The sequence below is a fragment of the Manihot esculenta genome, chromosome 1 (assembly GCF_001659605.2).
Source record: "Manihot esculenta cultivar AM560-2 chromosome 1, M.esculenta_v8, whole genome shotgun sequence".
In the NCBI taxonomy this organism is placed as follows: Eukaryota; Viridiplantae; Streptophyta; class Magnoliopsida; order Malpighiales; family Euphorbiaceae; genus Manihot; species Manihot esculenta.
This window is the reverse complement of record NC_035161.2, coordinates 759923-832011: the sequence shown is the minus strand read 5'-3', so window position 1 is coordinate 832011 and position 72089 is coordinate 759923. Positions and strand designations below refer to the sequence as shown.

At 42.2% G+C, this 72089-nt stretch overlaps 1 protein-coding gene across 4 annotated transcripts; it reads left to right on the top strand.

The window, feature by feature from the left end:
* Nucleotides 1–39147: 39147 nt before the first annotated feature.
* LOC110630334 lies at nt 39148–47214 on the top strand. Of its 4 annotated transcripts, none has more exons than XM_043950019.1 (5): nt 39148–39467; nt 39790–40049; nt 40121–40276; nt 40541–40741; nt 47161–47214. In XM_043950019.1, the coding sequence occupies exons 2-5, from the start codon at nt 39843–39845 to the stop codon at nt 47164–47166; spliced, it is 570 nt and encodes a 189-aa protein (XP_043805954.1). In that variant the 5' UTR covers nt 39148–39467; nt 39790–39842; the 3' UTR covers nt 47167–47214. The 4 variants fall into 4 exon arrangements, with proteins under 4 accessions (XP_043805954.1, XP_043805925.1, XP_043805902.1 ...); XM_043949990.1 differs by lacking the exon at nt 47161–47214 and adding an exon at nt 45081–45716; XM_043949967.1 differs by lacking the exon at nt 47161–47214 and adding an exon at nt 41769–42457.
* Nucleotides 47215–72089: the final 24875 nt, after the last annotated feature.

The window sequence follows — 72089 nt, the reverse complement described above, 5'->3', positions numbered from 1 at the left end:
TGTCTGGGATCACTGTTGGCTGCATATGCTCTGTTTCTGACTTTCTTTGCTGTTTGCCCAGTGCTGTTTGGGCAAACAGTCTGGACAGCATACTTTATCACTTTTTCCTCTTTATCTCAGCTTCTCCTTGGCTTGGGCAATCAAGTTGGGCAAACCATGCTTATTCTCTTTTGCTGTCTTTTGGGCAGAATTAAGGCCATTTTAGCCAAATTACCATTTTGCTCCATTTCCTACAAAATAAGACAAAAACCACAAAGTTAGGTAGAAAATGTGTAAATTGACATAAATATAAACATAGAAAATGGGTCTAATTTTGGCTCTATCAGGGAACTGTCAGAGGTGGATAGGTGATGCAAAGTGGTGCTTGATCGCCTACAGGTGTTGCCAATTCTCTCATAGTTCTTTCTCTTGGCATTGGAGCTCTAATGGCTGGATTTTCTTGAATTATTTGATCTTGGACAACATGTCCATTATGGGCAGCATGTTGTGCATGAGGTTCAGCCATTGGTGTGAAGTTCAGTGGCTGGAGAAGTGAAGGTTCGGCGGCCGAATGTTGATGAGGTTCGGCGGCCGAATGTGCGGTAGAAGGTTTCGCGCAAGGTGGCTCTTCAGCTGCTTGCTTTCCTAGTCTTCTAAAAGTGCGTTCAATTTTCGGATCATAAGGCAGAGTGTCCCTACGTTCAGATCTGGTCATGAAAGAAAAATAAACAAGTTAGAACAATTCCCCGGCAACGACGCCAATTTTTGACTCGTGGTTGTCGAAGCCGGTCAAAAATAACCTTTCTAGTTATCAATAATTTTACAACTGCAGATAGTGATAAAAGATCAAATCCATAGAGAATTATAAACTTATCTATTTTCCTTAACAAAACCAAGAGAATTAACTGAAAGCACAACTGAAAGCAAGTAATGGAAAGCAGAACAAAGATAGAGCGCGATAAAAGTAAAAAGGGGGGTTTGAGATTGATTTGATTAGCAAACTACTGAAAGCAATTAAACAAGCAAGTAATTAAAATAGAAAGGTCTAGTTGAAGAGATGGATCCACTTTGGTTGTTTGGATTGATCATTGAAACTTATGTTCTCTTGATTGATTCAATAGATTAGTTATGGAGATAGAAAACGCTTCTCACCACCATGTCTCTCCTTATGATTAAATCAATTAGGAAACGTCCTCTAATCAATTACTAATTAACAAATTGCCAAGGAACGTCCTTGGGCCTTAGGCATCAAACAATTGTCAATTGCATGAAGAAAGAGAGAGATCCAATCCTAACTACTCAAACGCATGAGATGTTGCTAGATCATATAATTCATTGGTTGTTACACCAAGTGTTCTTATGATTGAATAAGTCCAGCAATTACGGACTAAAAATTATCCAAACTAACAATCAATTACCTTGCAATCAAGAATCAAATGGCCAATTTGATCAAAACAACAAAGTAATCTTAGATTCAAGTACACAATTGTATGAATATTGAACTAATCAAAGACAAATAGTTTATGTTCAGATCTCACAATCTATAAAACAAACTTAGTTTCAACCAATCTTCAACTAGAATTAAAGTTTCAGTCACTCATGGCTGAAACAAAACAGAAAATAAAAAGAAAGAACAAGGGAAGAAGAACCGAATGGTGGAGAAGAGCCTTGGAGAGCTTACCTTGCCTTGGCCGAATGGTGTAGATTGAGTTTTTTCTTGGGCGGCTGGCTTATGATGTAACGACCCGGAAACCAGACTGCTACCGACTCTAGGATCCAGATCGGCTTAAGGCCGCCGGGACCCGTAGCAAGCCTAACATACATTCTGTAAATCTGTTGAATCCCATACATGATCAAAACATAAACATAACCTGTAAAATTTTTTATTTCCTTTATCCAAACATAACATGTGCATGCACAATACTATAGCATAAACCACACACTGGAGCCCTCATCAAATGCTCCAATGGGGTGTCATAACATACATTCAAGTTTGGATATCCATAAACATCGTTAACTCATTTATAAATCATGTATTGAAGGGATTCTCAACATAATGGGGTCAAGCACAACTTTAATCCTCATTACATCATTAAATCATTCTTTACATTACCTGACTATTAATAACATTTATTACATCATTCTCAACTATCTATTACCATACAATAAAACTTCACTCTAGCTGACCTCCTGGACTAGCCCGTACCTGCAAACCTGGGGGATTAAGGGAGCGGGGTGAGCTACTAGAGCCCAGTGAGCAGAATAATACAAACATTAATTAAAATCCATGCTTTCATGGAATGCATCACATCACAAACAAATCACACCAAGGATGAACTTGTCACCATTTAGCCCCCTATACAGTCTGATCATGCCAGGGGCGTAGTACAGGCACGCCTGGACTTCCATATCATAGTGCCAGGGGCGTAGTGCAGGCACACCTGGACTTCCATATCATATCATACAAGGGCTAATGGATCATTCAACATTCATCCGCATAGATAACATAATATGCAATGCAACATATTCGTAAATTCTAATGTAAGCACCCTAAAGTATCTCATGACATTCATGATGCGTGGGTCATGCTAAAACTTTCATTATTTGCTTTGAAACATAGAGAATTATTCCACTCACCTCTGGCTAACTCTGAAGAGACTCTGAAGCAGCTAGCTCACTGCTGGGGGCATCGGTTCCTTGGGTCCGAACCTACACAGGTGGACTCAAATGAGGGACCAAACAAACATGAACATGACTCTAAAATACTCCCCAAAAACCCCCTAAAAAACCTTAGAAAAAACATAGAAATCATGCAAAAAGAGGCTGGACAGGGCACCTTCGGTGGCAGGTTCGGCGGCCGAAAGTCCCTCCAGAGCCGAAACTCAGCCACTTTCAGCGGCACCTTCGGCGGCCGAAAGTCCTCTCCAGAGACGAAACTCATGCATGTTCGGCGGCACCTTCAGCGGCCGAAATTGCCCTCCAAAGGCGAAAGTCCTCTTTCGGGGGCAAGCTTCGGGAGCCGAAAGCTGCCTCCACAAGTGGGTTCGGCGGCCGAAAGTCCCTTCGGCGGCCGAACCTGAGTTCTGCCAAAGGGCAGAAACTCGGCTTCAACATGCACAAATGCCTCCAAATCCATTCAAACATGCATAAACCTATTCTACAACACTCCCAAACAAGCATACAAGCACATAGGGGTCTCCAACTAGCCTAAACCCCAACCACATTGCATTAAACTCACATAATCAACATACATTGCTCAACATTCAACATTAAACCCAAAAACTCATAACAACCTATACATGAATTTCTACCCCCAAAAACCTTGTTTAAAACACATAAGAAGAGTGGATCTAGGCTTACCTCTTGAAAATCGAGAGGGAAGACGATCCTAGCTTGGAGATGGGAGAGATCAAGCTCCTTGAGTCTCCAAGTTCCAAAACTTGCTCTTAACTCAAAATTCTTCAAAACAAAGGTGAAAACTCATAAAAATCATAAAAGATTTGAAGGAAGAACTCAAGATCCGCATGAGGGTGGCGGAGACTCACCTTGGCCGAGAATGGGGAGAAAAACTCGCCCGTTCAGAAATTGGGACCCCTTTATAGTGGCTGGCCAGGCCACTTTCGGGGGCCTAACATGCCTCCGCATGCATGCCATGTTCGGCGGCCGAACCTGGACTTCCCTCCCCTATGCTTTCGGGGGCCTAAAGCACTCCCGAAGTGCATGCATGTTCGGCGGCCGAACTTGAGGTTCGGCGGCCGAACCTGGGTCTTCCTCCAATGCTAATTTCATGCAAAACTCATTTAAATCTCTCATTCAAAAACATGAAATTCATGAAAACATTTCATAAAACATGATTTTACCCCTCTAGAGGTTTTCGACATTCGAAATTCCACCGGATGGTAGGAATTCCGATACCGGAGTCTAGCCGGGTATTACATATGAGATCTTAAATAGGTCTTCAAGATGCTATCTTAGGGTTTCAAGAGGCTGCCCACGTGAGACTTGAGTGGCTGCCCATGTTGCCTTTGGTCTTAGCTTGCACACACCTTGCCGCCCATGCACATGTGTGAAGGAGTTGGCGTGTGGCATGTGTGGCTTGTGGAAGAGTGGGTCTTTTGGTCTTTGCTTGCTGCCCTAGTGTCTTCAAAATGCTGCCCAAGGTGCCCAAGACTTGTCTTCACACTACCCTTGCCGTCCATGTACTAATAAGGAAGGTGGAGCCTCCTTTGCAATTTTGAATTTTGAATGTGCAAGGTATGAAAGGGGAAAACATGTGATCTTTGGATTTGGCTTCCTTAATAAGTTGGATCTTGAAATTCAAAATTTGAATATGAATCTTGGAGATGTGAATTTCGAAATGCTTTCCTTATTTGGCACTTTCCATATTTGGCACTTTTGGCAGTTTTAAGAGCATTTTCTCAAGAATGTTCCTTTGCACCTAATATCTGCAAAACATGATTAAAATCACAAAATTAGATAGAAAAGATGTAAATAAACATCAAGAACATAATAAGAAAGTGGACTAAAATATGCTCTATCATCGACCCTACTATGTGTTTATAAGGGCTGAGAATTTAATTAAGATTGATACTCGATTTTGAGAACTTATCAGTGAATGTCAACATGTTTGCATCTATTACATGCACTAAGCTATGGTGATTTGCTATAAATAGAAAATGTGCAATAAAGGCAAAAGAAGATGTTTTGATTGAATATGAATGAAATTTTTGTCGTGCACAAGGATACATATGACACTCATATTTTATACTAAGAAGTTGACAAGTATGCTTTATATCATGTTAACAACATTTGACTAGCTTGTAATTGTTTACTTGATTATCTATATACGTGAACATGTTTGCTCTATTTTGTTATTTGTTTGCTATCACCCATTGAGTATTAGCTCAGCGTGTTGGTTTTTACCTCATGCAGGTTATAAATAAAATAGGCACGCGGAGTTCATCAGAGGTCTACATCAGATATCAAGGCCATTATCATAACTGGTTGTTTTGAGTCTCTGAGTCATAGTACATTTATATTTTGGCATGTACATATTAAATATAGTGAGTTATGAAGGTTATGTAAATTAAAGAATAGTAATATGTCAAATAACAGTTGATAATTTTACATGTGTTTTTTATATGTGCTACAGGTTGAAATGTTGATGAAACAGAGGAGACTATTAAAATTTTGGTTTAAAATCTCACATTTATTTTAATCACCTTATAAAATTTACTTGGACTACCTAAAAACTTGGTATTTACAGATAAAGGAAATTGTTTAGTCTTAATATGTCTAAAAAGGTATAGTTTGTGACAGTCCTTACTCTGTCTACATTTTGATAGGGTAAGGGGTGTTACACTGTATGTCAATTAATACTTGTATTCAGACCTTTCAACTTTGGGAACTTTTGCTATATAATCACGTGCTGCATATATATATATATTGACTATTTAGCCATAAGAAAGTAGGGATATGAAACCTATAATAAATTAAATGTACCAATGGATAATCGGAGATGGCGTATCAACTAAGTTTATTCTCTACTACAATAAACTCGTATGATGTGTTCTTGGTATTACAATGCAAAATATTTAAAAGTTTGATAAAAAGATATTAGACTATGACTTGCTTCTAATTAAAATTTAGTTATAGCTAGTGCATAAGGTTTACATATGTTATGTGATTGGTAACATCATGATGAATGTTTAATTTGTTGTTTTAGTAAATAATGAATGAACTAATAAAATATGATATTAAATATTTTGTTAATAAGTAATTGAACTTATACACATTACTGAAAATAAAATATGATGTTAAATATTTTGTTAATAAGTGATCGAGCTTATACACATGATTGAAGAAGGACGTTGACAAAAACACTTGAAAAAGAATCAATAGCAATATGTTTGTTAAAGAAAACTTTGTAAACTGAGATTCTAAAGACAGCAAAAAAAATATATATATATATTTCTAATAAATGAAACTATTACTTTACACTAACATTTGGATAAAAATAAATAAAGAAGTGGTTGCAATAAAAATAGTATTAGAATTGAGCTTTTATTTATTGGAAAAGTACTTTAGATTTATAAGTATTTGGAGAATTCACTAATTTATCATGTATTTTATAAAATTATATTATTTAATCTATTTGTTAAATAAATTATCGGTAACTTAGTTTAGTCTTAGGCAATAGATTAAATAGTATAAATATTTAAATTTATATGAATCAAATAACATGTATAATTAAAATTATATGAATTAAATGATTTAAATATTTAAAATAATTTCATAAATTTTTTAATAAAAAGACTAAAGAATTAATTTTATAAAATGCAATTAGTCCTATGAAATTAAAGTTGAAAGAGTTTATTCTGAATGACATGACACTACATATGAATTTTTCAATTATTAAAATTAGGTTCCATTTCATATATAAATAAAGGATAATCGATTTGGAGATTTTATTTAAAATTTTTAATTTTAACAGTTTAATACAAAATTAAAAGGTTGGCACAATTTTTATCCAATTTTAAACTCATATTTTGAAAAATTGTGGTTTCACATAAGTAACATGATATGTTTCTTTTTTTTTTTTTTAAATATGGAGTTTATTTCCCATCTAAACAAATTTTACCAACTCATAAATATTACTTAAAATTATTTTAATCAATTGAAATATACTTTTAATCTCTCCCTCATTTCTCATTCCCTCCGAGTCTCTTAATTTCTTTTCATTTTCACATATTATAAATTTTTAAATATAAATACTATTATTTTAGTGAAGTGAGGATAATGATAATTTATTTTCGAATTTGTATTTTTAAATTTTTGTATTAATTGTGTTATCGTCGGTGATGATGGTATAAAAAGAAAGAAAAGACCAAAATATGATATAAATAAAAGAAAATCAAAAGAAAGAAATAAGAGATATTAAAAATATTTTTTAATTGATTAAAATAATATTAATTTATTATTTATGTATTATAAAGTTTGTATCAAATACCAAATAGATTTCACATTTAGTAATAAAAAAGTTTAATAATAAAAAAGATAAATGTAGTGTATATTATCAATAACACATCCCTCCTAATTGTGATTTTAAATTATAAGAAAATTTATGCAAAATTTTTAATTTTAAATTGAATTGTGAAAATTAAGAGTTTTAAATAAAATCAACAAAATAATATCAATTATTTTTACTTATATGTCAAATGGGACTCACATTAAATAATAAAGAAATCATATATAGCACCACATTATCAAGTGCTCACTCCCTTCTTATCCTAATTTTAAATTAGAATAAAATTTACGTAAAATTTTTTAATTTTGAACTAAATTATCAAAATTAAAATATTTAGATAAAATCACTAAAATAAATAAATGTTTGGATTTCTAGTACCAATTGCTTTTTAATAAAATATAAAAACGTTTGATTGTATAATTTTCAAATAAATATGAATATTAATGAATTTTCTAAAAATGAGAGACTTAACGGTATTTCTCCCCTTATTTGATTTGATATAATTTTCAAGAGATATAATTTTCAAGAGAGAAAGGAGGGAGGAGCCATCCCTGCCACAAAAGGAGCTGGAGAAGCCATGGAGATCCAGCACAAACGAGGCCTTTTGCCTCAAAAGAAAACATGACAGGAAAGCTCTCTCTAAGGATAGGAAGAGCTTAACATGCCATAGATTTTGATGTATATTACCTTACAAAAACCCGACAGGATTCATTACTTTAAAATATTTTATTTTACCTCAGAAAACATCTTTCAAAACATAATAGTATCAGCAAAACTTAATTACCATATAAAGCATAATCTTCTATTTATTTTGGAAATATCGTACCAATTCAAGTTTTATATAGTAAAAATAATTAATATTCCATCACAGATAAAACAACAAACAATCTTCTTGTCTGTCATTCCAAAAAAAAAAACAGAAAAATATGTCCCAAAATCAAGCTGCTTTTTGTTGTTCTGGAGTCACTTGTCGTTGCAGGTTGTTGTTGTTCATCAACGGTTTTTCAAAACTTGCGCAGCTTCTTTAATGTCCATACTAAAAACTGAACAATTTTGATCATGCCAGCCAACGAAAACACCCCAAGAAACGCATAAAACATTTTTGACTCCATTTTCCAAAGTTTCTCTCTCTATATATTGATGGGCTCACTATAAGCATCCCCTGTATATGACTTAATGCCAAGAACACAAGAGCCCAACCAATGGCCTAAGCTAAAACCCACACGCAAAACTTATTCTAGAGAGGAAATTCACCCACCACCAAAGTTATGACGCTCAGAGATAAAACAAACACAGTCCCATTGAATGTTGAGTAGTAAATGTATGCCTCTGGGTACGCATAGGCTAAAACAGCAGTTCCAGCTTTGCATACATTTGTGTCATTGCAACCAAAACTACTAGACTTGTTTGCAAAATTTTGCTGCCACACACCACTAAGTGGATTCATTGCTGCTTGGAAAGTCATGGTTGCAATCACTGTGGCTACTATCATTAATGCTCCTCTTATTTCTTCTACATCATATCGTAGGTATTTCATGCATTTCTTAAACCAGGATTTTGATTTTTTGGTATAATTTACACAAGTACAATGATTTATTATGTTATATATTTAGAGGAAGGAAGAGCTCTAATGAGAGCTAGACATATTGGATGATTGAGGGACTATCGATTACAAACCTACCGTACTATGAATTATCTGTGTTGTTTTGCACACATGAGGCATATGAGTTAAAATTTAGGTAAAAGACCTTTTTAAACCCATGACAAGTATTCAAATGTTCACTTAAGCCCCTAATAAATTTCTTGGTCCATCAAAGCCCCTGAGTAAATAATAAAAGTCGTTTAACTCAAACCGTCTACTTCCATCCACAAACTGATGGACAGTCGGAGAGGGCCATCCAAACTATAGAGGACATGCTAAGGATGTGTGTGCTAGATTTTGGTGGTTCTTGGAGGCAACATCTACCATTGGTAGATGTTGCTTACAATAACAGTTACCATGCTAGCATTATGATGACTCCTTATGAAGCTTTATATGGAAGGAAGTGCAGGTCAACTATCTGCTGGGAAGAAGTGAGAGAAAGGGCTCTAGCAGGGTTAGAATTAGTAGAGATCACCAGCAGGGTAATGCCTATCATCAGAGAGAGAATCAAAACAGCTGTGAGTAGGTAGAAGAGCTATGCAGACATCTGCAGAAAATAAGTTGTTTTTCAGGAGGGGGATATGGTATTGCTTAAGGTGTCTCCTACGAAGGGGGTGATTTATTTTGGCAAGAAAGGTAAACTAGCTCCAAGGTACATCGGCCCCTTCGAAATCCTGCAAAAGATTGGGAATGTATCTTACAAGTTAGATCTACCTGCTTCTATGGAGAGAATCCATCCGATTTTTCATGTTTCTGTGTTACGAAAATTTGTGTCAGATCCGAGTAAGGTTCTTAGTGAACCTAATATGGAGATCCTAAGAGATCTCATCTATGTTGAGCAACCAGTACGGATCATACACACGCAGATCAGAAAGCTGAGGAACAAGGAAATCGCGATGGTGACAGTTGTATGGAATCACCACAATATGGAAGAGTGCACCTGGGAGACCCCAGAGTGGATGCTTGAGCAATACCCCCACCTCTTTTAAAGTAAGTTGTTAAATGTTTTGCATGTTTGTTATGTTGAACATTCAAGGACAAATGTTTTTAAGGGGGGAAGAATGTAATACCTGGCTAAACTACAGCGTCGAAATTCCCACTTCCCAATGGAATCTCCATCAGAATCCAGAATCTCTAAGTCGGAATCTTTAAAAGGGTAAAATAGGATTTTCATAAAATGATTTTGAATATTTTGAAAAGGTTTTAAAGGTTTGGCTGCTGAAGGTGGTTTTTCCAGCCACCTATAAAGGGCCTTCGGCCCGAAAATCGAGAGAGCTTTTCTCTATCTTCGGGCAGAGGTAAGTCCACGTCCTGTTCTTGTTGTTTTTGCTGAGTTTTGCTTCAATTCCTTGGAGTATTCATAAAATTTTTATCTTGTTTTGAAGATTCAAGTTGGAACTTCAAATCTTAGCTTTGGAGACCTTCAGATAGTTTCTTTCCCCCTCTCCTTCAAGTGATTTTTGCTGTGTGTTCCGTTGTCCTCAAGAGGTAAGTCGATCCTTGCTTCTCCTATGTTTTCTGAAGTTTTTAAATCAATTTTTGCAAGTATTTAGGCCATGCATGATCGTTTTTCCAAAAAGTTTAAAGTTTATAGTAGTTTTGAGGTGGGTTGCTTTACTGTTGGGTATCTATTGATGCAGAGTAGGTTTTTGAGGTCTCTTATGTGTGTTAGGTGTTTATGGTAGTTGTTGGGGTCTTGCATATGCGTTTGGTTGTTATTTAGAGGCTTTAAGGAGGCTGATTGATAGGGTAGAATCGGGTTCTACCTTGCTGGAGAACCTAGGTTCGGCCGCCGAACCTGCTCGTGAGGCAGCCATTTAGCCGTCTAAACTGCCTTCGAAGGTTTCAATCTTCGGATTTGTGAAGCGCTTTAGGCCGCCGAACCTGCTCTTGAAAGTTCTGACTTTCGAATTTGTGAGGGACCTTCGGCCGCCAAACCTGCCGCCGAAAGTCCCCTACTCACCCTTTTTCTGCTTGTTTTCTATGCATGTTCTGGTATGTTTTTAGGGTTTCTTGGGGGGTTGCTTAGAGTATTGTAAAAGTTATGTTTAGTCCCTCATTTAAGTCCATCTGTGTAGGATCAAACTTGGGAGACCGTAGAGGCCTACAGTGAGATAACTGCGCCAGTTTTAGGCGAGCGTCAGCCAGAGGTGAGTAGAACTGAATTGATCTATTATTTTAAAGAAATCAAACCTTTTAAGCATGCTCATGCATCAAGAATGCCATGTATATGTATTAGGTTGTTTGCATTAGAATTCACGAATATGATGCATTGCATAATTTACTGTTGTTGTGGATGGATGTTGGATGACCCACTAGCCTTCGAGTATGATATGTTATGATGGATACGAAAGTCCAGGTCGAGGCTCATTCTACGCTCCTAGCACTATGGATATGTTATGTTATGATATGTTTAAGAGGAAGTCCTGAGGAGCACCTATCGTGGGCCGAACACTTTTGGAATCCATAGAGGGTTACTGGTGACAAGTCCATCTTGATCTGAATTGTTTGTATTGTGGCAGATTCATATGATCATATGTTTATTGAACTGTTTTTAAGTCTGCTCACTAGGCTCTTGTAGCTTATCCCTTTCTCCTAACCCCAGGTTTGCAGGATCAAAACTAGCTTGGGGAAGTCGGCTGTGTTGCTAGTATAGTCTATTGTAATAATATAGATGTGGACCTGTATTATTTTATGATTTTAGAATTGTGCTTTGCCCCAGTGTTTGTCCTTGTAATCCCTGTTTTCATGATCTTTATGTAAAAGTTTTAAGTATGAGTTTATATTTGAACTGAACTTGAGGCATGTTATGTTGATCATACTGGAACATTTGATGAGGGCTCTAGTATGAGTTTTATGATTTCAGTTTTGATACATGCACAGGTCGAGTCTTGGTTCATGAAAAGTTTAAGTTTTTGATATAGCGTGTGATCATGTATGGGATTTTATCAGGTGTATCAGGATGTATAGTAGGTTTGCTACGGGCTTCGGCGACCTTAAGTCAATTTGAACCCTAGCGCCGGTACCGGTCCGATTTCTGGGTCGTTACATACACCTTAGCAATCTTTCTTCTCAAGGTGACAGAGCATCACGCGCCTGTATTTTAGCACCCATTTGGGACCGTGCAGCACTTGATTTGAATGCCTTCAAATCTCAATCTTAAGAATTACCTAATAATCTGTGATTTCAGACAATCTCGATAACTGAGGTTACATCAGCCTCCAACAAAGCCCTCAGGTATATACATTCGCAAGCCTCAAAATAGCTATAAGAGAAAAGAACAAGCTACTTATTTTATTCTAAAGGCAATATTATAATTATACATCCACATCAATACAATCGTTATAATAGTCCTCATATTACTTGTAGACAGGGGGGATGATTTATAAGGAGTAGAGGCACAACTCGATAACACTTCAAGCCTACAATGGCCAGTTGGAAATAGTTCTCACTGGTGACCAACTAGTCACTCCCACCCTAAAGAGCCTTAGGAACAAATAGAACTGTGGTAGGAGAAGACATCAATATGTCTGAGGTAACATCCCCCTTAATAAATAAATAAAAAGGAATTATAAAGAACTAACGTAGCCCTTTTGATACTACTATTTTATACTTATTTTTCCTAATATTGCTTTTTAGAAATTCTATTGTTGGAAAAATTACATTTTAGTACCCCAAAGCTCTAGGCCCTTGACACTCCTCCACTTAAACGGTCGACGCCCTCGTCGACTGAGCTTGTCTAGGGTGTTCAACCACCTGCTTGAATGTTCGATTCTTTTCCTCGTGTTGATTGGCTCTATAAGGATCACTGCTATTTTTTTGCATAAAAGTTGTTTACTCGAATGCCAATATCAAAAGTCTTATCCTTGCTAGATCATTTATCTTATCGACTAAGGTACTAGAAATCTTCAATCTTCTACAAATGTGACTTGAGGTTGGCATTTTAGTCTTCTCCATGAACTTATTTGTTGGTTGGTGTATTCCTTTTCTCCTCTATGTTGACCGCTACTTCTAGGTGATGATAGCTCTGTAGAAATCTTCCTTGACAAATGGCATGTTGCTCCACCCCGTTCAAATAAGTAGTTGTGTAAATGGAAACCGATCAAGAAACTTTGATCTGCTTGCAAGGAAACTGATTGAATCCTTGTCGAAAAATGGTGGCATTGCCGCACAAATAACTTGCTCAACTATACGTGGCTTTGACTTGCACTCATTTCCTCCTTTATTATAACGACCCAGAAATCCGACCCGTTACCGGCGCTAGGATCCAGATCGGCATAAGGCCGCCGCGACCTGTAGCAAGCCTACATACATTCTGAATACCTGTGGAATCCCATACATGATCAACATATACATAGTCTGTAAATTTTTTTTTTTCTTTTCTTTTATCCAAGCATACCTGTGCATGCACAAAACCATAACATAGACCACACACTGGAGTCCTCATCAAATACTCCAATGGGGTATCACAACATTCATATAAGCTTGGATAATCATGAACATTATTAACTCATAAATAAATCATGCATAAAAGGGATTCTCAACATACTAGGGTCAAGCACATCTCTAAAACCTCAATACATCAAAGGCTCATACTTACATTACATGACTATTCATAAAATTCATTACATCATTCTCATGTCCACTACTATCTATTACAACATAATAGACTTCACTCTAGCCGACCTCCTGATCTAACCTGTACCTGCAAACCTGGGGATTAAGGGAGTGGGGTGAGCTACAAGAGCCCAGTGAGCAGAATAATACAAACATAGATTTAAAATTCATGCTTTCATGTAATGCGTCATAACACAAACATTCCACAACAAGGATGAACTTGTCACCAATTAGCCCCTATGCTACTTACTTATGCCAGGGGCGTAGAGCCGTAGCAGGCACACCTAGACTTCCATAGGCTGTCATAGTGCCAGGGGCGTAGAGTCGTAGCAGGCACACCTAGACTTCCATGGGATCTCATGACATATGGGCTAATGGATCATTCAACATTCACCCACAACAACAGCTTAATATGCAATGCAACATATTCGTGAATACTAATGCAAACACCCTACTATATCTCATGGCATTCATGATGCGTGATTCATGTTAAAACTCTTATCAATTTAATTTAAAACAGTGAAAGTTATTCCACTCACCTCTGGCTAGCTCTGAAAAGACTCTGAAGCAGCTGACTCACTACTAGGGGCCTCGGTTCCTCGGGTCCGAACCTACACAGGTGGACTCAAATGAGGGACCAAACAAACATGAACATAACTCTAAAATACTCCCCAAAAACCCCCCTAAAACTCCTTAAAAGGATCATAGAAAACATGCAAGAAATGGCTGAACAGGGCACTTTCGACGGCAGGTTCGGCGGCCGAAAGTCCCTCTAGAGCCGAAAGTCAGGCAGGTTCGGCGGCACCTTCGGCGGCCGAAACTCCCAGACAGAGACAAAACTCATGCATGTTCGGCGGCACTTTCGGCGGCCGAAACTGCCCTCCAGAGACGAAAGTCCTCTTTCGGGGGCAGGCTTCGGCAGCCGAAACTGCCTCCACAAGGGGTTCGGCGGCCGAAAGTCCCTTCGGCGGCCGAACCTGGTTTCTGCCAAAGGGCAGAAACTCGGCTCCAACATGCGTTTCCAAGCCTCAACTCAATCAAACATGCATAAACCTATTCTACAACACTCCCAAAAAGCATACAAGCAAAATAGGGGTCTCAAACTATCCTAAACCCCAACCACATTGCATTAAACACATACAAATCAACATACATTGCTCAAACATTCAAAAATGGCCAAAAACTCAACATGCCTCCTAACATGCATTTCTACCCATAAATCAACTTAAAAACTTCCTTTAAACATAAATGAGCTAAAGATCGGCTCTTACTTCTTGGAGATCGAGAGAGAGACGACTCAAACTTGGAGATGGGAGAGATCTAACTCTTGGGTCTCCAAAGCTTGCTCAAAGCTCAAAATACTTCAAAAACAAGTTGAAACTCGTTAAAACTTGCAAGATTTGAGGAAGAATCATCAAAAATGAACCAAGGGAGAGTAGGGACTCACCGTGGCCGAAAATGGGGAGAAAACTCGCCCATTTCGGCCATGGCGTCCATTTATAGGGCTGGCCAAAAACACCTTCGGAGGCCGAACGTGCCTCCAAAACTCATGCAAGTTCGGCGGCCGAACATGGAGATTCGGCGGCCGAACCTGGGCCAACTTTCGAAAGCCTAACTAGCCTCCCAACCTATCCAACGTTCGGCGGCCGAACATGGGGATTCGGCGGCCGAACCTGGAAATACTTCCTTAGTCCTTTTCATTCAAAACTCAATTCCAATCTTACTTAAAATCATGATATACATTAAAACATTTTAGAAAAATATTATTTTACCCTTCTAGAGGCCTCCGACATCCGAGATTCCACCGGACGGTAGGAATTCCGATACCGGAGTCTAGCCGGGTATTATATTCTCCCCCCCTTAAGAACATTTGTCCCCGAATGTTCCTCAACTAACACACATAGCATGGCATCAATCAACATACACATAAGCCTACAGCATAACATACATATCAAGCACATAAAACACGCTAACACTCACCTCAAAACAGATGGGGGTACTGCTGGAGTATGGACTCCCGTGTCTCCCAGGTGCATTCTTCAATATTGTGGTGGTTCCAAAGGACTTTTACCATCGGGATTTCCTTGTTCCTCAACTTTCTGATCTGGGTGTCTAGGATCCGTACTGGCTGCTCTACATATGTGAGATCCTCTAGGATCTCCACATCAGGCTCACTAAGAACCTTTCTTGAATCTGACACGAATCTCTGTAACATGGAAACATGGAAAACCGAATGGATTCTCTCCATTGAAGCAGGCAAGTCTAGCTTGTACGACACATTTTCGACCTTCTGAAGAATCTCAAAAGGGCCGATGTACCGTAGAGCTAACTTACCCTTCTTCCCGAACCGAACCACCCCTTTCATAGGAGACACCTTGAGCAAAACCAAATCCCCCTCCTGAAACTCTAGCTGCCTTCTGCGGACATCTGCATAACTCTTCTGCCGACTGGTGGCAGTTCTGATCCTTTCTCTGATTATGGGCACTACCCTGCTGGTAAGTTCTACTAACTCCGGACCTGCAAGAGTCCTCTCTCCTACTTCTTCCTAGCAGATAGGTGATCTGCATTTCCTCCCATACAAAGCTTCATATGGGGCCATCCCTATGCTAGCATGATAGCTGTTATTGTAGGCAAACTCCACCAAGGGTAGATACTGCCTCCAAGAACCACCAAAATCTAGCACACACATTCTGAGCATGTCCTCTATCGTCTGGATGGTCCTCTCTGACTGTCCATCAGTCTGTGGGTGGAAAGCAGTACTGAAATCCAATCTGGTACCCATAGCACTCTGCAGACTCCGCCAAAACCTGGAGGTGAACTGGAGCCCTCTATCCGACACTATAGAAACTGGAACCCCATGCAGCTTGACAATCTCATCCACATACACCTACGCCAGCTTATCCACAGAATAGCCACTCCTGACAGGGATGAAGTGAGCAGATTTGGTGAGTCTGTCCACAATCACCCATATGGAGTCCAATCTGTTGGACGTTGCCGGTAACCCCACTACGAAGTCCATAGCGATATTCTCCCATTTCCACTCTGGAATCGGCAGTGGGTTAAGCATTCCCGCCAGCTTCTGATGCTCTAGCTTCACCCTCTGACACACATCACAGGCTGACACGAACAGTGCCACATCCTTCTTCATAGCTGGCCACCAATACACTTTCTTCAGATCCTGATACATCTTGGTGGCTCCAGGGTGAACACTATACCTGGTATTATGGGCTTCCCCCATAATATCTCCCTTCAGACCGATGTCATCTGGCACACATAATCTGTTCCCGTAGCGGAGGATTCCCCTATCATCAAATCTGAACTCGTCACTCTTGCCTGACTGAAGAGTCCTGGCAATCTTGACCAACTCTGGGTCCTCATGCTGTTTCTGAGCCACCTGCTCCAGAAACACGGGTGACACTCTCATCTGAGCTACTAAGGCACCTGTGCCAGATAACTCCAACTGCAACCCCTCACTCATAAGTTTATGGAATTCCTTCACCACCGGCCTCCTCTCTGCTGAAATGTGGGATAAACTGCCAAGTGATTTCCGGCTTAAGGCGTCTACCACAACATTCGCCTTACCCGGATGGTACTGAATCTTGCAATCATAGTCACTCAACAGCTCCACCCATCTCCTCTGCCTCAAGTTCAGTTCTCTCTGACTCAGGATGTACTGCAGGCTCTTATGATCTGTGAAGATCTCACACTTTACCCCATAAAGGTAATGCCTCCACATCTTGAGTGCAAAGATAACCGCTGCCATCTCTAGGTCATGTGTGGGGTAATTCGACTCATGCTTCTTCAGCTGCCTAGAAGCATAAGCGATCACCCTCTCATTCTGCATCAGCACACAACCCAGTCCCACACGGGACGCATCACAAAACACTGAGAAGTCATCATTACTGTTTGGCAGAGCTAACACCGGTGTTGAAGTCAACCTCCTCTTAAGCTCCTCAAAGCTCTCTTCACACTGGTCAGTCCATACAAATTTCTGGTTCTTCTTAGTCAATTTGGTCATAGGAGCAGCAATCTTTGAGAAGTCCTGTACGAACCTCCTGTAGTAACCTGCCAAACCCAGAAAACTCTTGATCTCTGTCACAGTGGTGGGTCTAGGCCAGTTAGCTACAGCCTCTACTTTCTTGGGATCTACCTCAATACCTTGTTCTGACACAACATGCCCCAAGAATGAAATGCTCCTAAGCCAAAACTCACACTTGGAGAACTTGGCATACAAGCCATGCTCCCTCAAGGTCTGCAAAACTGTCCTCAGGTGATGGGCATGCTCCTCTGCATTCCTGGAATACACTAGGATATCATCTATGAAGACAATAACGAAGTGATCCAGATACTGGCTGAAAACTCTGTTCATGAGATCCATGAATGCTGCAGGGGCGTTGGTTAACCTGAACGGCATCACAAGGAACTCATAGTGCCCATACCTGGTCCTGAAAGCTGTCTTCGGTACATCCTCATCCCTTATCCTCAACTGATGGTACCCCGATCTCAGATCTATTTTGGAGAAACAACCGGCCCTAGCTAGCTGGTCGAATAGATCATCGATCCTAGGCAACGGGTACTTGTTCTTGGTAGTGACCTTGTTCAACTGCCTGTAGTCGATACAAAGTCTGAGGGATCCATCCTTCTTCCTCACAAAAAGCACTGGAGCACCCCAAGGTGAGGTACTCGGTCGGATGAAACCCTTGTCTACCAGCTCTTGCAACTGTTCTTTCAACTCTTTCAATTCAGCTGGTGCCATCCTGTAGGGAGGGATAGAGATCGGTCGGGTACCAGGCATCAATTCTATCTCGAACTCTATCTCCCTAGCAGGTGGTAAACCTGGCAGCTCATCTGGGAAAACATCTAAAAACTCTCTCACCACAGGCACTGAGGCGGGCTCTCTGACATGACTATCAAGTTCTCTCACATGAGCCAAGAATCCCTGGCATCCCCTCCTAAGCAACCTACGAGCCTGAAGAGCTGAGATCAGACCTCTAGGTGTACCCCTGTCTCCTCTGAAGACAACCTCTGACCCATCCTGATCTCTGAATCTGATTACCTTGTCTCTACAGTCCAAGGTAGCACCATGGGTAGATAGCCAGTCCATCCCCAGAATGACATCAAAATCTGTCAAATCTAGAACCACCAGGTCGGCGGAAAGGCATCTTCCCTCTATAAAAACTGGACTACACTGGCAGACTGCCTCTACCACTGACGGGTCACACTTGGGTCCACTGACCCATAGGGGACACTCTAACCTAGAGACCATCAATCCTACCCTCTCCACGGCTCTCGGAGCAATAAATAAATGAGATGCACCAGGATAAATCAAGGCATACAAATCAGAACAACCAATGATGAGATTACCTGACACCACGGTGTTGGATGTGTTGGCCTCCTACTGAGTCATAGTGAAGATCCTTGCCGGAGCTGATGGACCTTCACCTCTATCCTACTGATGAAGAGGCTGACCCTCTCCCTCTGCCTCTGCCACTGGCCTGTGTCGCGGCTGGAGCTACTGGCTGCACAACGCTACCCGAAGCTGTCTGCTGGGACGGTGTCACAAAAGCTGCTCTAGGACAGTCCCGAGCCAAATGCCCCTCCTGTCCGCATCTGAAACATGTGTTCGTCCCCACCAGACACACTTCCTTGTGTGGCCTCCCACACCTCATGCATGCTGGAATATCTGCACCTGAGCCCGAGCCACTTCCTAATCCCAGACCTGACTTGATCTTGTGCCAGAACTTGTTCTTCTTGGACTTCCTGTGGCCTCTATCCCACTTCTTACTGCCAGAAGCTGTTGAACCCACAGAAGAGGGATCTATCTTTCCCCCACCTGGGGTCTTGGAACCGGAAGGCTGTGCCACTGACTGTCTGACCTTCCCCTCAACAATTGCACTAGCCTCCATTCTCCGAGCCATATCCACTATGGTGTGGAAACTCTCCCTCTCTGCTGACTGTATCAAAGAGGAATACCTGGAGTGAAGCCTCATGATGTACCTTCTAGATTTCTTCTGCTCCGTGTCCAAGTTCTGCCCAGAATATGACAACAACTCCAGGAATCTGTCTGTATACTCATCCACAGTCATCTCATCGGTCTGCCTCAACTGCTTAAATTCTATCATTTTCTGCTCTCTGGAGCTTTCAGGGAAAGCCCAGCTCGCAAACTCATTTGCAAACTCTTCCCAGGACATGCTGTCCACCCCTCGGGTTCACATAATTCTTGTACCAGTCACAGGCCTTCTTGCACTTTAATGTAAACCCAGCCATCTGAATGGCTCTACTGTCATCAGACCCTATCTCATCTGTGATCATCTTGACCCTCCCAAGATACTCAAAAGGGTCATCTCCTGTGTCATATTGAGGAGCACCCAACTTCATATAATCAGTCATCTTGGCCTTGCTCCCTCCAGATGAGGTAGGTTTGGGTACTTGAGTTTCTGGGACAGTAGGTTCTCGTGGTGGTGGAGGAGGTGCAACATCCCCTGGGGTAGGGTTTGCTGTACCTGGGTAGTATGGTGGAGGTGGGTACATAGGATACTGAGAGTATGGTGGGTAGTAAGGTGGGTATGGCATGTGTGAAGGGTAAGGGCTAAAGCTAGGGTAATCCGATGTACCTCCCATCGAATACCCTGGATGGTGTGAATAAAGTGGGTAATGGGGCGGCTGAACAAACCCCGAGGCCTGAGTGCCTCCTTCTGACTCTCCCATGCCCTCTTCTGGCATGCTCACACCAAGACTGCTATCCCTCCTCTGCTCCACATCCATATCCTCAGACATGCCTCCCTGAACTGTTCCCCTCACTGATCTGCTTCTACCCAGATCCAAAGACCTTCTAAGGTCTCTCACTGCTCTGTCCCTGCTGGACCTACTAGACATTGCCCTAGGCAATGCTGGAGGACGGGCATCAGTGCCCTCGTCCTAAGGTGGCACTCCAGTCAATCGTGCAGATCGACGAGTTCCTCTCATCCTTAACTTCTGAAAAAGCAACACATAGCATATAAAATCATTAGCATCATCTGGTTCATGTGGGAACACATGAACCTACATCACATACATAGCATACATATCATAACATTTATGCACATGCATATCATCATGGCATATCACATCATCATATAGACAGGACTCTACATCCTATCCTAGTGGACATGATTTTCCTACTGTGCTTGACCTTCTAGAACACCTATGAGCCCGACACTCTAGGTCCGATCATTTGAACCTAGGGCTCTGATACCACTCTGTAACGACCCGGAAATCCGACCCGTTACCGGCGCTAGGATCCAGATCGGCATAAGGCCGCCGGGACCCGTAGCAAGCCTACATACATTCTGAATACCTGTGAAATCCCATACATGATCAACATATACATAGTCTGTAAATTTTTTTTTCTTTTCTTTTATCCAAGCATACCTGTTCATGCACAAAACCATAACATAGACCACACACTGGAGTCCTCATCAAATACTCCAATGGGGTATCACAACATTCATATAAGCTTGGATAATCATGAACATTATTAACTCATAAATAAATCATGCATAAAAGGGATTCTCAACATACTAGGGTCAAGCACATCTCTAAAACCTCAATACATCAAAGGCTCATACTTACATTACATGACTATTCATAAAATTCATTACATCATTCTCATGTCCACTACTATCTATTACAACATAATAGACTTCACTCTAGCCAACCTCCTGATCTAACCTGTACCTGCAAACCTGGGGATTAAGGGAGTGGGGTGAGCTACAAGAGCCCAGTGAGCAGAATAATACAAACATAGATTTAAAATTCATGCTTTCATGTAATGCGTCATAACACAAACATTCCACAACAAGGATGAACTTGTCACCAATTAGCCCCTATGCTACTTACTTATGCCAGGGGCGTAGAGCCGTAGCAGGCACACCTAGACTTCCATAGGCTGTCATAGTGCCAGGGGCGTAGAGCCGTAGCAAGCACACCTGGACTTCCATGGGATCTCATGACATATGGGCTAATGGATCATTCAACATTCACCCACAACAACAGCTTAATATGCAATGCAACATATTCGTGAATACTAATGCAAACACCCTACTATATCTCATGGCATTCATGATGCGTGATTCATGCTAAAACTCTTATTAATTTAATTTAAAACAGTGAAAGTTATTCCACTCACCTCTAGCTAGCTCTGAAATGTAACAGCCCGGCCCTTCTCGCACGGCACTGTTACCACTCACGGCCCAGGGCTATCCCTCGCCTGGCCTCTTGCCACCTCGGGCTTTCCACTGGCGTCGTGAGCAGCTCTTAACATCCCTTCACCCTCACGGGTTCCGGGCAGGATTTGTCCCTCGGGGGAGCCATTACGGCCCGCCCTAGCCCGAGTGGATTTGGCCCAATTCCTTCCTCTGGGAATTAGGTCGCCTCCCCCACTGCTCGAACCCTTGACCTCCCACTTTAAGGGCTATTCCCTTAAAGTGGGAGGTCAAGGGTTCGAGCAGTGGGGGAGGCGACCTAATTCCCAGAGGAAGGAATTGGGCCAAATCCACTCGGGCTAGGGCGGGCCGTAATGGCTCCCCCGAGGGACAAATCCTGCCCGGAACCCGTGAGGGTGAAGGGATGTTAAGAGCTGCTCACGACGCCAGTGGAAAGCCCGAGGTGGCAAGAGGCCAGGCGAGGGATAGCCCTGGGCCGTGAGTGGTAACAGTGCCGTGCGAGAAGGGCCGGGCTGTTACATAAAAAGGCGCCTTTTTATCTGTAACGCCTCGGAAATCCGGACCGCTACCGGCGCTAGGATCCGGGTCGACTTAAGGCCGCCGGGACCCGTAGCAAGCCTGACATATAACCTGTACACCTGTATAATCCCATACATGATCAACATCATACATAAAAATTAAAACTTCTTCTTGCATACATGCTATCAATCGCCAACTCAACCTGTGCATACTCTGATCATTTACATAAATAAAGTCCCTCTGTGGGATCTCAATAAGCCTCGAAGGGCTATACAACATATGGAGAGTTGGTTTACTTAAACATCATAACATAAAGATCATGTAAAGATACTAATGGGATTAACAATATACTATGGTCAAGCACAACTCTATCCTCAATAACCTCATTACATACATACTGTAATCTTTTACATATCATCATAATACAATTGTCATGTCCACAAACTAACTATTACATAAATGACTTTTTCTCTTCTTGTCTTCTCTATCTATCCCGTACCTGCAAACCTGGGGGGGTTAGGGGAGAGGGGTGAGCTAGATGCCCAGTGAGTAGAACTGTGAAAAGAATATTTAAAACATGTTATCATAGAATGCATCACTGCACAAACATTTCACATCATGGACGGACTGACCCAAAAATCCCTCAGCTCCATGCCCGGCCCTATTATGGGCACCACAGGACTTCGTATTGCCCGGCCCTATTATGGGCACCACAGGACTTCGTAGATCGGAGCTATTGCCCGGCCCTATTATGGGCACCACAGGACTTCGTAAAAAGGGCTAATGAGTCGTGCAATGTCCATCCCCCATCAACAACAAATAATAATGCAATGCAACATAATTCGTGATTCTAATGCAAACAACCTATAATATAATCATGATGCATGAAGCATGTTAAAAACATTTAATTTCTTAATTTAAAAGGTTAAGTATAGTCCCACTCACCTCTGGCTGACTCTGACAACTCTGTAGCAGCTGGCTCACTGCTGGGGTCCTTGGTTCCTCGGGTCCGAACCTACACAGGTGGACTCCAATGAGGGACCAAACATATGTAAACATGACTCTAATATATCCCCCAAAAACCCCCTAAAATATCACGAAAACATCACAGAAAATATGCATGAAATGGCTGAACAGGGCACTTTCGGCGGCACCTTCGGCGGCCGAAAGTCCTGGACAGAGACGAAACTCAGCTAGGTTCGGCGGCACCTTCGGCGGCCGAAAGTGCCAGACAGAGACGAAAGTCTCTTTTCGGGGGCAACTTCGGCAGCCGAAAGGCCTGCCTCCCCAGCCATGTTCGGCGGCCGAAAGTACCTTCGGCGGCCGAAAGTACCTTCGGCTGCCGAACCTGGTTTCTGCCAAAGGGCAGAAACTTGGCTCCCTTTGCCCATTTCGCCTCCAAACCTACCAATCATGCATATTTTTCAACCCAAAGCATGCATACAAGTTCCTAGGGGCCTCAAACAAGTATATGCCCCATCTACAACACTCCACAAACACACAATCAAGCTACATTGTTCATCAAACATCAAAAACCTAACATTTACTCAAACATGCATATATCCCTAAACATGCCATTCTACCCCATGAATCTTGCATAAAACTTGTTTAAAACATAAAAAGACTTCAAGATCGACCCTTACCTCTTGAAGATCGAGAGTAGAGGCGATCTAACTTGGAGTTGGGAGAAATTTAGCTCCTTAGGTCTCCAAGCTCAAAACTTGCTCAAAACTCACAAATCTTCAAAACAAAAATTATAAACTTGTGAAAACCATGAAAAATCTAAGGAAAACATTCAAGATTGAGGGAGGAGCGGCGAAGACTCACCTTGGCCGACAAATGGGAGAGAAAAAGCTCGCCCGTGCGGACCAAGGGGACCCTTTTATAGTGGCTGGCCAGACCACGTTCGGGGGCCGAATGTGCCTCCGTATCCATGCAATGTTCGGCGGCCGAACATTAGGTTCGGCGGCCGAACCTGCATTTCCCTCACTCATACTTTCGGGGGCCTAACGTGCCTCCGCATGCATGCACGTTCGGCGGCCGAACCTGACTTTCGGCGGCCGAACCTGAGTTTTTCCTTAGAGAATTTTCATGCAAAAACTCATTTAAAAACATACTTAAAAACATTAATATACATGAAAACATTTTATAAAGCATGGTTTTACCCTTCTAGAGGCTTCCGACATCCGAGATTCCACCGGACGGTAGGAATTCCGATACCGGAGTCTAGCCGGGTATTACATTCTCCCCCCCTTAAGAACATTCGTCCCCGAATGTTCCTCAACTAGCACATGCACAACAACACAACATACATACAGATAAAAACGCATAGAAACTAACCTTCAAAAGAGATGGGGATATTGCTGGAGCATGGACTCCCGTGTCTCCCAAGTGCATTCTTCCATATTGTGGTGGTTCCAAAGGACTTTTACCATCGGGATTTCCTTGTTCCTCAACTTTCTGATCTGTGTGTCCACAATCCGTACTGGCTGCTCTACATAGGTGAGATCCTCCTGGATCTCCACATCAGGCTCACTAAGGACCTTGCCCGGATCTGACACGAACTTCCTCAGCATGGAAACATGGAAAACCGGATGGATTCTTTCCATAGAAGCAGGCAAGTCCAGCTTGTACGATACATTCCCAACCTTTTGCAAGACCTCGAAGGGTCCGATGTACCGTGGAGCTAGCTTACCCTTCTTACCAAACCGAACCACCCCTTTCATTGGGGACACCTTGAGCAATACGAGATCCCCCTCCTGAAACTCTACTAGTCTTCTGCGGATGTCTGCATAACTCTTCTGTCTGCTTGCAGCTGTCTTGATTCTCTCCCTGATTAAGGGTACCACCCTGCTGGTGATCTCTACCAGTTCAGGCCCTGCCAAGGCCTTTTCTCCAACTTCTTCCCAGCAAACAGGTGACCTGCACTTCCTCCCATACAAAGCTTCATATGGGGCCATCCCTATGCTGGCATGATAGCTGTTATTGTAGGCGAACTCCACCAAGGGTAGATGTTGCCTCCAAGAACCGCCAAAATCCAGCACACACATCCTGAGCATGTCCTCTATTGTCTGGATGGTCCTCTCTGACTGTCCGTCTGTCTGTGGATGGAAGGCAGTGCTGAAATCCAACCTAGTACCCATGGCATCCTGCAGACTCCGCCAAAACCTAGAGGTGAACTGGGGCCCTCTATCTGACACTATTGAAACGGGAACCCCATGCAGCCTGACGATCTCATCAACATACACTTGCGCCAGTTTATCCACAGAGTAGTTGCTCCTGACAGGGATGAAGTGAGCAGATTTAGTGAGTCTATCCACTATCACCCATATGGAGTCTAACCTGTTGGATGTTGCCGGTAACCCCACTACAAAATCCATGGCGATATTCTCCCATTTCCACTCTGGAATCGGCAGTGGGTTAAGCATTCCAGCCGGCCTCTGATGTTCCAGCTTCACCCTCTGACATACTTCGCAGGCTGACACGAACTGTGCCACTTCTCTCTTCATGGCTGGCCACCAATACACCCTCTTCAGATCCTGATACATCTTGGTGGCTCCAGGGTGAACACTGTATCTTGCATTATGAGCCTCTCTCATAATGTCTCCTTTTAGCCCGATGTCATCTGGTACACATAGTCTATTCCCATAGCGGAGGATCCCCTTACTGTCAAATTTGAACTCTTCACTCTTGCCTGACTGGACAGTCCTGGCAATCTTCACTAACTCTGGGTCCTCGTGCTGTTTCTGAGCCACCTGCTCCAGAAACACAGGTGTCACTCTCATTTGGGCTATCAAAACACCTGTACCAGACAACTCCATCTGTAAACCTTCATTGATGAGCTTATAAAATTCCTTCACCACCGGTCTCCTCTCTGCCGTGATGTGGGATAGACTGCCAAGTGATTTCCGGCTTAAGGCATCAGCTACTACATTAGCCTTACCCGGATGGTACTGTATCTTGCAATCATAGTCACTGAGCAGTTCTATCCATCTCCTCTGCCTCAAGTTCAGCTCTCTTTGGCTCAAGATGTGCTGTAGGCTCTTATGATCTGTAAAGATCTCACATTTTACCCCATAGAGGTAATGCCTCCACATCTTGAGGGCAAAGATAACTGCTGCCATCTCAAGGTCGTGTGTGGGGTAATTCAACTCATGCCTCTTCAGCTGTCTAGAGGCATAAGCTATCACCCTTCCATTCTGCATTAGCACACAACCCATGCCTACTCTGGATGCATCACAGAACACTGTGAAGTCCTCATTGCTGGTTGGCAGAGCTAACACTGGTGCTGAAGTCAACCTCTTCTTAAGCTCTTCAAAGCTTTCCTCACACTGGTCGGTCCATTCGAACCTCTGGTTCTTTCTGGTTAATCTGGTTAAAGGAGCTGCAATTTTGGAGAAGTCCTGCACGAACCTCCTGTAATAACCAGCCAAACCCAAGAAACTTCTGATCTCCGTCACTGAGGTGGGTCTAGGCCAGTTAGTTACAGCCTCTACCTTCTTGGGGTCTACCTCTATTCCATTCTCTGACACTATATGCCCCAAGAACGATATGCTCCTTAACCAGAATTCACACTTGGAGAACTTGGCATACAAGCCGTGTTCCCTCAAGGTCTGCAATACAATCCTCAGATGATGGGCATGCTCCTCTGCATTCCTGGAATACACTAAGATATCATCTATGAAGACAATGACAAAGTGATCCAGGTACGGTCTAAACACTCTGTTCATGAGATCCATGAATGCTGCAGGGGCGTTAGTTAACCCGAACGGCATCACAAGGAACTCATAGTGCCCATATCTGGTCCTGAAAGCTGTCTTTGGTATGTCTTCTTCCCTTATCCTCAGCTGATGGTACCCCGATCTCAGATCTATTTTGGAGAAACAACCCGCTCCTGCTAGCTGGTCGAATAGATCATCGATCCTTGGCAATGGGTACTTGTTCTTGGTAGTGACTTTGTTCAACTGCCTGTAGTCGATACAAAGTCTGAGGGATCCATCCTTCTTTCTCACAAAAAGCACTGGAGCACCCCAAGGTGAGGTACTCGGTCGGATGAAGCCCTTATCTACCAGATCTTGCAACTGCTCTTTCAATTCCTTCAATTCCGCTGGTGCCATCCTGTAGGGAGGGATAGAGATCGGTCTAGTTCCAGGCATTAGTTCAATCTCGAACTCTATCTCCCTAGTAGGTGGTAGTCCTGGAAGCTCTTCTGGAAAGACATCCATAAATTCTCTGACAACTGGCACTGAGGCTGGCTCCCTGACCTGTCTATCTAGCTCTCTCACATGAGCTACATACCCCTGACATCCCTTCCTAAGCAACCTTCGAGCCTGTAGGGCCGATATCATACCTCTAGGCATACCCCTCTTGTCTCCTCTGAAGACAACCTCTGACCCGTTCTGATCTCTGAACCTGACTACCTTGTCCCTGCAGTCCAAGGTAGCGCCATGAGTAGATAGCCAATCCATCCCTAGAATGACGTCAAAATCAGTCAAGTCTAAAACCACAAGGTCGGCGGAGAGGCATCTTCCCTCAACAAACACGGGACAATACCGGCAAACTGACTCTGCCACTGTCGGGTCACACTTGGGTCCACTGACCCATAGGGGACACTCTAACCCAGAGACTATCAACCCTAATCTCTCAACTGCCCTCGGAGCAATAAAGGAATGAGATGCACCCGGGTCCATTAATGCATACACATCAGAACACCCAATGATGAGATTACCTGACACCACGGTGTTGGATGTGTTCGCCTCCTACTGAGTCATGGTGAAGATCCTAGCTGGAGCTGACGGACCTTCACCTCGGGAACCTGAAGAAGAGGCTGCTCCTCTCCCTCTACCTCTGCCACTGCCCTGAGTTGTGGCTGGAGCTGCTGGCTGTGCCACACTGCCTGAAGCTGTCTGCTGGGGTTGGCCCATGAAAGGTGCTCTAGGACAATCCCGAGCCATGTGTCCCTCCTGGCCACATCTGAAACATGCATTGGTCCCAAATCGACACTTTCCCTTGTGTGGCTTCCCACACCTTTGGCATTCTGCACCGTCTGAACCTGAACTCGAGCCACCGCCAAATCCCAGACCGGATTTCAGCTTATTCCAGAACTTGTTCTTCTTGTGCTTCTTGGTGTTACTCCATCTCTTACTACCTGAACTCTGAGTAGAGGGTCCTGGCCCTCCTCTGCCTGGGGTCTTAACCCCTGAAGACTGGGTCATCAACTGCTTCACTGACCCCTCAATTATAGCACTGGCCTCCATTCTTCGCGCCATATCTACCACAGTGTGAAAACTTTCCCTCTCAGCTGATTGAATCAATGAGGAGTACCTGGACTGTAATTTCATGACATATCTCCTGGCCTTCTTTGCATCTGTATCTAGAGCTTGCCCTGAGAAGGGTAATAGCTCCAGAAATTTATCTGTGTACTCCTCTATGCTCATGTCCTCTGTCTGTCTCAGTTGCTCGAACTCAATCATCTTCAGCTCTCTGGAACTATCTGGAAAGGCCCATCCAGCAAACTCATTGGCAAATTCCTCCCATGTCATATTATCAAGTCTCGGGTCCACATAGCACTTGAACCATTCCCGTGCCTTCTTGCACTTTAAAGTGAACCCTGCCATCTCAATGGCTCTTCTATCATCTGCCCCTAGCTCATCAGTGATCGTCTTCACTGCTCTCAGGTATTCAAAGGGATCATCCCCTGACTTGTACTTAGGAGCATCCAGCTTAAGGTAAGCTGTCATCTTCACCTTACTCCCACTGGCTGAGCTAGGCCTAGGAGGTTGAGTAACTGGGGCTACTGGTTCTGTAGGTGGTGGAGGTGGGGGTGCAGCATTCCCCGAGGTGGGGTTTGCTGGGTTAGGATAGAAGGGTGAGGGTGGATAGGCTGGGTACTGTGGGTAAGGTGGATAGAAAGGTGGATAAGGCATGTGAGTAGGGTAGGGGTTAAAGCTGGAGTAATCCGATGTACTTCCCATCGGATACCCGGGACTCTGTGCATAGGGTGGGTAATAGGGTGGAAAACCATACCCCGAGGCCTGAGTGCCTCCATGTGACTCCCCTGTCCCTTCTTCTGACATGCTAACATCCAGATTTCCATCCCTTCTCTGATCTTCCTCCATAACCTCCCTCACGTCTGAAGAACTTCCTCCTCTTTCTGTCCCCCTTCTGCTAGTATCAAAAGACCTTCTAGGGTCCCTTGATACTCTTTCTCTGTTTACTCTGCATGACATTGCCCTAGGCAATGTTGGAGGACGGGCGCTCGTGCCCTCATCCTCTGGTGGGACTCCTGTCAATCGTGCAGATCGACGAGTTCCTCTCATTCTGCTTCTGAAAAAACAGCACAACCAAAACTTCAAACATCAGCATTATATAGTTCATGTGGGCACACATGAACCTACATCACATTCATAGCAAACATAGCATATCATTTATGCACATGCACAATGTCATGGCATATCACAACATTAATCAAGACAGGACTCTATATCCTATCCTAGTGGACATGACTTTTCCTATTGTGCTTGACTTTCTATAACCTCTATGAGCCCGACACTCTAGGTCCGACCATATGAACCTAGGGCTCTGATACCACTCTGTAACGCCTCGGAAATCCGGACCGCTACCGGCGCTAGGATCCGGGTCGACTTAAGGCCGCCGGGACCCGTAGCAAGCCTGACATATAACCTGTACACCTGTATAATCCCATACATGATCAACATCATACATAAAAATTAAAACTTCTTCTTGCATACATGCTATCAATCGCCAACTCAACCTGTGCATACTCTGATCATTTACATAAATAAAGTCCCTCTGTGGGATCTCAATAAGCCTCGAAGGGCTATACAACATATGGAGAGTTGGTTTACTTAAACATCATAACATAAAGATCATGTAAAGATACTAATGGGATTAACAATATACTATGGTCAAGCACAACTCTATCCTCAATAACCTCATTACATACATACTGTAATCTTTTACATATCATCATAATACAATTGTCATGTCCACAAACTAACTATTACATAAATGACTTTTTCTCTTCTTGTCTTCTCTATCTATCCCGTACCTGCAAACCTGGGGGGGTTAGGGGAGAGGGGTGAGCTAGATGCCCAGTGAGTAGAACTGTGAAAAGAATATTTAAAACATGTTATCATGGAATGCATCACTGCACAAACATTTCACATCATGGACGGACTGACCCAAAAATCCCTCAGCTCCATGCCCGGCCCTATTATGGGCACCACAGGACTTCGTATTGCCCGGCCCTATTATGGGCACCACAGGACTTCGTAGATCGGAGCTATTGCCCGGCCCTATTATGGGCACCACAGGACTTCGTAAAAAGGGCTAATGAGTCGTGCAATGTCCATCCCCCATCAACAACAAATAATAATGCAATGCAACATAATTCGTGATTCTAATGCAAACAACCTATAATATAATCATGATGCATGAAGCATGTTAAAAACATTTAATTTCTTAATTTAAAAGGTTAAGTATAGTCCCACTCACCTCTGGCTGACTCTGACAACTCTGTAGCAGCTGGCTCACTGCTGGGGTCCTTGGTTCCTCGGGTCCGAACCTACACAGGTGGACTCCAATGAGGGACCAAACATATGTAAACATGACTCTAATATATCCCCCAAAAACCCCCTAAAATATCACGAAAACATCACAGAAAATATGCATGAAATGGCTGAACAGGGCACTTTCGGCGGCACCTTCGGCGGCCGAAAGTCCTGGACAGAGACGAAACTCAGCTAGGTTCGGCGGCACCTTCGGCGGCCGAAAGTGCCAGACAGAGACGAAAGTCTCTTTTCGGGGGCAACTTCGGCAGCCGAAAGGCCTGCCTCCCCAGCCATGTTCGGCGGCCGAAAGTACCTTCGGCTGCCGAACCTGGTTTCTGCCAAAGGGCAGAAACTTGGCTCCCTTTGCCCATTTCGCCTCCAAACCTACCAATCATGCATATTTTTCAACCCAAAGCATGCATACAAGTTCCTAGGGGCCTCAAACAAGTATATGCCCCATCTACAACACTCCACAAACACACAATCAAGCTACATTGTTCATCAAACATCAAAAACCTAACATTTACTCAAACATGCATATATCCCTAAACATGCCATTCTACCCCATGAATCTTGCATAAAACTTGTTTAAAACATAAAAAGACTTCAAGATCGACCCTTACCTCTTGAAGATCGAGAGTAGAGGCGATCTAACTTGGAGTTGGGAGAAATTTAGCTCCTTAGGTCTCCAAGCTCAAAACTTGCTCAAAACTCACAAATCTTCAAAACAAAAATTATAAACTTGTGAAAACCATGAAAAATCTAAGGAAAACATTCAAGATTGAGGGAGGAGCGGCGAAGACTCACCTTGGCCGACAAATGGGAGAGAAAAAGCTCGCCCGTGCGGACCAAGGGGACCCTTTTATAGTGGCTGGCCAGACCACGTTCGGGGGCCGAATGTGCCTCCGTATCCATGCAATGTTCGGCGGCCGAACATTAGGTTCGGCGGCCGAACCTGCATTTCCCTCACTCATACTTTCGGGGGCCTAACGTGCCTCCGCATGCATGCACGTTCGGCGGCCGAACCTGACTTTCGGCGGCCGAACCTGAGTTTTTCCTTAGAGAATTTTCATGCAAAAACTCATTTAAAAACATACTTAAAAACATTAATATACATGAAAACATTTTATAAAGCATGGTTTTACCCTTCTAGAGGCTTCCGACATCCGAGATTCCACCGGACGGTAGGAATTCCGATACCGGAGTCTAGCCGGGTATTACATGAAAAGACTCTGAAGCAGCTGACTCACTGCTGGAGGCCTCAGTTCCTCGGGTCCGAACCTACACAGGTGGACTCAAATGAGGGACCAAACAAACATGAACATAACTCTAAAATACTCCCCAAAAACCCCCCTAAAACTCCTCAAAAGGATCATAGAAAACATGCAAGAAATGGCTGAACAGGGCACTTTCGGCGGCAGGTTCGACGGCCGAAAGTCCCTCCAAAGCCGAAAGTCAGGCAAGTTCGGTGGCACCTTCGGCGGCCGAAACTCCCAGACAGAGACAAAACTCATGCATGTTCGGCAGCACTTTCGGCGGCCGAAACTGCCCTCCAGAGACGAAAGTCCTCTTTCGGGGGCAGGCTTCGGCAGCCGAAACTGCCTCTACAAGGGGTTCGGCGGCTGAAAGTACCTTCGGCGGCCGAACCTGGTTTCTGCCAAAGGGCAGAAACTCGGCTCCAACATGCATTTCCAAGCCTCAACTCAATCAAACATGCATAAACCTATTCTACAACACTCCCAACAAGCATACAAGCAAAATAGGGGTCTCAAACTATCCTAAACCCCAACCACATTGCATTAAACACATACAAATCAACATACATTGCTCAAACATTCAAAAATGGCCAAAAACTCAACATGCCTCCTAACATGCATTTCTACCCATAAATCAACTTAAAAACTTCCTTTAAACATAAATGAGCTAAAGATCGGCTCTTACCTCTTGGAGATCGAGAGAGAGACGACTCAAACTTGGAGATGGGAGAGATCTAACTCTTGGGTCTCCAAAGCTTGCTCAAAGCTCAAAATACTTCAAAAACAAGTTGAAACTCGTTAAAACTTGCAAGATTTGAGGAAGAATCATAAAAAATGAACCAAGGGAGAGTAGGGACTCACCGTGGCCGAAAATGGGGAGAAAATTTGCCCGTTTCGGCCATGGCGTCCATTTATAGGGCTGGCCAAAAACACCTTCGGAGGCCGAACGTGCCTCCAAAACTCATGCAAGTTCGGCGGCCGAACCTGGGCCAACTTTCGAAAGCCTAACTAGCCTCCCAACCTATCCAACGTTCGGCGACCGAACCTGGAAATACTTCCTTGGTCCTTTTCATTCAAAACTCAATTCCAATCTTACTTAAATCATGATATACATTAAAACATTTTAGAAAAACATGATTTTACCCTTCTAGAGGCCTCCGACATCCGAGATTCCACCGGACGGTAGGAATTCTGATACCGGAGTCTAGGCCAGTTAGCTACAGCCTCTACCTTCTTGGGGTCTACTTCAATACCTTGTTCTGACACAACGTGCCCCAAGAATGAAATGCTCCTAAGCCAAAACTCACACTTGGAGAACTTGGCATATAAGCCATGCTCCCTCAAGGTCTGCAAAACTGTCCTCAGGTGATGGGCATGCTCCTCTGCATTCCTGGAATACACTAGGATATCGTCTATGAAGACAATAACGAAGTGATCCAGATACTGGCTGAAAACTCTGTTCATGAGGTCCATGAATGCTGCAGGGGCGTTGGTTAACCCGAACGGCATCACAAGGAACTCATAGTGCCCATACCTGGTCCTGAAAGCTGTCTTCGGCACATCTTCTTCCCTTATCCTCAACTGGTGGTACCCCGATCTCAGATCTATTTTGGAGAAACAACCGGCCCCAGCTAACTGGTCGAATAGATCGTCGATCCTAGGCAGCGGGTACTTGTTCTTGGTAGTGACCTTGTTCAACTGTCTGTAGTCGATACAAAGTCTGAGGGATCCATCCTTCTTCCTCACAAACAAAACCGGAGCACCCCAAGGTGAAGTACTCGGTCGGATGAAACCCTTCTCTACCAGCTCTTGCAACTGTTCCTTCAACTCTTTCAATTCAGCTGGTGCCATTCTGCAGGGAGGGATAGAGATCGGTCTGGTACCAGGCATTAACTCAATCTCGAACTCTATCTCCCTAGTAGGTGGTAAACCTGGCAGCTCGTCTGGGAAAACATCTAAGAACTCACTCACCACAGGCACTGAGGCGGGCTCTCTGACCTGACTATCTAGCTCCCTCACATGAGCTAGAAACCCCTGACATCCCCTCCTAAGCAACCTACGAGCCTGAAGAGCTGAGATCAGACCTCTAGGTGTACCCCTTTTGTCTCCTCTGAAGACGACCTCTGACCCGTCCTGATCTCTGAACCTGACTACCTTGTCTCTGCAGTCCAAGGTAGCACCATGGGAAGACAACCAATCCATCCCTAGAATGACGTCAAAATCTGTCAAATCTAGAACCACAAGGTCGGCGGAAAGGCATCTTCCCTCTATAAAGACTGGACTGCACTGGCAAACTGACTCTGCCACTGACGGGTCACACTTGGGTCCACTGACCCATAGGGGACACTCTAACCCAGAGACCATCAATCCTACCCTCTCCACGGCTCTCGGAGCAATAAATGAATGAGATGCACCGGAATCCATCAAGGCATACACATCAGAACAACCAATGATGAGATTACCTGACACCACGGTGTTGGATGTGTTGGCCTCCTACTGAGTCATAGTGAAGATCCTTGCCGGAGATGATGGACCTTCACCTCTGTATCCTGCTGATGAAGAGGCTGACCCTCTCCCTCTGCCTCTGCCACTGGCCTGTGTTGCGGCTGGAGCTACTGGCTGCGCCACACTACCGGAGGCTGTCTGCTGGGACGATGCTGCAAAGGCTGCTCTGGGGCAATCCCGAGCCAAATGCCCCGCCTGACCGCATCTGAAACATGTGTTTGTCCCTGCCAGACATACTCCCTTGTGTGGCCTCCCACATCTCATACATGCTGTAACATCTGCACCTGAGCTCGAGCCACTGCCTAAACCCAGACCTGACTTGATCTTATTCCAAAATTTGTTCTTCTTGGACTTTCTGTGGCCTCTGTCCCACTTCTTGCTGCTTGCCACTGCTGCACCCAGAGAAGAAGAGTCTAACTTTTCCCCACCTGGGGTCTTGGAACCAGAAGACTGTGCTACAGACTGCTTTACCTTCCCCTCAACAATAGCACTTGCCTCCATCCTCCTAGCCATATCCACTATGGCATGGAAACTCTCCCTCTCTGCTGACTATATCAAAGAGGAATACCTGGAGTGCAGCCTCATGATATATCTTCTTGACTTCTTCTGATCTGTGTCCAGATTCTGCCCAGCAAAAGGCAGCAACTCTAGAAATCTGTCGGTGTACTCCTCAACACTCATTTGATCAATCTGCCTCAACTGCTCGAATTCTATCATTTTCTGCTCCCTGGAGCTCTCAGGGAAAGCCCATCCTGCAAACTCATTGGCAAATTCCTCCCAGGTCATACTATCCACCCTCGGATTTACATAGTTCTTGAACCATCCACGTGCCTTCTTACACTTCAATGTAAACCCAGCCATCTGAATGGCTCTACTGTCATCAGCCCCTATCTCATCAGTAATCATCTTGACCCTGCTCAGATACTCAAAGGGGTCATCACCTGTTTCATACTGAGGGGCACCCAACTTCATATAATCGGTCATCTCGACCTTGCTCCCTCCAGATGAGGTAGGTTTAGGTATTTGGGTTTCTGGGACAGTAGGTTCTGGTGGTGGTGGTGGAGGTGCAACATCCCCTGGGGTAGGGTTTGTTGTACCTGGATGGTACGGTGGAGGTGGGTACATGGGGTACTGGGAGTATGGTGGGTAGTAAGGTGGGTATGGCATCTGTGGAGGGTAAGGGCTAAAGCTAGGGTAATCCGATGTACCTCCCATCGAATACCCGAGATGGTGTGAAAAGGGTGGGTATTGAGGTGGCTGAACATACCCCGAGGCCTGAGTGCCTCCTTCCGACTCTCCCATGCCCTCTTCTGACATGCTTACACCAAGACTGCCATCCCTCCTCTGATCCACATCCATGTCATCTCCCACATCCACTGACATTCCTCCCTGAACTGTGCCTCTAACTGACCTGCTTCTGCCCAAATCTAAAGACCTTCTAGGGTCTTTTGCTGCTCTGTCCCTGCTGGACCTGCTAGACATTGCCCTAGGCAATGCTGGAGGACGGGCATCAGTGCCCTCGTCCTGAGGTGGCACTCCAGTCAATCGTGCAGATCGACGAGTTCCTCTCATCCTAACTTCTGAAAAACAGCAAGCAACACATACAATCATTAGCATTATATGGTTCATGTGGAAACACATGAACCTGCATCACATACATAGCATACTTCTCATAACATTTATGCACATGCATATAATCATGGCATATCACATCATCATATAGACAGGACTCTACATCCTATCCTAGTGGACATGATTTTCCTATTGTGCTTGACCTTCTAGAACATCTATGAGCCCGACACTCTAGGTCCGACCATATGAACCTAGGGCTCTGATACCACTCTGTAACGATCCGAAAATCCGACCCGTTACCGGCGCTAGGATCCAGATCGGCTTAAGGCCGCCGGGACCCGTAGCAAGCCAACATACATCCTGAAAACCTGTGGAATCCCATACATGAACAATATATTCAAACCTGTAAAAAATTTTCTTTTCTTTTATCCAAGCAAAACCTGTGCATGCACATTACTATACATAAACCGCACACTGGAGCCCTCATCAAATGCTCCAATGGGGTATCATCATCAAACATAAAAGCTTGGATAAACATAATCATTAACATCATTACTCATTGAAAATCATACTTTAAAGGGATTCTCCACATACGAGGTCAAGCACTACTCTAATCCTCAATACAATATTACATCATTTTATACATTACAATGCCATAGTACATTCCTTACATCATTTTCATGTCCACTACTATCTATTACAATACCAAAGGCTTCACTCTAGCCGACCCCCTGATCTATTCTGTACCTGCAGACCTGGGGAATTAAGGGAATGGGGTGAGCTACTAGAGCCCAGTGAGCAGAATAATGTAAACATTAATTTAAAACTTATGCTTTCATGTATGCGCCGTAACACAAACATTCCACAACACGGATGAACTTGTCACCATTTAGCCCCAATACTACTTGCTTACTTATGCCGGGGGCGTAGAGCAACAACAGCCACACCCGGACTTCCATGGGTTATCATAGTGCTAGGGGCGTAGAGCAACAGCTGGCACGCCTGGACTTACATGGGACATCATGATATACAAGGGCTAAATGGATCACTCAACATTCATCCACAACAACAGCAATTTATGCAATGCAACATATTCGTGAATTCTAATGCAAACAACCTAATATATCTCATGGCATTCATGATGCATGAATCATGCTAAAACTTTCATTAATTTGCTTTAAATTTTAAAGAGTTATTCCACTCACCTCTGGCTAGCTCTGAAGAGACTCTGAAGCAGCTGACTCACTGCTGGGGGTCTCGGTTCCTCGGGTCCGAATCTACACAGGTGGACTCAAATGAGGGACCAACAAACATAATCATGACTCTAAAATACTCCCCAAAAACCCCCTTAGAATACCTCAAACACATCAGAGAAATCATGCAAGAAATGGCTGGACAGGGCACTTTCGGCGGCAGGTTCGGCGGCCGAAAGTCCCTCCAGAGCCGAAAGTCATGCAGGTTCGGTGGCACTTTCGGCGGCCGAAACTGCCCTCCAGAGACGAAAGTTCTCTTTTGGGGGCAGGCTTCGGCAGCCGAAACTGCCTCCACAAGGGGGTTCGGCGGCCGAAAGTACCTTCGGCGGCCGAACCTGGTTTCTGCCAAAGGGCAGAAACTTGGCTCCCTTATGCACAAATGCCTCCAAAATCAAACCAACAAGCTCAAACCTATTCTACAACACTCCCAACAAGCACACAAGCATATAGGGGTCTCAAACTATCCTAAACCCCAGCCACATTGCATTAAAACACACAAACATCAACATACATTGCTCAAACATTCAAAAATGGCCAAAAACCCAACATGCCTCCTAACATGCATTTCTACCCCAAATCTTGCATAAAACTTACTGAAAACACGAAAGGAATGTAGATCGAAGCTTACCTCTAAAAGATCGAGAGGAAGAACGATCCTAATCTTGGAGATAGGAGAAATCTAGTTCCTTGGGTCTCCAAGCTTTAAACTTGCTCTAAAGTTCAAAAATCTTCAAAACAAAGGTGGAAACTTGTAAAAATCATGAAAGATTGGAAAGAAGAACTCAAAATCATCATGAGGGTGGCAGAAGCTTACCTTGGCTGAAAATGGGGAGAAAACCTCGCCCGTTCGGACCAAGGGGTCCCTTTATAGTGGCTGGCCAGGCCACTTTCGGGAGCCGAACGTGCCTCCGCATGCATGTAATGTTCGGCGGCCGAACTTGAAGTTCGGCGGCCGAACCTGCACTTCCCTCACTCAAGTTTTCGGGGGCCTAAAGTCCATCCGAAGGCATGCATGTTCGGCGGCCGAATATCAAGGTTCGCGCGGCCGAACCTGGGTCTTCCTCCTAGGTTGATTCATGTAAAAACTCATTTAATTTCTTACTTAAAAACATGAAATACATGAAAATATTTTAGAAAAACATAATTTTACCCTTCTAGAGGCCTCCGACATCCGAGATCCCACCGGACGGTAGGGATTCCGATACCGGAGTATAGCCGGATATTACAGATACTAAATATCATGGGTCCGTATTTTTGGTACCCATTTGAAATCGTGTAGTACTTTAAAAAAAATAAATTTTAAATTATTTTTAAATAATTTCAATATTTATTTACACTTATTTTTTATTAATTACATAATTAAATTATTTTAAGATGAGAACTCAACCTGAATATTCTACTTAAAAAGAATAATCACAAAAATTATTTTTAGACATGAGTCAACCTCTCACCAACATATATTAAAAGAACTTTTGCAAATAAATCAAGTTTCCAAAAGATTAATGCAACACATTGAACATTCACGCACCTCTCATCTACATACATTAAAAAAACTTTTACAAAAAGTTCATATTTTTAAAAATAACTACAACACATTTAACATTTATAAAATACATTACAATCATATTAATTAGTATAATTTTTTTATTATTTTTTTATATATCTCTCATAAAAAAAATTTCAATTTTATACGTGATTATCCTATAAAATATTATAAAATTTATAAAGAAGATAATCTATCAAAATTTAAGTTGAATTTATTTAAAATTATTTATCTATCTATATAATTAATGGAAAAGATAGATTATTTAATATTTAATATTTAATTTTTTAAATTTTATTCTAAGTGACAAGACCATTTATAATTAAAATTCTTTTTAATCGTTATAAATTCTAAATTTATTTATTTATTTTTTCTAGAAAAACTCTAAATTGAAAAAAGCGTCTTACAGGGTAATCTTTGAAATTTTTCCCAACTAAATGACCGAACAGTTAGACCCTTCGTCATAAAAAAAACCCTTAAATCCCCCACCCTCACATTTCTCTCTCAACTCTGTCGCCTGTCCCCTCCCGTCCCCCTCTCCCCCTCTTCGAATCTCAACCTCTCCCTCTGGTTCCGCGCTCCGCCAATCATCCTTGAGGCTGTCAAAGTCGTTGTTGCGTCGGCTGGGCCTGGTTGCCTCTTCGCCCTTCTCCGCCGCTTCCTCTGGTCCTCGTCGCTGTTTCCGCTGTCCAGTGCTGCCGTCCAGTGCTCCTCGCTTCTGGTCCTATTCCTAAATCACGCTGTCGCTGCTCCTTGCCGCGTCCTCAGTCACTGCAGGTTTGTATGGATTTTAAGATTGTGGTTTCAGATGTGTGCTTTCCGAGATTTCTTAGATCTATTGACGTGGGTTTCTGAAATTCTTGGAAATGCCAAGATTAATGTGAATGCGTTGAGGGCTGTATTATGAAATTCATTGAAAATTTAACACTATTCTGAATGAATTTATAGTTGTTTTTGAAGATTGAAATGCGATTATGAATTTGATTGAAATGCTAATGTTCGTGTTCGGGTTCAGGTAGCCTACACGCTACTGTCTCTCATTCTTTTTCCGTGCTATAAATGATAACACTCTGACTTGTTTTCCCGATTGTTTTCCTAGGGTTTCTGATTTGTGAGTGTCGCAGTCTCTCTTTTGTACCATTTTTGTGCATCATGGCTTCCAATGTCCATCATCCAAAGAAGGAAGACTTTGACGAATCACCATTGAAGAAATCAAAGATTGAGGATGGCTTCCTCGACGAAGGGTCTGCTAAGGAACCAAAGGCTGAAGATAAAGACAACAAAGAATGGATTGATTATTCGGATGAATACAAACGGGAATTGCTAAAAAAATACAAAGAGGATTTTGCAGCAAGCGAGGTAATTTACTAGTCTTTTAATGTATTTATAAGTTTTTTTCTCTTACAATTCTTTTGGCAAGCTGTGTACAGGGTTTTGAACACGACTATTGGCCCGCGCGAATGACTTGTCCCTCGACATGGGATTGGCTTACTGTTGGTGAACGCATCCATCTGGGTGATGATATTATGTGCACGGAATGGGTCAATGATGCCCTTGACTTTGCTGTTAGGAAAGAGAATGAAAAGGTGACTCAGTATAATATAAATTTTATGCTATTGATTAGATATTATATAATTGAATAATTTGTTACTATTGATTAGAAATTATTGTGTAAATTAATGGCTTTTCTTTCTGCTAACACAGATTTTAAGAAATCACAATGCCTACAATTTTGACACTGTTTTTTTTCCATCTTTCTAGCTGCTCTTTGTGCCTCAAAGGCATTTTTTATTGTATTTCACTATTTTAAGGTATACTCAGTATTAATGACAATCATTTCAATCATACAGGGGGCAAATCTCGAAGTCGTTAAGGCTATTATAGCAACCACTTTTCAACCTTTTCTGTATTACATAACTTTTGAAGCTAAAGACTTGACTACGAAGGAAACTAAAGAATATCAAACTAGGGTCGTTTGGGATCCATTTACCCGTTCTGACGCTGATGCTGATGTTGAGATTTTCAGGCTTAGAAAAGATAAAAAAGAGGAGGTAATTTGTTATTTTAGATTACTGTATCTATACATCTAATCAGCTATGTTCTTACAGCAGTTTTATCTCAGCTTTATGCTGTCTGTTTGGCATTTCTGTTGCTGGGGTATGGAATGACAATAATAATGTCAAATAAATTGAGTAAATAGAAAATAACATTATAATCAATGTATCAACTGGGGCATGAAATAAAATGCATTTTTTCATATAACTAAAAAGCTTATTGAATCATGTGACATATCAACCATGTGCCATTGTCTGACACAATCCTCCCCTTTTCTTTATTCTTTGTTTTTCCTTTTGTATTGTGTAATTATTATGGTAGAGTTGAGTCCTTGCAGCAAGCAACAATGCCACTTACCTCACGTGTAACTGTCATTTATAGTCTCATTATGCAACTCAATGAAAGTATGTCTCCACCAAGCATGACTTTCATATTATGTGTTGAAACCTTCAGCCTTAGGCCCTTGGCACAAAGCCTTAATTTGAACATATAGTAACATTTTAAAGTAATAAATCTTTAACAGTAAACTCATGGTCTTGGATAAAAGTATGGTCTTGGATAAAAGCATACACAATAATATGCTCATGACTTGTTTGTAATTTGAACCAGTGTTAGAAACATTGTCTTTCTTTGATAGAAACATTGTCTTTCTTTGATAGAACATTGTCTTTCTTTGATAGAAACGACCAATGTAAACTTTATCAGCCTTAACCTCTTAGATAGCTTTCTTGCAATTTTCATCATCTGTATTCTTGGAAGTTGACATGGCATGTGGGGTGTGCATGCTCATTAACTCCTATTTCATTCATTGATCAACTGATTCAGATCCTTCCAAAGCCAACCATTTTATAGTTTTCAATTCTAATTGGTTAAAATATATACTTAATTCAAATTTCATCTCTAATATTCATCAAGAAAGGCAAAACTAGAAATAGATGGGAGCTTGTTATGAGTGATCTGATCATTTCATGAGTTGGATTTCAATCTTCCTCATTGTCGTTGCCTCACTATTCTTACTCGCAGTCGCTAGTCCCCTGATTGCCACAACAGGCTCTGCTAATCTGTCATCATCATGTAGATTACACATCAACCATTGCAAAGAAAAAGAAGCCACAGTTTGTAGATGTCACATAAATAAATTGGTGGAAGGTTGAGTACCGAGTATATCGATGGTAGTATGTTAGTGTGTTGGCTTTGCTTCAAGTAATCGCTGATTTTTGGATCTTCATCAACTGTTTAGGCTTGTTTGATGCTGTCTCCGGATAGTGTTTTGTTGTGGATGTTCTTAAAGTTAGATGTCTTTTTTTTTTTTCCAAGATTTTTTTGCCTCTATTGAGAGTGGTACCTAAACGTGTCTTGGAAAGAAAATGACAATAAATGCTAAAAGATCTGTTAAGGCTGTACCAATTTGATTAGCTAGTTTCTTCCTTTTTTGAACATTTTTTGTTTCAGATTTGAAGATAGATGCACGTTTCCAAAATATGTTGATTGATAATTGCTTGTGCGTGGAATTCAAATTTACTTCTAAAGATTATTTTAGCAGTAATTAATGGTTTTATTGCGTGTGTATTAGTATACTTATTTGCTAATTAATATATTTGATAAATATTAATGTTTTGCCCATCTCTTGTTAGTCATAAGAGCCGAAGGAATTAGTTAACAAGCTTGGGAGGAGTTTTGTTTCTTCGTTCTGTAAGCATGCTTCGAAAAGAACTCAGGAGAAGGTTTGACTTTTGTAGTTAGCTTGACTTTCGTATGTGGTTTCTCCTAGTTTTTCTCTACTATGGTATGGTATGGATAATCGGAGATGGCATATCAACTAAAGTTTATTCTCTACTACGATAAACTCGTAAGACGTGTTCTTGTTATTGTAATGCAAAATCTTTGAAAGTTTGATAAAAAGACATTAGACATGACTTGCTTCTAATTAAAGTTCAGTTATAGCTGCGGGCAAAAATTATCTAGTGCATAAGGTTTACATACGATATGCGATGACAAAAACACATGAGATTGGAAGTAATTGTTTATTTGATGTATTTTAAAATTTGGAAGTTTTTATTTAGTGTTTTTTAAATGGAGGGTTTGTATTTTGTGTATATTTGATAAGTTCGTTTGCAGAACTTGGAAAAGAATCAAGAGCAATATGATTGTTAAACTATATTTTAAGGCTTAATATAAGTCCTCTGGAATTTATGATGCATGGAAATTCCATTGATAATATAGCATTAAATCGTTTGGAGTTTACTCGTAAATACTATTTGTATTGCGTCTCCAAAATATTTTTTGTATTCACAAGCAAGTGTATTTGACAAATTGGTGTTGAATATTTTAATTATTTTTGAATAAATTTTATGATTGATTTATAAAATTTGGGTGGTCATTTGAAGTAATTATGATGTAGTTGTTTTTGTTTTTGCATTAACTATAAAATATTGTAATATGTGCGTATTGTATAAAAAAAACATATATCATAATCCTTTGCATTTTCCAATGATAAGTTATAATATGGTCATTGGAATTTTATATTCAATCATTAAATAGTTCTTTATTATAGATATTTATATCGTAAGAGCTAAAGTAACTTTTAAATATTGTTGAAATTAATTTTAGTAAAACATTTTTATTATTTTAATGTGTTAGAATATGTTGAGTTTAATTCAAAATTATTTTTCACAATTCAAGATTATAGAAAATACATAATCTGTTTTGTAAATATTTCACTTGTCTTATCAAATATGTTATTTTAGAAATATAAACATTGGGCTTATTCATAAATACATTTGTAAAATATAAAAACTTATAAGTATTTCTAATATTTGTGTCAATTTACAAATATAAGGTTTTATGGTTTTATTTATAAGTAGTTATAATATTTAAAATTCAATTTCTAAAAGTAATTGCTCATTAGTAAATAATTAAAAATTAATTGGTAACAGAACAAGGGTTTAGTCATAAATAATTAAAATATTAGATACAATCTATAAAATTGTAAAACCAGCACTTGTTTATCAATAAGCATAATATTTAAACGTCAATTTGTAAAATTTGAATTGTTTACAATTATAATGTTTGGCCAAATATAAATGGTACATTTATTTTTAGATTTACTCAAATATCAAATACTCAATATACAGTAAATTTCAATAAGATCGAAAGCGTTTCATTTTTTCTTTTTTCAAAATTAAAACTTGTGATTTCAAATCACGACGAGTGATACTATTTTTAAAAGAAATTTTAAGAAATTAGAGAGAGAAATTTCTTTTGTTTTTCTTTTTCTTCTATTTTTGCTTCTTAATATTGAGTTTTTCTTCTCTCCATAGTTAATTAGTATATAGTCTTTTGCATTTTGTTTGGACATATCAACGTATTGTTTGTTTATTTTTTATAAAAACATATATTTTCATATGAACAAAAACGGTGTCCTTAATTTTATACAAAAGTTTTGAAATACATTCATAAATTTATTTTTAATATCATAATTATATTCTCTTGCTCCATATTGATAAATTTTGGTGACTAATTGATTAACAAATTTATTATGCATTATAGTCGTTATAAAAATTTAAAATTTATTGAAATATGCGAAAATTTTTTTTAATTATTTTTAAATAGTTTCAATATTTATTTACACTTACTTTTTATTAATTACATAATTAAATTATTTTAAGATGAGAATTCAATCTTAGTATTTAAATATTTCTAGAGATGAGTCAATCTCTCATCTATATACAATAAAAGAATTCTTGCAAATGTTCCCAAAAATAACTGTAACACATCTAACATTCATAAAATACATTACAATCATGTTAACTGGCATAATTTTTCTGATTATTTTTTCACATATCTCTAGTGAAAAATATATCAATTTTACATGTGTTTATTCCCATGAAGTATTATAAGATTTATAAAATAAATACTCTATTAAAATTTAGGTTGAATTTGTTTAAAGTTATTTATATATCTGTATAATTAATGGAAAAGATAGATTATTTAATATTTAATTTTTTTTTTAATGACAAGATCATTTGTAATTAAATTTTTTTTTTTGAATTGAGAATTAGAGGAGTAGGTATGTAATTAAAATTATTTTTAATTGTTACAAACTCTCAATTTAATGCGAATGCATTGAGGGTTGTATTATGAAATTCATTAAAAATTTAACACTATTCTGAATGAATTTACAGTTGTTTTATCAAATTGAAATGCGATTGTGAATTTTATTGAAATGTTAATGTTTGTGTTCGGGTTCAGGTACCCTACCGGATACTGTTTCTCATTCTTTTTCTGTTCTATAAATGATGACACTCTGACTTATTTTTTCTATTGTTTTCTTAGGGTTTCTAATTTGTGAGTATTGCCATCTCTCTTTTGTACCATTTTTGTGCATCATGGCTTCCAATATCCATCATCCAAAGAAGGAAGACGGTGACGAATCACCATAGAAGAAATCAAAGATTGAAGATGGCTTTCTCGACGAAAGGTCTGCTAAGGAACCAAAGGCTGAAGATAAAGACAACAAAGAATGGATTGATTATTCAGATGAATGCGAAGACGAATTGCTAAAAAAACACAGAGAGAATTTTGTAGCATACAGGAGGCAAATCTCGAAGTCGTTAAAGTTATTATAGCAACCACTTTTCAACCTTTTCTATATTACATAACTTTTGAAACTAAAGACTTGACTATGAAGGAAACTAAAAAGTATCAAACTAGGGTCATTTGGGATCCATTTACCGGTTCTGACGCCAATGCTGATATTGAGATTTTCAGGCTCAGAAAAGATAAAAAAGAGGAGGTAATTTGTTATTTTAGATTACTGTATCTATTCATCTAATCAACTATGTTCTTACAGTAGTTTTATCTCAGCTATATGTTGTCTATTTGGCATTTCTGTTGCTGGGGTATGGAATAACAATAATAATGTCAAATAAATTGAGCAAATAGAAAATAACATTGTAATCAATGTATCAACTAGGGCATGAAATAAAATGCGTTTTGTCATATAACTAAAAAGCTTATTGAATCATGTGACATATCAACCATATGCCATTGTCTGACAATCCTCCCCTTTTCTTTATTCTTTGGTTTTCCTTTTGTATTGAATAATTATTATGGCAGAGTTGAGTCCTTGCAGCAAGCAACAATGCCACTTACTTCACGTGTAACTCTCATTTATAGTCTCATTATGTAACTCAATGAAAGTATGTCTCCACCAAGCATAACTTTCATATTATATATTGAAACCTTCAGCCTTAGGCCCTTGGCACAAAGCCTTAATTTGAACATATAATAACATTTTAAAGTAATAAATTTTTAACAGTAAACTCATGGTCTTGGATAAAAGCATACACAATAATATGCTCATGACTTGTTTGTAACTTGAACCAGTGATAGAAACATTGTCTTTCTTTGATAGAAACCACTAATGTAAACTTTATCAGCCTTAACCTCTTAGATAGCTTTCCTGCAATTTTCATCATCTATATTCTTGGAAGTTGACATGGCATGTGGGGTGTGCATGCTCATTAACTCCTATTTCATTCATCGATCAACTGATTCAGTTCCTTCCAAAGCCAACCATTTTATAGTTTTCAATTCTAATTGGTTAAAATATATACTTAATTCAAATTTCATCTCTTATATTTATCAAGAAAGGGTAAACTAGAAATAGATGGGAGCTTGTTATGAGTGAATATGATCATTTCATGACCTGGATTTCAATCTTCGTCATTGTTGTTGCCTCACTATTCTTACTCGCGGCCGCTAGTCCCTTGATTGCCACAACAGCCTTTGCTAATATAGCATCATCGTGTAGATTACACATCAACCATTGCAAAGAAAAAGAAGCCACAGTTTGTAGATGTCACATAAATAAATTGGTGGAAGGTTGAGGCAAAGAACTTACCCAATTCATTAACGGACAATTTGCTTCAAAACCCGAGTATATCGGTGGTAGTATGTTAGTGTGTTGGCTTTGCTTCAAGTAATCACTGATTTTTGGATCTTCATCTACTGTTTAGACTTGTTTGATACTGTCTCCGAATAGTGTTTTGTTGTGGATGTTCTTAAAGTTGTTAGATGCCTTTTCTTTTTCCAAGATTTTTTTACCTCTATTGAGATTGGTACCTAAACGTGTCTTGGAAAGAAAATGACAATAAATGCTAAAAGATCTGTTGAGGCTGTACTAATCAAATTAGTTGGTTTCTTCCTTTTCTGAACATTTTTTGTTTGAGATTAGAAGATAGATGCATGTTTCGAAAATATGTTGATTGATAATTGCTTGTGCGTGGAATTCAAATCTACTTCTAAAGATTATTTTAAAAGTAATTAATGGTTTTATTGCGTGTGTATTAGTATACTTATTTTCTAATTAATATATTTGATAAATATTAATGTTTTGTCCATTTGTTGTTAGCCATAAGAGCCGAAGGAATTAGTTAACAGGCTTTGGGAGGAGTTTTGATTCTTCATTCTGTAAGCATGCTTCAAAAAGAACTCAGGGGAAGGTTTGACTTTTGTAGTTAGCTCGACTTTCATATGGGGCTTCTTCTAGTTCTTCTCTACTATGGTATGGTATGACATTATGTAGTCAATATCTCTGAACGGTTAAACCCTGTATGTAACATCGTCAAACCCATAGCTAGAGTAGTGACATCACTAGGTATGGGTTAGGCTATTTCACTACTAGAGCAAATGGTATTAGGGGAGATGCTAGCTTACCCCGAGCTACTTAGGGGAGGTGCTAGCATAACTCTAACCTGCTAATAACTGAATCATAGAAAACTCAAATAAAGAAACGAACATATCCAGAATTAAAGTTAGACAGTGTGATTAGCAAGTCGGGAATGAGTCACTTTCGGGAGGTGCTTTGGGTTTCCCGACGTACTTGCTCGATGTGCTTGTTTAAATCCGTCATGCTTGCTTAAGTGAAAAGGACTTCTAAAGGCTAAAAGCATAATTCAGTAGGTTTAATCTATGATTATTGGAAGTTTGAAAACTAAATTAAAACATGATAAAGAGTTTAGTAGGTTAAAGTGTGAATATGGAAAGTTCAAAGACAAAATTCAGTTCAGTCCTTCATGTTTTCCACCTCTTCACCTAAACCCTCCATGTGTGACCTATCATGAAATGACAAAGCAAAGTGAAAATTGGGTTGTCTTCTCCACCACCTCATTGCCGTAGCTCACACCATTGAAGAACTAAGATTTTGTTTTGTCTTCCTTCCACCAAATCCAAGCCAAAATCTCATCAAATCAACTTCTTTCTTTAACCAAAATTCATCCTAAGATCAAGAGCTAAAGGAAGAGCCATATATTGAAAGAATTGAAGAAGAAAAGTTTAGAGTTCCATATATATCAAACTTGAAAATCAAAGGTGAGCTTAGAAATGTGTAGAAAATAGCATCTCATTTCTTCATGCATGAATTTGAATTATAAAGTTTTAATTTATAATTTATTCAATCCTTTCCTAAGATATAAATTGACCTAGGTAAAATAACATCAAAGAAAAAGGAGATAGTTAGAGAATAGAGGAGGAAAAGAAAGAGGAATTCGAGAAAGGTTTGGTATTTGTATGATTTTATGTTTTCCTTTGATTCTGTCATGAATAGGTGAAATTAGGGGTTGATTTTATTTACTGAAAATGTTGTTTTGATTGTATAATTATATTATATGAAAGTTAAAATGGTGTTTGAAAGGCTTGAGGTAAAAAAACCAAACATGAGAGCTAAAAGTGCAAACCTGGCAGGAGAGGTTTTAACAGGACATCATGTGTTAGTAACTTCATAACATATTGTGTAGTTATTAAAATTAGACCTAAAATATACCAAATGAAAGCTGAGACAAAGAATTAAAACTTTTATGAAATGACCATATTCTGAATCTATAGGTAAGATAATGTAAATTGCTAGTAAACCTAAACTGGACACAGTGATAGTGCATCCGGAACAGAGTGTATTTATTATAACATAACTAATTATGTACTAAGTGAAATTTATTAAGACTAGTTCCAAATAAATCGTAACAAGTATACCTAAAACTTTGTAGAAGACACTTAAACTTGAATTTATATGAAAATGTATGAATCTGATATATTTTTTGATACTATAAACAAATACCAATACTGGACTGATTAAGACCTTGTTGAGCAGATTGTAAAAAAAAATTCATAACTTAAGCTAGGGTGATCAGATTTTCATGAGTTATACCTTTGTTGGAAAGATAAGACATAAATGAACATTTTTTATGAAGAACCTGAAGTCAAATTGTAACTCTAAACTGCTTCAAAAGTTTATGCAATATATGGCAGAATGCAGTTTTCTCAAATTGGAATGTTATGTTGACAAAGTTTTGCACTATTTGCCATGAGTTTCTCATCTTGATAACCTTGGCATATGATATATGTACTTTGGAAATGAATTCAAATAGCTTCAAATGATATGCATTTACATTGAATTAATGATACTTGACCCTGATAAACTTAATAGGAGTCGAGGTTAGCTTAAAGGTATGACATGCCATATAAACATATAGAGCTCGCAGTATTGCTACCGATACATGATCTATATATTTGAGGTTATATATCAGGTACCTCATAAGCACGGCCACAGAGCCCTGCTATCACATTTTCGGCCTTTGAGCCTACCGTTCGGCACCTTGTGCCTACCGTTATAAATCCTTATCTACCTAGTCGACTAACTCGCGGTTGTCGAAGCCGGTCAAAAATAACCTTTCCGGTTATCAACAATTTTACAACTGCAGATAGTGGTAAAGGATCGAATCCACAGAAAATTGTAAACTTATCTATTTTCTTAACAAAACCAAGAGAATTAACTGAAAGCACAACTAAAAGCAAGTAACGGAAAGCGAAACAAAGATAGAGTGCGATAAAAGTAAAAAGGGGGGGTTTTGAGATTGATTTGATTAGCAAACTACTCAAAGCAATTAAATAAGCAAGTAATTAAAATAAGATGTAAATCAATATGAGAAAGGTCTAGTTGAAGAGATGGATCCACTTTGGTTGTTTGGATTGATCATTGAAACTTATGTTCTCTTGATTGATTCAATAGATTAGTTATGGAGATGGAAAATGCTTCTCACCACCAAGTCTCTCCTTATGATTAAATCAATTAGGGAACGTCCTCTAATCAATTACCAATTAACAAATTGCCAAGGAACGTCCTTGGGCCTTAGGCATCAAACAATTGTTAATTGCATGAAGAAAGAGAGAGATCCAATCCTAACTACTCAAACGCATGAGATGTTGCTAGATCATACAATTCCTTGGTTGTTATACCAAGTGTTCTTATAATTGAATAATTTTAGCAATTACGGACTAAAAGTTATCCAAACTAACAATCAATTACCTTGCAATAAAGAATCAAGTGGCCAATTTGATCAAAACAACAAAGTAATCTTAGATTCAAGCACACAATTGTATGAATATTGAAGTAATCAAAGACAAATAGTTTATGTTCAGATCTCACAATCCATAAAACAACCTTAGTTTCAACCAATCTTCAACTAGAATTAAAGGTTTCAGCCACTCATGGCTGAAACAAAATAGAAAATAAAAGGAAAGAACAAGGGAAGAAGAACCGAATGGTGGAGAAGAGCCTTGGAGAGCTTCCCTTGCCTTGGCTGAATGGTGTAGATTGAGTTTTTTCTTGGGCGGGTGGCTTATGAGAGCTTAAATAGGTCTTCAAGATGCTGTCTTAGGGTTTCAAGAGGCTTCCCATGTTGCCTTTGGTCTTAGCTTGCACACACCTTGCCGCCCATGCACATGTGTGAAGGAGTAGGCGTGTGGCATGTGTGGCTTGTGCAAGAGTGGGTCTTTTGATCTTTGCTTGCTGCCCTAGTGTCTTCAAGATGCTGCCCAAAGTGCCCAAGACTTGTCTTCACACTACCCTTGCCGCCCATGCACTAATAAGGAAGGTGGAGCCTCCTTTGCAATTTTGAATTTTGAATGTACAAGGCATGAAAGGGGAAAACATGTGATCTTTGGATTTGGCTTCCTTAATAAGCTGGATCTTGAAATTCAAAATTTGAATATGAATCTTGGAGATTTGAATTTCGAAATGCTTTCCTTATTTGGCACTTTCCATATTTGGCACTTTCCATATTTGACATTTTTGACAGTTTTAAGAGCATTTTCTCCAGAATGTTCCTTTGCACCTAATATCTGCAAAACATGATTAAAACCACAAAATTAGGCAGAAAAGATGTAAATAAACATTAAAAACATAATGAGAAAGTGGACTAAAATATGCTCTATGAAATACCCCCACACCTTGCCTTTTGCTTGTCCTCAAGCAAACAAACATAGTCAAATAAGCTTTCTTATTCTAGATCCTTATTTCCACTTAAGCTCTTACTCTAAACACCTATTTTGAATCATTGCAGTGAAGAATATATGCATCAAGGTTACTCACCTTCTTTCCTTGTTTCCCTTTACTTACCATGGCTAGGATTTGTTTTCCTCAAGAGAGACCATACATGCACACTTTTGTTTAGACTTTTTCTAGCTTTCAGAGTGACTTGCCCTTACCTTGAAGTACTTTATTTAGGCTTTATTTATTTATTTATTTTTTATTTTTGCACTTTATTCTTGCATGGAGAAGTCACCAACCTTTTGACGTGAAGGTACATATTTGTGATACCCACCCCCAGTTACTCAGTTGGTCACCTTTCCAAGTGGCTACTGTAATACCCGGCTAGACTCCGGTATCAGAATTCCTACCGTTCGGTGGAATCTCGGATGTCGAAAACCTCTAGAAGGGTAAAATCATGTTTTATAAAATGTTTTAATGTATTTCATGTTTTAAGTAAGAGATTAAATGAGTTTTTTTGCATGAAATTAACCTTGGAGGAAGACCCAGGTTCGGCCGCCGAACCTCAAGTTTGGCCGCCGAACATGCATGCACTTCGGGAGTGCTTTAGGCCCTCGAAGGCATAAGTGGGGGAAGACCAGGTTCGGCCGCTGAACCTTATGTTCGGCCGCTGAACCTTATGTTCGGCCGCCGAACATGGCATGCATGCGGAGGCACGTTAGGCCCCCGAAAGTGGCCTGGCCAGCCACCTATAAAGGGGTCTCCATGTCTGAACGGGCGAGCTTTTCTCCCCATTTTCGGCCAAGGTGAGTTCTCCGCCGTTCCTCGTCGATTTTGAGTTTCTTCCTTCGAGTTTTCATGATTTTCATGGGTTTGCAACTTGGTTTTGAAGATTTTGAGCAAAGAACGAGTTTTGGAAACTTGGAGATCTAGGGGTTGATTTCTCCTCATCTTCGAGTTTGGATCACTTCTCCTCTCGTTTTTCAAGAGGTAACCTTAGATCCGACCTTTCTTGCATGTTTTAAGTAAGTTTTATGTAATACCCAGCTAGAATCCAGCACTGGAATTCATGCCTTCCGGCGGAATCTTGGGTGTTGGAGTTCTCTATAAGGGTAAAATGTGTTTTTCTAAAATGTTTTCACATGATTTTATGGATTTTATGGAAAGAGAATTGAGTTTTTGAAGGAAAAGACCAAGGAGGATTTTGCCAGGTTCGACCGCCGAACATTGAGATGTTTCGGGTGTGCCTCTGGCCTCCGAAAGTCTTGAGGGCAGAAACCAAATTCGGCCGCCGAACCTCAAGTTCGACCGCCGAACATGGGAGAGTTTAGGGAGCTGGTTTGGCCGTCGAAGGAGGTTCAGCCGGTCACCTATAAAAGGCTCCAGACCGAAAATGGGCGAGTTTTCTCCCCATTCTCGGGCCGAGGTGAGTTCATGCCCTCCTTTGGTCGATTTCTTGCTTTTCCTTCAATCCCTCTAGTTTTCATGAGTTTTATTGTTGTTTTGAAGAGTTTTAAGCTTAGATCAAAGATTTGGAGCTTGGAGACCCCGAAGCTAGATTTCTCCACATCTCCAAGGTTCGGGTCGTACCAACTCTCGATCTCCAAGAGGTAAGTGTAGATCCTCGCTCTTCCCTTTGTTTTAAGTGAGTTTTAATGCTTGGTTATGGGTAGATATGCATGTTTTGGGGTTTTCCCCAATGTTAGGGTTTATGTGGGTTTTATGCCCAAAGTATGTTAATGTATGTTTTCATGATGTTTTGTTGGGGTTTTAAGTTAGTGTATACCCCTATATCCATATGGGAGTGAGTATGCATGTTTGGGAGAGAGTATGAAAGGATTTGGGTGTTTTTGAGTTGGTTTTGGCCTGTACAGATTCGGATGTGTCGTCCAGAGGGGACCAGGTTCAGCCGCCGAAGGTAGTTTCGGCCGCCGAACCTGCATGGGAGGCAGTCTTTCGGCTGTCGAACGTGCCCCCAAAGGCTGAGTTTCGTTTCTGTCCTGGAGTTTCGGCCGCCGAAAGTGCCCCCGAAAGTGCCTGACTTTCGGATGCGGGAGAACCTTCAGCCGCCGAACCTGCCTCCGAACCTACCTGAGTTTCGGATCTGGAGGGGGACTTCGGGCGCTGAAGGTGCTGCCGAATGTGCCCTGTCCAGCCTTTTCTTGGGTGTTTTCTATGCATATTTTGAGGAGGTTTTAGAGGGTTTTTGGGGAGTTGTTTATGAGTTGTTTAGAGTATGTTTGGCACCTCATTCGAGTCCACCTGTGTAGGATCTGACCCGAGGGATCGAGGAGGCCAATAGTGCTAGCAGTTGCAGAGTCAGTCAGCGTCTGCCAGAGGTGAGTAGGACTAAACTTAATCTTGTACTTTAAGAAATCAAATGCCTAAAGCATGTTCATGCATCATGATTACTATGTAGTAGGTTGATTGCACTAGTTTCACGAATATGATGCATTGCATAATTTACTGTTGATGTGGATGGACCAAGGGGACTTCAATAGCCCATAAGTCTGTCATAATGAAAGTCCTGGGCAAGTCCCCTGAGAGCCGGGCATTGATGGATAAGTCCTATGTGAGCCCTTTTAGGGTCGGGCACCATCTTATGTTATGTGTGAAAGTCTTGTGTGAGCTCTCTGTGGGCCAGGCACTATGTTATGTGTGAAAGTCCTGTGTGAGCTCCTTCGGAGGCCGGGCACCGACAGAGGGAGTTTTGACGTCACGTCTAATACGTTATGTGGAATGTTTGTGCTATGATGCATTTCATGAAAGCATGTAATTAATGAACTGTTTTCCTTGTTTCTATTCACTGGGCTTTTTAGCTCACCCTTCTCCCTTAACCCCCAGGTTTGCAAGTCTGAGAGTCAGAGTTCAAAAGTCAGCAAGGTAATGGATTAGTTATATTATGGTTGTGTAATAGTTTAGTAGTTTTAGAGTGGACATGTAAAGTAAATTGGTGTAATGTAATTTGAGGAAATGTATTGTAAGATAAATTGGATGTAATGTAAGGTAGAGTTTATGTTTATGGATTAGTTGTGCTTGGCCCTGAAACTTGGTTAATCCCTGTTTAGTACATGATGTATGTAATGTTTTTATGTTGAGTTATGTATGGACCAAACTTGAGGCATGTGATGTTTACCCCGCTGGAGTATTTGATGAGGACTCTAGTGGAGGGTTTTATGTTTTATGTCAGAATGCATGCACAGGTCAGGTTTGGACTCATCAGATGTTTAAGTTTTTATGTCCATGTTTTAATCATGTATGGGATTTGACCAGGTGATAGTATGTATGTTAGGCTTGCTATGAGTCCCGGCGGCCTTAAGCCGATCTGGATCCTAGCGCCGGTAGCAGTCCGGTTTTCGGGTCGTTACAGAGTGGTATCAGAGCCCTAGGTTCAAATGGTCGAACCTATAGAGAGTGTCGGGCTCAAGTATGTTCTAGAAGGGCAAGCACAATAGGAAAATCATGTCCACTAGGATAGGATGTAGAGTCCTGTCTTGTATGATGATGTGAAATGCCATGATTTTATGCATGTGTATTAATGCTATGTTATGTATGTATATATGATATAGGTTCATGTGTTTCCAAATGGACCTTATGATGCTAATGTTGTTTGCATGATTGTGTGTGTTCTTCAGAGGAGTCAGGATGAGAGGCACTCGTCGATCTGTGGAATCGACCGGAGTTCCGTCTGAGAGGGAAGGTATGGACACCTTTTCCCATACTCTGCCTAGAGCGCAGTCGTGGGGAGTCAGTAGATGGAGGACATCAAGGGACCCAAAGAGGTCTTTAGATGCAAGCAGAGAAGGAATGGATTCCAGAAGGATGTCAGCTAGTATGAGAGAGTTAGAGTTGGATGTTCAGAGGAGAGATGGAAGCCTGAGTGTGAATATGATTGAAGAAGGTATGGGAGAGTCGCAAGAAGATGCTCAGACTCAGGATTCCAGGATCTTGGGTTCAGGAGGGATTGATCCCTTCACCCTGAGTACAGCCGCCATAAGAGGATTACAGTGGGGGAATACCACCAAGAAGTGGAAGAGAGGCCTCAGAAGGTCGAAGAAGAAGTTTTGGCAGAATTTGAAGACTAGTCTGGGTTTTGGTGGTTCGAGCTCTGGTTCGGGTAGCTCCAGATGTACAAGGTGCGGTAGGCCACACAAGGGAGTTTGTCTGGCGGGGACGACAGCCTGTTTCAGGTGCGGACAGGAGGGGCACATGGCACGTGAGTGCCCCAGTGCGCCGGGGTTGGCTCAGTCTCAGCGGAATGGCTTCAGGTAAAGTGACTCAGCCAGTAGCTCCAGCCTTGTTTCAGGTTAGTGGTTGAGGCAGAGGGAGAGGGTCAGCCTTTTCCTCAGCAGGTTCCCATGGAGAAGGTCCGTCAGCTCCAGCTCGGATCTTCACCCAAGCTCAGCAGGAGGCAAACGGATTGAACATGGTGGTGTCAGGTACGCTCACTTTGAATGTTCTGATGCGCATGCTTTTCTGAACCCTAGTGTTTCTCTTTCTTAGTTGCTCCAAGAGCCGTTGAGGGGTTGGGTTGATAGCTTCTAGGCAATAGTGTCCTCCTTGGGTCAGTGGACCCCAGAGTGATCCATCTGAGGCAGAGTCAGTCTGCCGGTCCAGTTCAGGTGCCAGTTGAGGGTAGATTCCATCAACCCGATCTTGAGGTTCTAGACTTGACTGTCTGGGCGTCAGGCTAGGGATGGATTGGTTTTCTACTCATGCTGCTATCTTGGTCTGTAGAGACAAGGTAGTCAGATTCAGAGGACAGGATGGGTCAGAGGTAGTTTTCGGAGGGGACAGTGTAGAGATGCCTAGGGGTTTGACGTCAGCCTGTCAGGCTCGTAGGGTGCGTAAGAGAGGTTGTCAGAGGGTTCTAGCTCTTGTCTGAGAGTTTTGTGGTGTAGTCAGGGAACCAACCTCAGTGTTAGTAGTTAGAGAGTTCTTAGATGTCTTCCCAGACGAGCTGCCAGGTTTACCACCTGTTAGAGAGATAGAGCTTGAAGTAGAAGTGATATCTGGAAACAGACCGATCTCTATTCCTCTCTACAGGATGGCACCTGTAGAGTTATGAGTTAGAAGAGTAGTTGTAAGACTTGGTAGACAAGGGTTTTATCCGACCTAGTACCTCACCCTAGATTGTTCCAGTGTTGTTGTGGGAAAAGAAGGATAGATCCTCGAGACTTTGTAGCGACTGTAAGCAGTTCAACAAGGTCACTACCAAGGACAGGTATTTCCACTCAGGATTGATGATCTATTGGACTAGCTAACAGGAGCTGGTTGTTTTCTTAGATAGGCCTGAGATTCGGGTACTACCTGTTGAGAGTTAGAGTTAGTGTTAGATCAGCAGTGAGGAGGAAGAAGAGAAGGATCAGAGTAGCGCAGCAGAAGAGTGTTGAGTTTCAGGAGGAGGTTGAGGTATTTCTTAGGTGTCTCCTATGGGAAGTGTGATTCATTAAGGAGAGAATCCATTCGGATTTCCACGTTCCATGTTATGGAAGTTCGTGTCAGATCCAAGTAGGGTTTTTGAAGAACCAGAGGTGGAGGTCTTAGGGGGACCTCACCTATGTTGAGCAGTTAGTGTGGATCTTGGACACATAAGTTAGTCATCTAAGGAACAAGGATACCCCGATGGTGAAAGTCCTGTGGAATCACCATAGCAGGAAGAGTGTTCTTGGGAGAATCGGGAGTCTTTCCTCCGGCAGTGCCGTGTCTCTTTTAGAAGAGAGTTTTGAGGTCTTGCTTGCTTGTTTGCTTGCTTAATATGTATGTTTGATGCCATGTTGTTATGTATGCATGATTAGTTGAGGAACATTCGGGGACGAATGTTCTTGAAGGGGGGAAGAATGTAATACCCGGCTAGAATTCGGCACTGGAATTCCTGCCTTCCGGAGGAATCTTAGGTGTTGGAGTTCTCTTGAAGGGTAAAATGTGTTTTTCTAAAATGTTTTCACATGATTTTATGGATTTTATGCAAAGAGAATTGAGTTTTTGAAGGAAAAGACCAAGGAGGATTTTGCCAGGTTCGGCCGCCGAATGTGATGTTCGGCCGCCGAACATTGGAATGTTTTGGGTGTGCCTTTGGCCTTCGAAAGTCTTGAGGGCAGAAACCAGGTGTAACGACCCGGAAACCGGTACCCCTCAGTAACGGCCCGAACCATCACTGGCACTAGGATCCAGATCGGCTTAAGGCCGCCGGGACCCGTAGCAAGCCGACTATACTCTCTGTGTAACTGATAAATCCCATACATGATACAAAGATACTCACCAATCCTGTAAACTCTGTAGGCTTAACTACTGCTACTCAGATATATCAATCTGAAATGGCCCTCAGGGCCTATACCAGGGACTACTATCTGCTGTGGATCAAGGGATTTAAACCCTTTTTCTCTGTAACACAATCCACTGGTATCACATCAAAGCCATACATTAAGCCTAACTCACACATTTCTCATCAAGAAACGTAAAACAGGATTCATGTACAAGGGATTAATCATACATCACACTATAGCAAGGATACTAGGAAAAGCACAAGTCTATCCAGTATACGACAGTACATATCTATACATTACATTACAACTAATCTTTTAATTACATCATGTCCACTATGCTATTACAAACATACATTCATGCATAACTTTCCTCTGTACTCTTGCTGACTTTAACTTCCCATAGCTATCTCAGAACCTGCAAAACTGGGGTTAAGGGAGTGGGATGAGCTACTACAGCCCAGTGAGGAGGAACAATAAAAACAGTTCATTCATTACATGCTGTCATGAAATGCATCACATCACAAACATATCATCTCAAGGATGAACTTGTCACCAATAGCCCTCAACTACATGTGATAATCTGACCAACTGTGCCAGGGAGACGATGTCATCACCTGGTCTACTCTTATCTCTGCTCTGATATCATAACATGACCAACTGTGCCAGGGAGATGATGTCATCACCTGGTCTACTCTTATCTCTGCTTTGACAGCCCAGCTGTCTCACTCATAGTACCAGGAGCGACCTGGACTATCCAGGGGCGACCTGGTATGGCTATCTCATGCCACAAATCTGTATCTGCTCTCTGTCAAGGGCTAAGGATCATCCAACATTCATCCACATAACCAACAACGTATATGCAATGTATCATCGTCGTGAAGTCTAATGCAATACAACCTAATACATAACATGGCAGTTTATGATGCATGGATCATGCTAGAATCGTGTCATTTCTCAAGTAAAATATGAAGTTTAGTTCCACTCACCTCTAGCCAATGCTGGCTAACTCTGGGCCAACTCTAACTCTGGAGCCTCCTCGGTTCCTCGGTCCAATCCTACACAGATGGACTTAAATGAGGTACCAAACATACTCTAACATAACTATGAACATCTCTCCAAAAACCCTCTAAAACATCACAAAACATGCATGCAAAACAAGCAAAGGAAGGCTGGACAGGGCACCTTCGGCAGCACCTTCGGCGGCCGAATGTCTCCTCCAGAGACGAAAGTCAGGCATGTTCGGCGGCCTAACTTGGACTTTCGGGGGCCGAACCTGAGTTTAGCCAGAACTCAGTTTCGTGCACAAGGACGCCTGCCAGTCCCTCCATCACCTGTTCAGACCTCAACACATGCATTTAACCCTTCTAAAACATGCATAAACACTTCAACAAGCCTAAGGGAGCTTCAAATAACTTTAAACTCCAACAAACAAGCTCACAAGACACATCAAACATAAAGGATTCATAACCCTATTATGCACATCTCATGCAAACTCATGCCTAGCTCCCTTTTCCCTTTACAAAACTCATAAAAACATCATAAGAACCATGGATCAACACTTACCTCTTGAAGAACAAAGGCTGAGATGATCCAAACTCAAAGATATGGAGAAACCAAGCTTCAAAAGCTTCAAACTCCAAAACCTTGTTTCAAGCTCACAACTCTTCAAAACAAGGGTAAAACTCATGAAAACCGTGAAAGATGTGAAGAAAAACCATGAAAATACTTTAAGGAGATCAAGACCTCACCTAGGTCAGAAGGAGAGAAGAAACCTCCTCCTTTTTCTGCCACTCGGTGCCCTTATAGATGAGCAACCGCCTCAGGTTCGGCTGCCGAATCGCATGCAAAATTATGCAATTTTCGGGGGCCGAACATAACCTTCGGGGGCCGAACATTGGGCACTTTAGGCGGCCGAACTTAACCTTAGGGGGCCGAACATGGCAAAATGCCTCCTTGGCCATATCTCTTCAAAACTCAATCCTTTTCTACGCTAAACCTTTAAAACACTTGCACATATTTTAGAAAACTTTCTCTTACCCTTCCAGAGACCTCTGACATCCTCGAACTCCCCCGGATGGTAGGAATTCCGATGTCTGAATCTAGCCGGGTATTACATTCTTCCCTCCTTTAAAAACATTCGTCCTCGAATGTTAAAACAACAACAATAAACATACAGGGAAACAAGAAGAAAACCTACCATCGGTCTCTACGAAGAGACATAGATACCCCTGAAGTAAAACTCCCGGGTTAGCTATACTGTCTGACTTTGCTGACCCTTCACTGCTTAAGCTGTGTTTACACTAATTGTTTACCACTCTTGCTTGTACACAATCGACCTGACTCTTTCATATGACTACTAACTTTTCTTTTCTTTGCCTTTTCTCAGCTTATTCACACTTCTCTGGTTATACTAACCTTTACTTCTCTTTACTTATCACTTCTGTCAGTACACAACAACTGACTTGAATCTTTCATCTGACTACGGAGCTTCCTTTCTCTTTGCTGCTTCTCGGCTTTATAACTCTACGGAAATGCTAGATGACTTGGCTATCACGTTCTCTCTCTCTACTTATTTTCAATGTTATATTGTGACACATCACAATGAAACAGACATGCCTTGCAATTGCACTCAGCTTACAGAACCTGACCTCTATGCCATGTTCTCTGAAAATCTACAACATTTCGTAGATAACGGGCATGCTTCTTTGTTTCTCTAAACTATTCTACGATTTTGCTGCGCACTCTGATCCTTGCCCGCTTTTCTTCTTCTTTACTCTTTTGATCCCTTTTTAACTACACTGGACTATCTCTAGCTCTCTAGCTATCTGTTTCTATAGGATAAACTGATAAGCGACATCTGACTGAGGGCAGCTAAGCCTTACCCAGTAAATCCTGTCTTGTATACTCAGAGTCGCTGAGCAGTTTTACCCCTTCCCTCTGGTTTACACTCTTCATTACAATCAAACTCTCATCTCTACGCAACTGTTAACTGGCTTTTCTCTATCTTTCGACAGATCGTCGATTATAGAAAACAACCGGCTTCTACTAGCTGTTCCTATGGAACACCTATCCTTGGTAGTGAGTTTGTGCAACTCTTCACAGTTGTGATAAAATCTCAAGGTTTCATCCTCCGTTTCTCACAACGATACTGGAACATTCTAGGGTGTGTGGTACTAAGTCGGATAGAATCCTTTACTACCAAGTTCTACTATCGCTCTTCAGTCTGTAACTGCTTTACTAGCTCTTATAGGTTTCAACTCTTACATGCTACAGGTATCATTTCAAAGGAAAAGGTGAAGATGCATTTAGTCTCCATTCTCACTTAACTTGCAACTCCACTGGGTTTACTAATGGTAAACCTGCTAACTCGTCTGGGATAACATCTAACACTCTTTCTCTTTTCCTGTCTATGACTACTGAGGCTGGTTCCCTGACCTGGCTATGCGCTCAAACAAGAGCAAGAAAACTCCTGACTAACTTCCCTAACGAATGCACGAGCCTGTAGGGTTGATATCAAACTGCTGGGTATGCTAAACTGTCCCCCTCTAAGGACTAACTCTGACCCATCCGAGCCTCTGAACTCTGAACTGTCCTACCTTGTCTTTGCAGACTTAGGTAGTACCTCAAGTAGCTAGCCAATCCGCCCTAGGTTGACATCATCAGTCACCCCTAGAACCATCAGGTCAGCTGGACGGCATCTACTACTCTCAACAAACTCTGAACTGAACCGACAGACTGACTCTGCCATAGATGGATCACACTCTTGGGCCCTCTGACCCAAAGAGAACACTCTACGCCAGAAGTTATCAACCCCTCCTCTAGTTATGGCTCTCAAAACAACAGGGAAAGAAACATCAGGGTCCACTATAATCTACACATCTGAACACCCGCAAGTGAACGTATTTGACGTCACCGTGTTCAATGTGTTAACCGCCTACTGAGTCAGGATGAAGATCCAAGCTAAAGCTAATGAATCTTCCTTCGGGAACCGACCAAAGAAAAGGAGAACTCTCTTCTCTTGCCTCAACCCCTGTCCGAAAACATGGCTAGAGCTACAGGCTGAGTTACACTACTAGAAGTCATCTGCTGGGACTGTGCCAATCAGGGCCGCAGTAGGACACTCACATAACATGAGTCCTTCCTGCTCGCATCTATACATGCCGTAGTCCCATACTAACAGACCACTTTCGTGTAAACCCCACACCTCACGCATCCAGAACTATCTGAACCAGAGCTCATCGCCATCTAATCCCAGACTAAACTGAAATCTCCTTCTACACTTTCGTACTTTAAATTCTGTTCTTTCTCTGCTCTATCTTATCTCATTTACTCTTTTCTTTGCTTACTTTTCTCTTACTTACTTTTATTCTTTTTCTTACTCTACACTTTCTTACGCTATTCTCTGCCTTATTTCTTTACTTGAGGTCTACACTCAGAGATGAGAGGTCACTCTCTCTCTACCTGGATTTCAAAGCCACGGCTATAGCTCTCGAGCTTTTTCCCGGCGCACTAACCTTTAACGACTCACTCGTCTCTGACCATCTAACTCTATTACACTTTACTATATTCACATCAACTAATAGTCTATACACATCAGAACACTCAAAAGTGAGTTTACCTGGCACCACTGTGTTCCGTGTGTCTGTCTCTGGCTGATCCTGGGTGAAAATCCGAGCCGGAACTAACGGACGTCCACTGAAGGAACCTCCTGAAGAAGGGACTACCCCTCTTTCTCTACCTCTGCCCTGCACCGAGGCTGGAGCTTCTGGTGGAATTCTATTGTCTGCGGATGTCTGTGGGAACTGTGCTGACATGACCGTAATGGGACACTCTCGTGCCATGTGCCCCTCCTGTCCGCACCTGAAACATGCTGTTGTCCCAGCCCGACATACGCCTTTGTGCCTCCTACCGCACTTCACACAGCTAGAACTATCCCAACCAGAACTCGAACCCTCGCGAAAACCCATGCCAAACTGTACCCTATTCCAGAACTCTCTTTTCTTTGACCCTTTCAGGCCTCTCACTTTCTTTTTATTCTTTGCAGCAGCCTCACCCAAAGGGAAACGATCAATGTTCTCTGGGTAAGTTTCTACACTCATGTTTTCTGTCTGCTCTAGCTGCGCAAAGTCACTCTTCTGACACTCCCTTGGGCTCTCTGGACAAACCCATCCTGTAAACTCTGAAGCAAACTGCTCCCAGGATAAGCGTTCTACCCTCGGGTCCACATGCTGGGTGAACCATTCCCTTGCCTTCTCACATTTCAATGTAACCCCTGCCATCTGTATGGCTCTACTCTCATTAGCTCCCAACTCATCGGTTATCAGCTTAACCATTCTAAGATACTCAACAGGGTCATCACCAGTCTCAAATTTGGGAACATCCAACCTCAAATAAGCTGTCATCTGCACCATACTTTCCCCAGGTGAACTAGGCTTGGGTGTTTGGACAATTGGGGCTACTGGTTCTCCTGGTGGTGGAGGAGATGCAACATGCCCTAGGTTAGGGTTTACTGACCCTGGGTAACAAAAGAAGGGTGGAAACATGGTATACTGTGGATATGACGGGTAAAAGGAAGGATAAGGCATAAAGGTGGGATATGGGTTATATCTAGGAAACTCTGATGTACCTCTCATCGGGTACTCTGCCTCCCACTGATAGGGTGGATACTGAGGTGGAACAAACCTCGAGGCCTGAGTGCCTCCTTGGGACTCACCCATATCTCCTCCCAACCTACTTCTACTAAAGCTATCATCTCTACTCTGCTCATCCTCCTCTCCTTCTCTCCGATACCCTGACATACTACTCTGAACAACTCCCCTTCTACTCTCATCAACAGACCGTCTAGGGTCCCTTGAAGTACCTTCTCTGCTTAAACTATCTGATGTTGCCCTTTGCAGAACGGGGAGATGAGCATCCATGTCCTCATCCTCCGGCGGAGCTCCTGTCAATCTAGCAGATCGACGAGTTCCTCTCATCCTACCTCTGAAAAAGCACAACAGCACACACAATGTCATCAACTGATCCATGTGAAAACACATGAATCCTTAACACATATCAAACATATTAATAATGCACATGCAACTCATCATGGCATTTCACATCAGCATGCAAGACAGGATTCCATATCCTATCCTAGTGGACATAATTTTAACTTATTGTGCTTTCCTTCCTATACAAGACAACACCTCTTTCCGATGTGGGATATCCCAACACACCGTACTCTTGAGGCCCTATGCTCTGATACCAATCTGTAACGACCCGGAAACCGGTACCCCTCAGTAACGGCCCGAACCATCACTGGCACTAGGATCCAGATCGGCTTAAGGCCGCCGGGACCCGTAGCAAGCCGACTATACTCTCTGTGTACCTGATAAATCCCATACATGATACAAAGATACTCACCAATCCTGTAAACTCTGTAGGCTTAACTACTGCTACTCAGATATATCAATCTGAAATGGCCCTCAGGGCCTATACCAGGGACTACTATCTGCTGTGGATCAAGGGATTTAAACCCTTTTTCTCTGTAACACAATCCACTGGTATCACATCAAAGCCATACATTAAGCCTAACTCACACATTTCTCATCAAGAAACGTAAAACAAGATTCATGTACAAGGGATTAATCATACATCACACTATAGCAAGGATACTAGGAAAAGCACAAGTCTATCCAGTATACGACAGTACATATCTATACATTACATTACAACTAATCTTTTAATTACATCATGTCCACTATGCTATTACAAACATACATTCATGCATAACTTTCCTCTGTACTCTTGCTAACTTTAACTTCCCATAGCTATCTCAGAACCTGCAAAACTGGGGTTAAGGGAGTGGGATGAGCTACTACAGCCCAGTGAGGAGGAACAATAAAAACAGTTCATTCATTACATGCTGTCATGAAATGCATCACATCACAAACATATCATCTCAAGGATGAACTTGTCACCAATAGCCCTCAACTACATGTGATAATCTGACCAACTGTGCCAGGGAGACGATGTCATCACCTGGTCTACTCTTATCTCTGCTCTGATATCATAACATGACCAACTGGGCCAGGGAGACGATGTCATCACCTGGTCTACTCTTATCTCTGCTTTGACAGCCCAGCTGTCTCACTCATAGTACCAGGAGCGACCTGGACTATCCAGGGGCGACCTGGTATGGCTATCTCATGCCACAAATATGTATCTGCTCTCTGTCAAGGGCTAAGGATCATCCAACATTCATCCACATAACCAACAACGTATATGCAATGTATCATCGTCGTGAAGTCTAATGCAATACAACCTAATACATAACATGGCAGTTTATGATGCATGGATCATGCTAGAATCGTGTCATTTCTCAAGTAAAATATGAAGTTTAGTTCCACTCACCTCTAGCCAATGCTGGCTAACTCTGGGCCAACTCTAACTCTGGAGCCTCCTCGGTTCCTCGGTCCAATCCTACACAGATGGACTTAAATGAGGTACCAAACATACTCTAACATAACTATGAACATCTCTCCAAAAACCCTCTAAAACATCACAAAACATGCATGCAAAACAAGCAAAGGAAGGCTGGACAGGGCACCTTCGGCAGCACCTTCGGCGGCCGAATGTCTCCTCTAGAGACGAAAGTCAGGCATGTTCGGCGGCCTAACTTGGACTTTCGGGGGCCGAACCTGAGTTTAGCCAGAACTCAGTTTCGTGCACAAGGACGCCTGCCAGTCCCTCCATCACCTGTTCAGACCTCAACACATGCATTTAACCCTTCTAAAACATGCATAAACACTTCAACAAGCCTAAGGGAGCTTCAAATAACTTTAAACTCCAACAAACAAGCTCACAAGACACACATCAAACATAAAGGATTCATAACCCTATTATGCACATCTCATGCAAACTCATGCCTAGCTCCCTTTTCCCTTTACAAAACTCATAAAAACATCATAAGAACCATGGATCAACACTTACCTCTTGAAGAACAAAGGCTGAGATGATCCAAACTCAAAGATATGGAGAAACCAAGCTTCAAAAGCTTCAAACTCCAAAACCTTGTTTCAAGCTCACAACTCTTCAAAACAAGGGTAAAACTCATGAAAACCGTGAAAGATGTGAAGAAAAACCATGAAAATACTTTAAGGAGATCAAGACCTCACCTAGGTCAGAAGGAGAGAAGAAACCTCCTCCTTTTTCTGCCACTCGGTGCCCTTATAGATGAGCAACCGCCTCAGGTTCGGCTGCCGAATCGCATGCAAAATTATGCAACTTTCGGGGGCCGAACATAACCTTCGGGGGCCGAACATTGGGCACTTTAGGCGGCCGAACTTAACCTTAGGGGGCCGAACATGGCAAAATGCCTCCTTGGCCATATCTCTTCAAAACTCAATCCTTTTCTACGCTAAACCTTTAAAACACTTGCACATATTTTAGAAAACTTTCTCTTACCCTTCCAGAGACCTCTGACATCCTCGAACTCCCCCGGATGGTAGGAATTCCGATGTCTGAATCTAGCCGGGTATTACACCAGGTTCGGCCACCGAACCTCAAGTTCGGCCGTCGAACATGGGAGAGTTTAGGGAGCTGGTTTGGTCGCCAAAGGAGGTTCAGCCGGTCACCTATAAAAGGCCCCAGACCGAAAATGGGCGAGTTTTCTCCCCATTCTCGGGCTGAGGTGAGTTCATGCCCTCCTTTGGTCGATTTCTTGCTTTTCCTTCAATCCCTCTAGTTTTCATGAGTTTTATTATTGTTTTGAAGAGTTTTAAGCTTGGATCAAAGATTTGGAGCTTGGAGACCCCGGAGCTAGATTTCTCCACATCTCTAAGGTTCGGGTCGTACCAACTCTCGATCTCCAAGAGGTAAGTGTAGATCCTCGCTCTTCCCTTTGTTTTAAGTGAGTTTTAATGCTTGGTTATGGGTAGATATGCATGTGTTGGGGTTTTCTCCAATGTTAGGGTTTATGTGGGTTTTATGCCCAAAGTATGTTAATGTATGTTTTCATGATGTTTTATTGGGGTTTTAAGTTAGTGTATGCCCCTATATCCATGTGGGAGTGAGTATGCATGTTTGGGAGAGAGTTTGAAAGGATTTAGGTGTTTTTGAGTTGGTTTTGGCTTGTACATATTCGGACGTGTCGTCCAGAGGGGACCAGGTTCGGCCGCCGAACCTGCATGGGAGGCAGTCTTTCGGCTGCCGAACATGCCCTCGAAGGCTGATTTTCGTTTCTGTCTTAGAGTTTTGGCCGTCGAAAGTGCCACCGAAAGTGCCTGACTTTCGGATGCGGGAGAACCTTCGGCCGTCGAACCTGCCGCCGAACCTACTTGAGTTTCGGATCTGGAGGGGGACTTCGACCGCCGGAGGTACCGCCGAATGTGTAATACCCGGCTAGACCCCGGCATCTGAATTCCTGCCTTCCGGCGGAATCTCGGGTGTCGGAACTCCCTAGTAGGATAAAAGGATGTTTTTATAAATGTTTTCATGTATTTAAGGTTTTTAAGTAAGAAATTAAATGAGTTTTGCATGAAATCAACCTCGGAGGAAGACCCAGGTTCCGAGCATGCATGCCTTCGGGAGTGCTTTAGGCCCCCGAAAGCATAAGTGAGGGAAGTGCAGGTTCGGCCGCTGAACATTGCATGCATGCGGAGGCACGTTCGGCTCCCAAAAGTGGCCTGGCCAGCCGCTATAAAGGGGTCCCCATATCCGAACGGGCGAGGTTTCGCCCATTTTCGGTCAAGGTGAGCTCTCCGCCGTCCCTTGATGATTTTGAGCTTCTTCCTACTAGTTTTCTTGGTTTTAATGAGTTTTACAACTTGGTTTTGAAGATTTTAAGCTAAAAGAGCAAGTTTGGGAACTTGGAGGTTCTTGGAGCCCGATCTCTCCATTCTCCAAGCTAGGATCGTTCTTCCTCTCGATCTTTAAGAGGTAAGCTTCGATCTACTCTTCTTTTATGATTTATATGAGTTTTATGCAAGATTTGGGAGTGTAGATGCATGTTTATGTTTTTGGGTCCAATGTTATTTTTATGTGTAATGTATGTTGTTTATGCATGTTTGATGTGTTGTAGATGGGGTTTAGGATAGTTTGGAGCACCTAGGAGCTGTTATGCATGTTTGTGAGTGTTGTAGAATAAGTTTGTGGTTGATGATTTTGATTGGGAGGCGAAAATGCATGTGGAATCGAGTTTCTGCCCTTTGGCAGAAACCAGGTTCGGCCGCTGAAGGTACTTTCGGCCGCTGAACCCCCTTATGGAGGCAGCATTCGGCTGCCGAAGCCTGCCCCCGAAAGAGGACTTTCGTCTCTGGAGGGCAGTTTCGGCCGCCGAAAGTGCCGCCGAACATGCATGAGTTTCGTCTCTGTCTGGGAGTTTCGGCCGCCGAAGGTGCCGCCGAACCTGCCTGACTTTCGGCTCTGGAGGGACTTTCGGCCGCCGAACCTGCCGCCGAAAGTGCCCTGTTCAGCCATTTCTTGCATGTTTTCCATGGATGTTTTGAGGTGTTTTTAGGGGGTTTTTGGGGAGTATTTTAGAGTTATGTTCTAGTATGTTTGGTCCCTCATTTGAGTCCACCTGTGTAGGTTCGGACACGAGGAACCGAGGACCCCAGCAGTGAGTTGACTGTTGTCTGAGTTGCCAAAGGTGAGTAAAATAAACTATACCTTTAAATTAATGAAATGTTTCAGCATGATTCATGCATCATAAATGCTATGTATATTTTAGGTTGTTGCATTAGTTTCACGAATATGTTGCATTGCACATATTGATGTTAGTGTGGATGGACATTGAATGATCCATAGCCCCCAACCTATGATATGATGTTATGTTATGCATGATACAGAATGAAAGACCAGTGGGACCCATTCTACGTTCGCTGGCACTATGTAAGAGAAAGACCAGGACCCATTCTATGTTCTGGCATAGTTGGACAGTTATGTATGTTTAAGGGAAAGACCAGGACCCATTCTACGTTCTGGCACAGTTGGACAATGTGGAGGGCTATTGGTGACAATTCCATCCTTGATGTGTTATGTTTGTGTTGTGACGCATTTCATAATGCATATGTGTTAAATTATGTTTTATGTTTCTACTCACTGGGCTCTAGTAGCTCACCCCTTTCCCTTAACCCCCAGGTGTGCAGGTACTGGATAGATCTAGAAGTCAGCAGGGCTAAGAAGGAGTCTGTGTATGTAATAGTTAGTGTGGACATGAAAGTTGGAGGAATAATGTAATAGATGAGATATTATGTTTTAAGATTTAATGTTTAGAATTGTGCTTTGCCCAATGTATGCTCGAGTTGTCCCTTTTGTACATGATCAGATTTATAAAATGTTTTATGATGAGTTATGTTTTATGATGAGCCCAGCTTGAGTTTTCTTTTTTATGTTGACCCACTAGAGTATTTGATGAGGATTCTAGTTGGGATTTATGATTTTAATATCGTGTATGCACAGGTCAAGCTGGGAAATGAAAAGTTTTAAATTTTTATGGAAATGTATGATCATGTATAGGATGTTTCAGGTTTTCAGGTTACATGTCAGGCTTGCTACGGGTCCTGGCGGCCTTATGCCGACCTGGGTCCTAGCGCCGGTAGCGGTCCGATTTTCGGGTCGTTACAGATTGGTATCAGAGCCCTAGGTTCATATGGTCGGACCTAGAGTGTCGGGCTCATAGATGTTATGGTAGGGCAAGCACAATAGGAAATTCATGTCCACTAGGATAGGGTGTTGAGTCCTATCTTGTTATGATGATGTGAAATGCCATGATTCTATGCATGTGCATTAATGATATGCTATGTTATGTATGTGTGGGTTCATGTGTTTCCACATGAACCATTTGATGCTAATGTTTGAGTGTGCTGTGTTGTTTTCAGAATCAGGATGAGAGGCACTCGTCGATCTGCACGATTGACTGGAGTACCACCAGAGAATGAGGGCACTGATGCCCGTCCTCCTGCATTGCCTAGGGCAATGTCATGTAGATCAAGCAGAGAGAGAGTGTCAAGGGACCCTAGAAGGTCTTTTGATGCTAGCAGAAGGGGGACAGATAGAGGAGGAAGTTCTTCGGATGTGAGGGAGGTTATGGAAGAAGAGCAGAGGAGGGATGGGAATCTGGATGTCAGCATATCGGAGGAAGGGACAGGGGAGTCTCAGGGAGGCGTTCAGGCCTTGGGGTATGGTTTTCCACCCCATTATCTACCCTTTCCATAGGGTTCAGGGTATCCGATGGGGGGCACATCGGATTACTCCAGCTTTAACCCTTACCCTACCTACATGCCTTATCCACCTTTCTATCCACCTTACCCATAGTACCCAGCTTATCCACCCTCACCCTTCTATCCTAACCCAGCAAACCCCACCTCGGGGAATGCTGCACCCCCACCTCCACCACCTACTGAACCACCAGCCCCAGTTGCCCAACCTTCTGGACCTAGCTCAGCCAGTGGGAGTAAGGTCAAGATGACAGATTACCTCAAGCTGGATGCTCCCAAATACAAGTCAGGGGATGATCCCTTTGAGTACTTGAGGGTAGTGAAGATGATCACTGATGAGTTAGGGGCAGATGACAGTAGAGCCATACAGATGGCAGGGTTCACTTTAAAGTGCAAGAAGGCACGGGAATGGTTCAAGTGCTATGTGGACCCAAGACTAGATAGCATGACCTGGGAGGAGTTTGCCAATGCTTTTGCAGGGTGGGCTTTTCTAGACAGTTCCAGAGAACTGAAGATGATTGAGTTTGAGCAGCTGAGGCAGACAGAAGATATGAATGTGGAGGAATACACAGATAAGTTCTTGGAGCTGTTGCCATTCTCAGGGCAAGCTCTAAACACAGGTTCCAAGAAGGCTAAGAGGTATGTTATGAAGCTGCATTCCAGGTACTCCTCATTAATTCAGTCAGTTGAGAGGGAAAGTTTCCACACTGTGGTGGATATGGCTCGAAGGATGGAAGCCAGTGCTATCATTGAGGGGTCAGTGAAGCAGTCAGTGGCCCAAGCATCAGGTTCTAAGACTCCAGGCAAAGGAAGGTCAGGCCCCTCTCTTCAGAGCTCAGGTAGCAAGAAGTGGAATAACACCACCAAGAAGCCGAAGAAGAATAAGTTCTGGAATAAGTTGAAATCCGGTCTGGGATTAGGCAGTGGCTCGAGCTCAGGCTCAGATGGTGCAGAGTGTGTAAGGTGTGGTAGGCTGCACAGAGGAGTGTGTCGGGCTGGGACTAATACTTGCTTCAGATGTGGACAGGAGGGACACATGGCTCGGGAGTGTCCTAGAGCACCTTTTATGGGACACTCCCAGCAGACCGCTTCGGGTAGTGTGGCACAGCCAGCAGCTCCAGCCATGACTCAGGGCAGTGGCAGAGGCAGAGGGAGAGGGGCAGCCTCTTCTTCAGGTTCCCGAGGTGAAGGTCCATCAGCTCCAGCCAGGATTTTCACCATGACTCAGCAGGAGGTGAACACATCCAACACCGTGGTGGCAGGTAATCTCATCATTGGCTGTTCTGATGTGTATGCATTAATGGACCCTGGTGCATCTCATTCTTTTGTTGCGCTGAGAGCTGTTGAGAGATTGGGTTTGATAGTCTCTGGGTTAGAGTGTCCCCTCTGGGTCAGTGGACCCAAGTGTGATCCATCAGTGGCAGAGTCAGTCTGCCGAGGTTGTCCAGTGTTTGTTGAGGATAGATGCCTTCCAACCGACCTAGTGGTTCTAGACTTGATAGATTTTGACGTCATTCTAGGGATGGATTGGCTATCTGCCCATGGTGCTACCTTGGACTGCACGGACAAGGTAGTCAGGTTCAGAGGTCAGGATGGGTCTGAGGTCGTCTTCAGAGGAGACAAGAGGGGTACGCCTAGAGGTCTGATATCAGCCCTACAGGCTCGTAGGTTGCTTAGGAAGGGATGTCAGGGGTATTTGGCTCATGTGAGGGAGCTTAATAGTCAGGTCAGGGAGCCAGCTTCAGTGCCAGTTGTCAGAGAATTTCAGGATGTTTTCCCAGAGGAGCTTCCAGGACTACCACCTGCTAGGGAGATAGAGTTTGAAATTGAATTGATGCCTGGAACCAGACCAATCTCTATCCCTCCCTACAGGATGGCACCAGCAGAACTGAAGGAGTTAAGAGAGCAGTTGCAAGAACTGGTAGACAAGGGTTTCATCCGCCCGAGTACCTAACCTTGGGGTGCTCCTGTATTATTTGTGAGAAAGAAGGATGGATCCCTCAGGCTTTGCATCGACTACAGGCAGTTGAACAAAGTCACTACCAAGAACAAGTACCCGTTGCCTAGGATCGACGATCTATTTGACCAGCTAGCTGGGGCTGGGTGTTTCTCCAAGATAGATCTGAGATCGGGGTACCATCAGCTGAGGATAAGGGAGGAAGATGTACCGAAGACAGCTTTCAGGACCAGATATGGGCATTTTGAGTTCCTTGTAATGCGGGCTAACCAATGCCCTTGCAGCATTCATGGACCTCATGAACAGAGTTTTCAGTCAGTATCTGGATCACTTCGTTATTGTCTTCATTGATGATATCCTAGTGTATTCCAGAAATGCAGAGGAGCATGCCCAACATCTGAGAATCGTTCTACAGACCCTGAGGGAGCATGGCTTGTATGCCAAGTTCTCTAAATGTGAGTTCTGGCTGAGGAGCATTTCATTCTTGGGGCATGTTGTGTCAGAACAGGGAATTGAGGTAGACCCCAAGAAGGTAGAGGCTGTAGCTAACTGGCCTCGACCCACTTCAGTGACCGAGATCAAGAGCTTTCTGGG

Coding starts and splice junctions, on each gene's coding strand:
- LOC110630334 (XM_043949967.1), top strand. CDS start 39,843: ATGGCTTCCAATGTCCATCATCCAAAGAAGGAAGACTTTGACGAATCA. Junction 40,050..40,120: donor AGGATTTTGCAGCAAGCGAG/GTAATTTACTAG, acceptor AGCTGTGTACAG/GGTTTTGAACACGACTATTG. Junction 40,277..40,540: donor TTAGGAAAGAGAATGAAAAG/GTGACTCAGTAT, acceptor TCAATCATACAG/GGGGCAAATCTCGAAGTCGT.